The sequence below is a fragment of the Pleurodeles waltl genome, chromosome 5 (genome assembly GCF_031143425.1).
Source record: "Pleurodeles waltl isolate 20211129_DDA chromosome 5, aPleWal1.hap1.20221129, whole genome shotgun sequence".
Classification (NCBI taxonomy): domain Eukaryota; kingdom Metazoa; phylum Chordata; class Amphibia; order Caudata; family Salamandridae; genus Pleurodeles; species Pleurodeles waltl.
Window position 1 is genome coordinate 1813368758 of NC_090444.1, and position 72089 is coordinate 1813440846.

A 72089-nucleotide genomic window follows, 5' to 3' on the forward strand; every position below is an offset into this window, starting at 1 on the left:
CTGGTGTCTAATGGGCTTTAGGTCCCCTGGGTGCAGATCAGGGGCTACTGTCCCCATCTAACCCCCCACCAACCAGCAGGGAAGGCAGAAAGACTGTGCCCATTGTTTTTGGTGGGTATTGGCATTGCAACTCTCATACTGGGCAGCCCCCACCCCTACACTATTAAAAAAAAAAAATCAGTCCCTAGTGCCTAATGAGCTTTCTGCCCACCTGGGGGAGCATATTGGGGACTATTGCCCTTGTCTGCCCCTCAAGGGGCGGCAAAAAGACTGTCCCCTATTTTTTTTGGTGGGCGAGGTCATTGCCATGCATGTACTGGGTAGCCTCCACCCCTACACTACTAAAACAAAATGGTTCCTGGTGCCTAGTCGGCTTTCTGCCCCTCCCCGGGGGGTTGGGAGGTACAGATTGGGGGCTAGTGCCTGCATCTGCCCTCCAAGGGGAGCAGAAAAACTGTGCGCAAACAAGTATTCCCTGGTGTGCTAGTGGGCTTTCTGCCCCTTCAGAGGGCAGATCGGGGGCAGAAAGATTGAATTGCACCAAAAAATAGAGGGGGAACAAAAGCCCTTGCCCAAGGGGCCACTCCCCCTGCCCTGGTGTCTAATGGAGTGGATACCTGCTTGTGGATCGCCCTCCATGGGCAATCCCCAAGCATGGACCCACTTGGGAAAGGTACCAATTTAAAGAGGAGATTCTCCCCTTTCCCAACAATACCTCTTCCATCCGGATCGGTGCTCCGGAGCTGAGACAGCCCCACGAGCACCAATGCAGAGAAAGTAAAATTAGCTATTGGCTCATTTCACTTTTGTTTTCAGTGAAATTACGTCAACGCGCCATGCATGCACTTGTCATTTCTTCCAAAACCTAAAAACTGCAGTGGGTGCTGAGGAGGTTTTCCCCCAGCTCCTGCATCTACTTTTAGGAACAAGAAATCTCTCTGGTGCCTGCATCGGAGGGATTTCTTGCCTCGTGTACGAGGATGGCTCGATGGCTCGGCTGTGACATCAGTCGGTTCCAAGCCGTCCGACGCATCGAAGAGCTTAAGTAGTTCCTGGGAATGGGAGCTCCTGGGAGGAGTGCAGGGTGTCATGGGCAGGAAACCAGTGATTAAACTACCTGTTCAGCTTGATAATGGGAAATCCAGTGATATCACTTCCTGTGCAGATGGATGATGGGAGATCCAATGATGTCATTCCTTGTGCTAATAGGTGAGGGAAATGCAGCCCTTTTGGTTTGCTTCTTCTTTTAAAGACTTTTTTGGTGTAAAATCAATGATGTCACTTCCTGTGGAGGTTAATGATGGGAAATCCAGTGCTGTCACTTCGTGGGAAGATGGATAATGGGAGATAAAGTGATGTCACTTCCTGTGCTAATGGGAAATCTTGCAAGTGGCTACTGATTTGGGGCAGAGGATTCTAGTTTTAGGACTAGGAAGCACAGTGAGGCTGTACTCCCAGGATAAGGCATACCACCTCTCCACATACAATCTAGTAATGCCCCTGTAACTGGCACCGTGTTTTCCTTCCACTTCGAGAGTATGGGGTGAATATGTGAGCCACGTGACTGAAGCTGATGTCTGTGGACCTGCCAGCACAACATCATTGCCATGCCCAAACCCTAGTTCTTTGCTCCTACTTCACTGTTAGAGGGAATCACAAATCTTTCCATCCAGGCAGCCTCTCTGGGACAGGGGAGGAAGAATCCTGTGAAATCTGCCTCGGAAACAAACAGCAGACCCTCCCTAAAAGAAATTATTTTTCTATTTTCTGGCAAGACTCTGTAATTCACTCTGAATAAGGCAGAAGCCACCATTAACAAACCAGAAGCAGGATATGTCCCCACAGATAGCTTGTGACCTCAATGCCCAGCATCTCAAGAGTCAATATAGCCAGCCCCTCTGATTGGCACTAGGCGTCTGACCAATGGCCACAGACTACGGATACAAACTCAAAGAAGCTGGTCATCTTGACCACTGACCACTGCTGCGCTGTGGTACTGCCCAGGCAGAGATCTGAGTACAGCAGAGGAAAAGGAACTTTTTGATGTAACCTATAGTACCGGTAGTCCATAGTGACAGCTGATGCCACTGCGGTGTTCGGAGAAACGCTGGAATCCTGGGGGACAAAAATATTTTACAAACATTTGAACACGTGTATTGGGTGGATGAAGGGTGACTTCAAAGTAAACTGGAAACTGCAGTTGTCCTTCTACTATGTTGCTGTCAATCTCCGTGTGAACTGATTGCAGATCCTGGGGGAGAATCAGTCGGACTGCTGATGGTGTAAACGTCAGTCTGCCTCGCGCTTTCTCTAGTTTTGGTGGCTGGATGCGTTTGACTGTTATCAATCTCTGTTTATTTACATGAGGCAGCACGCAGTTTTCAATAGACGCCATCTTGGGTGAAAGGGCACGTGATGTCACTCCTGTGGTTTTGTTACATGACACACTGGTGTTACTGGGTGGCCTCTATTCCCCCTAGCTCCGTCCTTGGCACATATTGACACCCTTTAAAGATGGACTCCCGTCTTGACCCTGTGATGACCCGGGGAGAAGCCTAGTAGGGGGTCTCCAGCCCAGTCAACGCCCGGAGACACCCCGGGGAGGCCTCACTAAGGCTGCAGATGGAGGCTTGTCTAGGGCTTGGACAGGGCGTCTGCCCTCGCACCCGAGACGGCCTGGGCCCGCCTGTCCAGCCCTGAAGCGAAGGTCAGATGAATGTTCTGGCTCCTGTTTCCCCAAAGACATGTTATCCCTGACCGTTCACCCCACGTCACCGCGGCAAGACAATAAACACATCCACCCTGATGAGTGAGCGCCCTGCCAAGGAGGGAGTCTGCTCAGAAGTCCTACGCCAGCCCCACCCGTCACTCCCTGGGGAGCAGTGCGAGTGTGAGAAGCGTGCACTGGTCTTAAAGCCGGGATCGCACTCACACAACAGTGCACTCGTGCAGTGTTGAGTCCCCCCCCCCCCCCCCGGGCTAACATAACTCACAGATGGCTATAGGCTTTAGACTGGAGGGGACCACCCCTGAGGCAGCAGAGACTAGCTTTACTCCCTACACTAGTGTAGGAATTCACACGCCTGCAAGGGTTCAGACACAAAGCACCTGACAGCATAAGAGGTGAGGCAACAGTGCACTAGTGCAAAGAATCTCAGAAGAAAGCGCAAAAAGCAGTTCACTAGTCTTTGGATTCATACACCATACTCTGAAAACCATAGTTGCACAGCAGTGCACTTACGCGTGGATTCATGCACATTGCATCTGGAGTGTGAGGCTGGTTATAGCAGTTCAACAGTGCATAGATTCACACACCTGCAGGGGTTCACACACAAAGTAACTGACAGTATAAGAAGTGAGGCAGCAGTGCACTAGTGCAAAAAAATCAAACACACAGCATCTCAGAAGAAGGGGAGCCAAAAGCAGTTCACTAGTGGTTGGATTCATACACCATTTTCTGAAAAACACAGGCACACAGAAATGCACTAGTACACGGATTCATGCACATTGCATCTCGAGTGTGAGGCTGGTGATAGCAGTTCACTAGTGCATAGATTCACACACCTGGCATATGGGAATCATAGTCAAGCAGAGGTGTACTAGTGCACGGTTTCACACGCATTACATTAGATAACTAAGCTAAACAACAGTTCACTAGCGCTTGGACTCACATACCAAAGAGTAGAGGAAGCTGAACGACGATAGTGTATTGATTCACACACCTTGCCTCTGAGAGCTGTAATTACACTGCAGTGCACTGTTTCAATGATTCACAACTGGTGACATCTGACAACAAAGGGACCCGAAACACTGTTCACTTGAGTATGGAGTCACACGTCAAGCGTGTGAGCTCTACGAGCAAACAGCCGTTCACCATTGGTGTCATTTATGGGCCACCAGGGGTCGCAGCCGTGACCCCTGGCTTGCCCATTGTGACCCCTGGCAAAGGTTTTGCAACCCCTGGCCTCAGAGGTGGTAGAATCAGTGCCAGGCGCACAGGGGCAGCTCCTTCTTATGGATGTGGCTTGGAGCTCCCCTCTCCTTCTCTCAATTGTACTACACTAATAGTGGATAATGGTTCGTTGTTCAATGTTAGTGTAATAAAAAATGGAGTACAATTAGCTGGAATACGACCTTCCCTGGCCGACGAGGTAAGTAAAAAAAAAATGCTTTAAAATGGATATTGTGTGCATGCTCATGCGTAAATGTGTGTTTACGTGAGAGCTTATGTAAGTGTAAATGTGGGTGTATGTGTAACCATCTGTGTGTGTAGGTGAAATTGAAGGTGAAACAGCATGTGATGTCACTTCCGCAACCCCAGGCATTTTAGTGAATTGAGGTTCATGCCGTTCACTAGTGCAAAGATACGCACACGCGCCCAATGAAAGTAGGCTGAACAAGGCATCTCAGCTGCGGATGGACATGCCTACCCGTCCAGAATACTCTATGTGCCCCCCTTGATCAGACCGGAAATCCTGGTGACGAGGCACCAGCCAAACCACCCTCCCCCACCGAAGCCACGCCCCTGAGCACTGAATCACTTCCTCACCTGCTTCACTCCTTCCTCCACCGGAAGGGGTACTAACCACCCGGGTACCTGAAAGACTCAACGAGTGGGCTAGAAACGTCAGAACCATCAACACCTAAAGGTCTCTTCTGGCTTTAGCTCCTTGTAAAGCACGAGGGAGGAGGGGAGAAATCACCAAAGAACTTGTACCCACACATTGAGACTTCTACTGTCCTGCACTGCATGAAATAATCAAAAAATATGCAGCACTGTGGAAAGAACCGTGCGCCAACGACGTCATCGCCCAGGCTAAAAATATTGTTTTGTTGCAATGCAAGCACTGTGCTAGTACAAAACCAACAAGGTGATGGAACAACTGGCGGTCGCTCTGAGCCACACTCCGGACCACCATTTTTCACCCACTGAGCCATTCTAGACAAAGACCCACCTTCTACAAATCAGTCTCGGTGCTGCTACAAGGGGAACAGTCAAGCCTGAACTGCCAGGCCACGTCCCGTCCCACGTACCCTCCCGACGGGACCACAAGCAGCCCCGGACTGGTTTTGACCTACTTAGGTCCCATCAGTGAGGTATAGTTTGAGTACAAACTGTGGTGGCATAGTGGGCCACAGAGCGATAGGTTGGAATGCTACTTGGGCGATTGCCAGCTTATTGCAAGCATTCCTCCGGTCACCTTTTGTGTGTTTGATGTAATGCCCTAAGTGACCAGGGTATGCCCCGACGTGGGTCCCATGCTCACTCTGCCACTGGAACCAAGCTGCACCTGACCGACGAGCCCCGGTCAGGGCAAAACTGGTCTTGGGTCGCTTGGGTTTCAGTCCAGGGAGGACCTGGCAGGTTGGGCTGGACTGTTCCTACCGGGGCACATTCTAGATTGATTTGCATATGGCTGAGTCTAAACTGAGGTGGCATGGGGGGGAAAAGAAAAATGGGTTGCAATGCTACCCTGAGTGATTGCCAGTGGTTAAACTTATTTCAAGCATCCTCCCATCACCTTTGGTGTGTTTGAAGCATTGCACTAGGGCCCACATTCGAGTGAGGTGAGTCTTACGTGATAATTGTACTTAAATACACGTTCCAGTACATTGTGTACCCACAAACAACCAAGCAACGCTAAGCATGTGATTTCATGGAGACTGCTTGTAATGCTTAGTAAAGTAAGTGCCAGGGCCGAGTGTCGTTCTCTGGAGGCCAGTGCAGCTGGAACCACCAGCTGGCCCTCCCAAGGCTGCCAAGTACCAGTATCAGCAACACATACTTACCATTACAGTCCTACAAATGTGAAATTCGGACTATACGAGGTGACCCAAAGCTGGACGAATGGCCTGAGCACCCTGGTATTATTATTTTTTAATCTTAACTTGAATTGTTAAACACTTTGCTTCCTTCCTTTTATAAAATAAACTGACAACGACATGTGCTGGATTGTGATAAACATGTGCAAGTGTTATGAAATAATTGCTGTTGGCAAGCACCGGCACAAATTAAGCACTGGAAATAGCGTGATATTCTACAAGAACGTTATTTGTGGCTAGTTCGGCATTAGAATTGCACATAAAGGCAGGGCGGGCTTCTTTAGTAAGTGTGTCTTTCAGTTGAATTGTAGAGATGTTTGCGCTTTTTCTCTCCAGTTACACTTAATTTACTTTATTACCAGGGTTTTGGACCGGGACGGCCCTCCATTTGAGTGGGGGGGGGCGTCCCCCGCCCAAAAAATGCCTCCCATAACAGAAAAATAAAATTATAATACAATTTGTTTATTAACATTTTATTTTTCAGTGTCCCGTCCTGAATCGGGTGTCAGGGCGTGGCAGGGTAATTGCTGCAGAGTGCCAGCAGGGAGCTGTGCACTAGGTTTAAGGTGCGCATTTCCCTTTGGCTGGCCGTCGCCATGCGCACTTTAAACACCTCTAGCCCAGCTTTTTTAAGACAGCTGGGTTAGAGAAAGCACAGGTCTCCAACGGTCTGGTGAGCACAGAGTTAGCCCGCTCCCACCAATCTTGACACTGCTTTCAAGTTGGTTACCAGCATGAAAGCTGTGTCAGGATTGGTTAGTGGCGTTTCCTGATCCCATGCGTTGAAGCTTCCATGAGCAGGAGGACGCTGCGCGGAAGATAAGTGCTTTTTTTCCTTCTTTTTTGATTATTATATTGTGCTCCCCCCACCATAAACATAAGCCAGCTGCCGCTGGTTTTGCGGGCAAGTATGGAAAATTATTTTAAGATCCTCTAATTCCCACATTCAGCAGAAAAGTTTCTTTCTTGCACTAAAGTTGATCAGTGCTACAGTTTGTGCCACTGGGGAAGCACCGCTTAGCCTTGCATGATGCCCCTTAGAGCTTGACACAAGTGCTTCAAAAGAACATAACAATGAGAGAAGATCAGAGCAAGCAATCCCTAGAGCGGACTCTCTAAAAGCAGGTCTGGTCACCCCACTGCTGAAAAAACCTGGAGCTAACCCTAAAGACCTGAAAAATGCCCACCCTGTGTCTAATGTCCCCTCCTTGCAAAGGTACCAGAAAGCAGCGAGGCGACTGAGCTCAGATACAAATAGGAAATGCTCCCTCTAATCTCTTATGGCTCCAGCAAAAATCCATCTTCTCCTCTACTTTATACATGGAAGGTCTCTATTCCCTTCTCAAGCGCTATAACATCTTTTTTACACTAAAGATACATAGATTTATTTGAAAATTGGCATGCATGACAATACCATCTTGGATATTCTGATTTGGAAGATCCTCGCAATACAGAATTCCTTTTGATATACCCTCCGCACCAGATCTACAAGAAAATGGCGCATCGGTCCCGATGCGGCACTTTTCTTGTGCCACCCCTGACCCATCTAACAACACCATCTAACAACACCATGGTCGCACTGTATTTACAATATGGCGCACCATGGAGATCGTTTCCATAATAGCATCATAATTTATGACACTATGGTGGCGCTTTATTGGATTAGGACCATAAATTATGGCGCTAGTCCAGCAAAGCAATAGGGAGGTCCGTAGGTTACTATGGGCCCGTCACTTAAACGCCTACCCCGAACAGGCATTAAGAATGATGGAAAAAATATTGCAGTGAAATCTTGTAGATTTCACTGCACTATTTTTTGTGGCCTCCCTGCGTGGGAACTCCCCCTATTGTGTACACTATACCTGGCGCAGGTATAATGTGGCACAAGGGGTTACAGTGTGGCACAATGCTAGCATTGCAGCACTTTGCAAATATGGCAGAAGGAAATGGGCTTCTTAACGGCACATTAGCAGAAATAAAAAATGACGCCACTGTTGCGCAAGGAGGAGCTACGGCTTTGTAATTCTGACCTTCAGTCCCTGGATCAGTGCACTTACAGTGCTAAACTGCAAACCCTCCCTCAGTTCGTTCATTCCATCCTATAACAATAATTGCTTCAACATGGGAGGAGATTTCAAGCAAGTGGTACAATCCCTGGTGTTACCTGGATTGCACTATGGCAAGTTTGTTGTGGTAGGAATACCTGAGCTACACCTGAATATAGCATACTGTGTGTACTGAAGGTACCAAGCATCCGTTACATAGGGGGTGACCCATGTCAGTATTCAAGCTATCTTCTTAACAAGTGGGCCTCCTCTGGTAAACAATGCTTTCAAGCTCCTGCAGTGTCCAACTTCAAACTCCTTCCTTCAAAAATGAAACACTTTGAAAGAATCCTTATCTAGGAGCGCCCCCAAAGCCTGGAACTTACTTCTTGGATGCAACAAATATCACCCTAGGAAATCTCCCCAAAAAGTTGAAAGTTGTGCAGCTCCAAAAACTATGATCCTTTAATGGAATTTAGTTGTCACGTGCGAAGACTGGAACAAGTTCTTTAGGGAGCGACTTCCCCAGTAGTATTATGTCAATATGTTGCTTGTCTACCCGTAATTTCACATTGTGATCCTGTGTTTGTAGATGCCCTACCGGATACTCTACCAGGTTCTGCATCATTTGTACAGCTGCTCAAACAGCTGAGCTCATGTAGATCTTTCTGCTGCTCGCTGGGTCTTGTCTGGGCTACATGACCCTGCTAATAAATCAATAAATAAAAAATAAATAAATAAATATGCAACACCTTACAACAAAAGAAGCCTAAAAGCCATGTAGAATCCTCAAAGGGTGAGAAAGAGTGGGAATGAAGAGTGACAGCTAATCACTGCCATCCCCAAAAAGTTATTGTCATGAGGGCACAAGGTTTGACTTGACACATCTACAACCTTTCTTAAGATCACCCGCAGAGCCACATTTGATTAGGAAAATTCGTCGGCAGAAAATAAACTAGAAGCTCTCTTACACTCCCTTGTTTCAGAAGGACAACTTTGGCACTGGCCAGCCCCACCGAGTGAAGGAGGTGCTGTTGATGCAGATGTCTTTACGCAAGCAGATGATGATTTAGATGCATGCTTTGCTCCAGAGGGGAGCTTGTCCATGCATCGCTATAAATTCTTCCTGTAAAGCATGTGAACAATAATATTACTCAGGAACTTCTGTGGGTGAATGGAGAGGAATCCATGAAGTATACTATGGCAATAGTTAAAAGGGCAGAAAGATCTGACAAAATGCGGAAATAGTTAAATCTAGTGGTTCAGAGGTGGAAGGCGAAGCGGTAAGAAAAGTGAATTCCAAAAACGACAAGAACGCTTAGAAAAAAACTCAATGTGGTGATCAGTGCCGAGAAGTGTAACGAGTGCGACAGGTGTGGAAGTTTCAGCATGTGGCCTCAGACAGAAACTCCCCACTACAAGGGCCAAGTGTAATAACGTGGGGTTTTAAGGCACTTTCTGAGAGTGTGTAAGGGGAAGGGCTGAATTTCAAAAGTTAAATGTGTGGATGGTGAGGACAATAAGGATCCTGGGAGTGAATCAAGTGATGATGATGAGACTGTGTAGGCCAAGGATAAGGCTGAGACAAGTGAGACCTGAGTGGTGTTGACTTGGTTTTGAACTTGAAAGACAAGGTTGTGGCAAGTAAACCCCATTGTTCCATGGCTAGAGGAAAGGTTGGCTTTAACATTGTGGTTCATTCTGGTTCCACCATACAAATGGATAGGAGGCATTATGGAAGACCAAAATGTTGGAGAAAATTGGTCAGAAATTATTGTCATTGGCTATTAGTCCGAAGGCTACAGCAGGGAACCAAATGATAAGTTGGGTCACAAAAGATTAACCTTCAGGTTTAATAATAAAGTTACTGAAGGGAAAGTATATGTGGTGAGAAAAGAACCACCGGTTTTAGTGTGGGTTGATCAAAGGAATTTGAGCTTTTTGCTAGCAAAGAAAAGGTCAGTTTGGAAAAACACTATTGGACATGGATGCCACAGTATTTAGTGGACTTTCAGCATTGCATCACTTTTACAAACAATGCTGCGCGAAGGGTACATAGGGTGCCAAATATTCAGATAACAGTTGGACAAGAAGACAGGCCTGAGCTGTATATGCTAAAGCTGGAATAAATGGGCCCAGGGTATCAGCTGAGTTGGTTGTTCCTGTAGTAGTAGCAAGATGAGTCCATGGGCCTGATTACGACCTTGGCCCAAATGTGACAGAAATCTTGCCCGCTGTATTACAAGTTCCTATGAAACATGTAACCTGGCAGATGGGATATCCATCACATTTGGGATGGAGTAATCCCCTCCGCCAAGGTCGTAATCAGGCCCTATGTGTTGACCTAAGAGAACCGAATAAGAATACTGTCATTGATAGGCTTATATTTCAGAAATGTTGAGAGTGGCAATGGATGCATGTTGGTTTCTCAATGCTACACAGAGATAGCAGATCTTCAACAACCTTCATTACACGAGGGGGCTGTTCCAGGTCTGTGCGACTGCCCTTCAGCTGAGTATCAGCGGCCACTGTGGTCCAATGCTTGAAACTTGAGATGTCTAAGCTGGAATGTTACATTTTACAGTGTCTCAGCAATATACCCTTAGGGGGAAGACCAGGGAAGAACATGAAAAAAGGTTTGAGAAAGTTTATCTGTTTTGGAACTGAAGGGGTTGACTTTTTAGCATGCCAAACACAAGTTCACAGACACAGAGCCAAGAGTGACCTATATCAGTCACGAAATAAGAAGGTTTGAAACAAAAGAAGGAGCTATTGCAGGTAAGGAAGCTACTTCTGCTTCAAAAAAGGGCACGCATAGATCTTTCTTAGGACTTGCAGGGGTTCTATTCAAAATTTGAGCCACATTTTATTTCTACTGAGTAAGCTTAAGAAGGAAAAAAGAGAAAATTGTTTGGGATGATGCATGTGAGGAACCTTCTCAATGTATGAACACTGCACTTTGTTGTGTGCCTGCTTCGCCAGGGTTTGACTGCCAATCAGGTTAGCATCATCACAACTGATGCAAGCAGAAAACGACAAGAGTGGTGTTATGTAAGGTTAGAAATGGTAAAGAAATTGTGATTGATTTTGCTTCTCAATGGGGAAAGGATGTGGCGTAATGGCCTGAGATGCCGTCTTCAGAGCTGGAGGAACCAGGTTTGAGTCTTGGCGTTGGCTCAACATCCTGTGATTCTGGGCAAATCACTTGGGGCCTGATTTAAATCTGGGCGGATAGAATATGCCGTCACAAATGTGACAGATATCCTGTTTGCCGTATTACGATCTCCATAGGTTATAATGTGATCGTAATATGCAAACGGGATAGTCGTCACGTTTGTGACAGAGTATTCCCCTCCGCCAATACCTAAATCAGGACCTCAATCTCCCTGTGTCTACAATCCAGCGCCTTGAGACCAACACTATTAATTTGCCAGGATTTATTTATTTAATCTCTATCTCCAGTGCAGAAAAAATACTCTGTTACATACATATTGGTGTGTGTTTAGCATGTGAGCCACCTCAGGCATCATGTATGGAGGAGTAAATTAAAGTTGAAAAGCAACCATAAATCACTGACAAAACTGGTAAGGACAGAAGTGTTTTACAAGGCTTCTTGAAAAATGTCATGGTTGCCAATCGAGTTAGAAGAATATTTATGATCTGGTGTATGTTCCAGGAAAACAAAAACTGACTGTGATTTCATTCTAACATGCTGATCCCACTAGAGGAAAATGAGAGTGACATATGTGACTGTATGGTTGCAAGTGAGGTGAGTGACTGTAGAATTGCTCAATCTGCCTCACTTCCTAGAGTGTGTGCCTGCCTGCACCAACACGGATGCACAGACAGAGTGAACTACCAGATGTATAGGGGAATGGAAACTCGCCTCTGTTGCACGGCTCTCTCTGATCACAGTACAGGTATTCACCGAGACTCTCAGGAGGTAGAGCGACCTAGTAATTGAAAAAGGCACATGCAAAGTTCTGTTGTTAATCAAAAATACATGATGTTCCCAACAAACATATAATAAGCACCTACACTCACCGGTTTCCATAAGGCGGATCACACTGAACCTAATCCAGGGGGCCTGTAGGTCCCAAACTCAGAAATGGATTAAGAATACATCTGGGCAGGGGAAGGGAATGAGGGAAACACAGCCACACAACAAAGATAACAAGCATTTGCAATACAATGGGTCTCGTGTTTGCTCGAGATAGAGCTATTAGCATTGTAAATTGCTAACTGGACTTTTCTTGCCACATAAATGGAAAATAAAAAGTAAAGCAGTTGACATAAGCGAGCCAATTCAAAGTGCCATGGCCGCCATGAGCATGAGCGCGAAGGAGAGACACAAAAGGAAAAAGTAGTTCGCTCGCAGCCAAAAATATTGGCAAACGTGCAATTATCCATGTAACAGGGTCAGTGTCCAAGGCAGTAACAAACCCCCCCCACGGAGGGACAAACGTAAAGCATTTACCAATGATAACAAAGGATTTTTGAAAGGCAAGCCCATGAACCAGTGAAGTGATGGGCGTGCGGTGGGTGTGTCCAGCCAGCAAGATCAGCATAACTGGGGAAAGGGTCAGAGAGTATTACAGGTACTTCCACAGGATATTGCCAGAACAAAGCAGATTCTGAATAGCAAGGTCAGAGTAAACAGGCAAACAGTCAAAGAGCCGTAAAGGAGGAAAGCTGTTGTAGTACAAAAGCCACACTGAATCCACAAAGCGAAGTCACAGGCAAACAAGTCAAGAAACTGAAGACCTCTCAAGGGAGAAAACAACAAAGGTGTGGGACGGGAATGGGAGATGAACTAGAGACAGCGAAAAAAACTATAAAACGTAAAATTGGCAGCAGATTACCAGTGTCTTTCTGAAGTTTATAAACTGTCACTGCCTACTGTGGCCCAGAAGTCTCATCCTTGACCCAGGCCGGCTAGCTATAAACGGCAAGTCAGCTGCCATAGGTAGGTATGTCACAGCCTTAAAGGAAAACGCTTCACCAATGTCCGCGTAGCCCTTTCAAAACGTTGCTCACCCTTCTAATTCATGAGAGATTGGTAGACAAGTTAAGAAAGTGATGTACTGTTAGAGAAGGTTAAGTTGTATAGTCAAGATGGTTGGTCAAACAAGAATAGGCTTGAAATGGGAGTCAAACCATTTTGGGAAGTTAGGAATGACTTAACAGTGGAAGGGGTTGTTGTGTTTCACAAGGATAAGATTATTTTGCCCATGGATTGAAGAGTGCACTGGCAGTGTCTGTACAAAAAGGAGGGTTATGGATATTTTTGGTAGCCAGGTGTGGACGTTGAAGTTGAAAGGTTAGTTAGACACTGTCTGCCATGTGGAGGTACTGATAAAGACTTAAAGGAGATGAGGCCCCCTCTGTGTCATGTAGTTTACAGGGGATCCTGTGGGTGGGAGAGGTGGAATTCAACATAATAGGAGCTATTCCGAGAGATGGAGAGGTGAAATATACAATAGTACTTTCAGATCATTTCTCAAAGTGGCTTGAATTGGAAGTTGTGGATAATGCAAGCGCATATGTTGTGTTAACGGTTAAAAAAAAATATTTGCAAGAGAGAGAGCACTCCAGCTTTTTTTCCAAAGCAATAATGAAGTGCAATTCAAGTAAGGAAAGGGAATGTCATGGCTGAAGGAATTAGGTGCAAACTAGATTTTTCAGTCAGTGCATCACCTAAATAGTAATGGACGTGTTGAGAGGTTCAACTGCGATATTAAAGATGCTTTTCAGCTGGGCAATGAAAGGTGACTTAAATTGGGAAGACAAATTACAAAAACTATTGTGTTCATGTAGAGTAACTGTTAATAAAACTAATGGTTAGAGTCCATTTACTACCATGAGAGGCAGTACATTGTATTACAAAGGAATGCCAGGTTGGTTTGCGGGAGGACATACAGGGAGCAGGGCAGACGTCAGCACTATTACTAAAACCCATGAAGCACTATACATTCTCAGGGACTACAAACATCCTTAGCAAGGGAACACCACTTTCCATGTACCCAAGCACTATCATTAACACCACATGTAATCAGGATGACCCAGGGGGCCCAGACATGACAATAAAGTTGGACTTACTGAGTAAGAGCCTCTAGACTAATGCCTGTACTTCATAACCACAATCAATTGCCGCCAGCAATTAGTAGTGTCAAAGCTTGGTCATAAAGCTTGATCTCTACTTATCACCCAACAGTGTCTAGCAATGGTAAGCAATAAATCAAAGGCATACAGAGCACTTTTCAGGAGAATTGTAAGACGGGTCTTCTGCACAAGGTCTTCCAGGATGATGCACAGGAGCCGTTCGCTACACAGACACTCCACTATGGACCTTCAACCATGCAAGATCAACCCCTTCTCCAATCCAGGCCCACAGCCATTAGAAGACTGAACAGCCTGTTCAGCATCTCACCCTGACCATCTGCCCCTGCTCTATGTTACACTTGTTAGCGATAAAAGTGCTAGAACCAGATGTGAGTAGGAGCCTTATATACTGTATGCCAAATCTGTGTATAAGTACTCACTAAAAGCTAATTAGGAACACCCTTCCTGGTGGGAGTACATCATGTTAAGAAGCTTTTGTATAAAGTACTTTCGCCCGACCAGATTTGAAAGCACTCTGAAGGGGCAGAACCTCGGACAGCCTAATTCATGATCACTGAGTGCACTTACAAGTAAACAGCTACATCTTTAGTTGCTTTCAAAAGTTGAGAAGCTCTGAAGTGTCCCAAAGATGGGTGGCTAAGGAGTTCCACAGCATTCATTGCAGAAAAGGTCCAGCACCAAGCCTTTGTGCTTGAAGGAAGGAACAACCAAAGAGTCTGGTAACAGGAGAAAGGAGCTCTCACAGAAGAGTGCCAGAGTATGGGCTTAAGCCGTAACTGTGGGCCGTAAGCCGTAAGGAGTAGTGCACCATGCGTAATACTTTAGTGCATTGCTACCAAAACCTTTTAGAATCATGACCTAATTTTTTGAGCGACAAAGTTTCGCGACACACTTAAGTTTAAAGGACACAAGGTGGGCAATTTTTTTATATAACTGAAACATTGTGTGATAGTGCACTGTTATTTACAGCCAGTGTATCTTCCATTGAAATGACCACTAAATGTGCACAAACATACAATTTTACTAATAAAACTATATTGGGTATAGAAGATAATGTGTGGAAATCGGGCGTCAGCAAATATTTATCATTTGTGCATCACCAAGAAAAGTGTCTTGATTTGTTTTGACCCTATTAAAGTTTTTGTTTCCATCACACTTCAAAGAGAATGTGCTTCATTGTTGTCTTCCCAACTGCTGAATGCCTGCAACTTATTTACCAGTATTTACATGTCATTGTGTGTTATAAAAAAATCACATCCCTTCCTTTCACACTTCCGTACCCCAGCAAGATTGTCACATAATTCACTTTAGTTTTTTTTCTCTGAGTGCAAAGTTGGAGGAGTTTGTAAACACTAATCCCTGTGTTAAAATACAAAAGCAGCGATTTGTCAGAAGACATAGCCTGACATTCGACCTCTGTGTTTGTTGCAAATGTGACACATGCTGAGGGCGTCAATGTGCCATATCTATCAAGATATGGTGCACTGCTGCTCTCTCCCTGCGCTGGAGCGCCTTTGGCTGCCTAGCACCAATGCAGGCACCCTTACACTCTGTGCCTTAGTGCATTGCAGGCTTTGTGACTGCTAAAGTGCTTCCTACATCGGGCACATACTGCCAGAAAACACAGGACAACTCTGGTAGCCTAAATTATTTGTAGCACAAACTATCATGGTTTAAAAATCCCCTTGTGTATAATACACCAAGAGGCATATTACTAACCCATAGTGGGATGGAAAAAGATTAAGAAAAAATAATGATTATGTCCACAAGTATTAGTTGACATAGAACTTTAACTGAATGAGAACAATATTATTGGCGTAAATTATTCACCATTGCTAATACATTTTGATTTAAGGTTATTTGCAAGATGGTATCACTCATACGACACACAGAGGTAAAGGTTTTATTTGAACATTTTTTACATGCATTCAATGTGATGAAACATGACATCTTGTTTACAATTGTGTTTAGCTTTTAATTAATTGTTCTAGAATGCTTTATTTAAAAAAACATAAAGCATAATATCTAGACCCAAGCACAAGCTGCAGAAAGTGAACAGTGCTCATCAAGATGCTGTTTACCTTTTGTTCTTGCAGTGGGGGTTGGAGAACTTTGGAAGTGATGGGGCCTTGCTACCTAATTTGTAGCAAGCAAGTGAAGTGAACCATCTTCTGGTGAGGGTTTGAAGCACAGAACCCCTCCAAGACCATTTTAAGTAATGTTTCCACGTAGTGTATTTTAAAGCAGTTTGCTAAAAAAAAAAGCCATAGGCCCTGAAAGGGCAATCATTAAATATTTAAGCCCTTTCATGGTGTGCAAAGTCAATGAAATTGGACGATCTGCAGGAATTGACCCAATTTTCTGTTCAAAATGTGCTATGGGTCCCCACATATATGAAAACTACCCCTATTGTGCATTTTGTCATGGGTGCTTCCCATATGGCATGGGCGTCCCCTTAGGAAAAAATTACATACAATATGCCCATGCTAGAATTTATTTTGTTAATAGTGCGGTCCATATCCCATGGTTAACCCTCGTGTCAAAAACTACCAGTACTTTGTCATGGCCATCATTTTGTCACGGTTGTCCCCCTCCCATATGCTTGGTTTTCCTCACTTATGGCAAAAATTACCTCCAATAGACAAGTGACAGCATTTTGCCATTGATGCCCCTGCACCAAGAATTCCCAACAGTATGCCGGCTCCAGCATTTTTCAATGGCCCCCAATCTGCCCAACATTCCTTCTTGTATGCCAGTGCCAGTATTTTGTCACAGGTGCCTGCCATGCTATGAATTGCCAAAATATACAAATAAATGATGGATGGAACCCTTGGATTAATCTTATACACTGCTAATTGCTCAGGGCCACATCCTTGTCCATCATTATTTTGCATGCCATACCACTTCAGTTTGGATCCAGCCTTATGCAAATCAGTCTTGGTCCTGCTCCAATGGGAACAGTCCAGCTCGAGCTGCCTCTCAGTCTGCCAGGGCCAGCATTTTGCCACAGATGCCTCTATAATCCAAGAATTACCTTCGGGTTGCCGGGCAAATGGCAGAATCACAAGTATTACACCACATTCTCACTTACACTCACTCACCCACACGTACTCTCGCAAACTAACTTCTACTTTGATCCACTTTTTACTCATTCATTTGCACTCACTCGCTAATCCTTACTCTCTCACTTGCCCTCATCTGACTCATACTGACTTATTCTCACTCTGACGCACTCATTCTCACTCACAGTTACGCTCACTCACTGCCAATCACTCACACTTCATACTCTCTAGTACAGCCTCACACTCATTCATTCTCACTCACTCTCACTAACTTGCAGTCTCTTTTTTCTCATTCGCTTGTTCTTAATCACTCCGCCTAATTCGTACTCAGTGAGGTCACTCATCCTCATTTGCTTTCACTCATTCACACATGCTCTCTCACACAAACACTTTTTACCAATATTCATACACTTTATATTCAACAGCATTTTATTTTTCTTACCTCAGTTCCCAGCGAAGGTCCATGTTTTTATGTTACTAACAGTGAATAATAGAATATTAGAGTAATTACAAATGGGCGGAAAACAAGGAAGGTGGAGCCCCAGCCCAGACGAGGGAAAGTCACCCTTGTGTCCTTGGCACTGATGGTGCCACCTCTGATGTGGTCACAACCCCTGGGGACGCCTAAATTACATCATTGGAGCCTCAGCTGTACGGTGCAGTCTCCAAAGAAGTGCAACACAGGGTTCTACAAGGGACTTTACAACTTCGTTATAATGGGCACCAACCGGAATAATGTGCAGTAATCAGGCGCCGCACATTTATTAACCTTTGAGCACAGCTCATACTGAGCGTGTCAGACTATTTGTTGGAAGTAACCACTGGCGGCCTTATCACCACTGAATTGTTTTTGGCGCGCAATTGGTGTCTGCTCCACTTGTGCCAAGCGGCGCCCCTTTACACTGCCCTGCTTGCTTGCTTATTTACGTATTTATTTATTTATTTTCCCGAATTGTTATACTGAAGCACACACTCCTTCATATAAAAAAACAGCTGAAACGCTTAGCGCTTAGATGTTGGGGAATATGTCCGCCAAGCAGCTTAAAAAAATAATTCAGTTTGGGGGACTTCTGCCCCCTTCCCCACTCCTGTCATCCATCGGCAGCCCCTCCATCTTGTGGCCGACCCCCGCGTCAGGTGAATGCCCCGGCCCTGGCGGGGTGACGGGCCCCCGCCTCGGCGCTTCACGCGCACTCTCGGCCACGCGCCGCGGATGTGTACACAGAGGAAGCCTGGGCCCGGTGCTGCGGTGAGGCACGCGGGGGCGCACGCGGGGACTCATCCTAGGAGGATCACACCGTGGCAGTGCTTCCTGCACAACATGTGCAGTGCACCCAGGGGGCGACCAGGGGCTCTCAGACAGCTGCCAATGACTCAGATGTTTTAAGGCCTGGACAAAGTGGGCTCTGGCCCGGGGCCCCAGACTCTCAGGGGTCCCCGGGCAGAGCCTCAGAGTCTTGCCCCGAGGACTTTGAATAATTCCCAAACAGGTTGTCTTAAATACTGTTTTCCTTTATGTTTAATGTGGTGATGTGTGAGAGTTTTTTTTCAGACGTTTTGTAGAGCGATATTGTGTTTAGGTTTCGTGCAACGTCCAGGAAAAACGTTTCACTCTCCCTGAATCTTAGATGCAAACAAGTTCAGAATGTGGACCGGAGCTCCTGCGCCCTGGCAGTGACCCGGCCAAAGAGGGCTCGAAAGACCTGAAACAGGATCACAAATTCAAAGCTGTTCCGAACCGGTCCGCCAAAATACTTCTGGCCTCAGAATCCTTAAGGTGCCCCTGGTCATAGGCATGAGGTACAGCCTGCTACCTGGGGCTAAGGCCTCAAAGTAACACTCTGAAAAGCCCTAATAAATACCGGGAGAGGGGCACTTCCCCTCTCTGAATGTACATTTCCTCTTGTCTTTAACCGGTGCTGTATCTACAGGGCGGGAAAGTAGAGGCATAGCAAGGCCTGCAGGGTGACCTTGGGACATAGCTCAGAATCACCTGCCTCTGGGCCTCTGGGAGCTGCTGCAGGCCTTCACCAGATGTCAAAGACCGGGGTCCAGCCTGGACTGCTGTGTGTTCCAATCACTCTCTTGGCAGCTCAACACATGTCTGCAGCTCCCTTCAGCTCTTCTACAACCACTACCCTGCCACGTTTAACATTTGAGAGACCCTTGGGTGCCAGTGAGGCTCTCCTCTGCTGACCTGTCCTTACTAGACTGACACAGACTGGAACAGCTGCCTTCCCTGGTGCAGACCGCCTTTCTGCTTCGGGTGTTAATCTGCTGTTCTGTGTCCTTTGTTAGTGACAATGGTCTACTGATTCTCTTTTAAAGCGCTATGATGCCCTTGGGCGATATTCATGCTATATAAAGCCAGGGAATAAGGGCCATATGTACGAACACATTTTCCCATGGACACAGAATGGGTAAAACCCTTTGCTACATCTGACCCCAAATGAATAAATAAACGGAGCTTTGCGTTGACCCCATCACTTTTTTACATCTACATACAACCAGTGCCTGCGGCTGTCAGGGTCAGGCCTCACCTGAAGATTGAGCTCTGTTACACTGGCTTAGAGGTGTGATGTCTAGAAGGGTACATGGCACCTCAACAGTGGTGCTGGAACAATTTACGAAGTTGCGGTGCTTTTATCAGTGTTACATTAGTGAAGTCACAGGAAGTGTGAAAAATCTAAGGGTTCCACAAAGAACAAGTGTAGCAAATGAGCCACGCTCATTCAGCAGGTTGATGAACGTGTGGTATGTAGCCGGTGGTGCGTATTGGACTACACTGTTGCAAATATACTATTGAAGCATGGTATGGTAGCACGCTGTCATTTGCAGAAAGCAGGTTATACATTGAAATGGTCACAAAATTCACGCTGACATGCGGTTTTACTGATACAACTATACAGCGCACAAACGATAAAGTCTGGAAATTGGGATGCTTCAAATATTTATCAGTTCCACATCACCAAATACAGTGTCTTGATTGATTTGATTCTTTTAATATCTTTGTTTCCCTCACATTTTAGAATTACAAAAAAAATGTGCTTAATTTGTGCTTTAACTGCTGATATATTTTAAAATAAAGTTAATTTACAGGCACTTAAGTTTTGTTGTGCATTAAAAAAACTGACACCCTACTGACTGTCCTTTCTCAACCCCTGTACCCCAGCAAGATTGTCTCAGTTCAGTTTTCGAAAGCCTCTCAATTTGCAGTCAGAGACAGAAAAGTAAATCCCAATCTTCATGTTAAAAGAATAAGCAAAAGATTGTCAGAAGACGTGGCATGACATTTGACCTCTGTCTTTGAAGCACAGTAAATGTGACAAGAGAAAAACACATTTTAAAGGCATCTTTATTGCTCATTCACCTTCAATGTGCATAGGCAATGGAAGCAGAGGTGCTGCCTACCCCCCATCGCCCCCACTTCCGGAGCCTGTGCACACACACTGGGACATTTCAGGAGTGGACAAGAACCATCCCGTTGGTCACCAGCAGAGCTGGGGCAATATTTCACACAGACCCTCTGTATCCTAGGCATCATCTCCAGGTCCGACTCCTAAAATTACAATAGCTCCATCAGATCTACGGAAAACAGATTTCAGAGGTTCTGAAGTATTACAGCTATCATCCGATATTCATTTGCACCCAAAGCAGGACCCACAGATTAAAGCTGCTATGCCCCATTCCAGAAACTGAGTAATTGAGGGAAGTAAGTACACACGTCAATTAATACTCACAACCCTTGTCAGGGTGAATCACTAAAGTCTCCTAATAAACCTGAGCTGAACCACCTTGTGGATGTGGAATAGAGCCGACAGGCTTCACGTAGGGCAATGTGTAAAATATTTAGGCAGCACTAAACTAAAAATTAAGTCAAAATGAAAAACAATAAAAATCCCAAAAAGAATTAGACCACAAAATAACACAAAAATGCCCAAAATACAGTGAGGGGAACCGGAGATTTAAATGTTTAAAGTCTGAAGTAGAAATAAATACCAAGAAGCACAAAGTGCAAATCAAAGTCAGTGGTCAGGATAGACCGGACTGAGGCACAATTTTAGGCCAAATACAATGAAGCACAGATCAGACACAGAAGTCATGATCAGCTCGGTGAAAGATTATACGTTCCGACATAAGGGTTGATTTATATCTTAGCGGTATAGATACTCTGTCACAATGGTAATGGTGTATCTATACCTCGAAGATAATGGTCCGCTCGCCTGATTTACATGCAGGTGGACCATAGGTTTAATCATGGCAGAGACTAATCCGTCTCCACCATGATTAAACCACTCTGATGGCCCTGCGGAGCAAGCGCCGTCAGGCAGACCTGTAATTCTGCCCACTTGATTTTGAGGGGTGGAATTAGAAGTCAGTTTTCACTGCTCATCACCATCAGGAAAACCCTGGCAGCAAGGGGCTGTGAAAACTGCTAAATACTCCCCTCGCCATGAGAAAGGACTCCCATGGCGAGGGGAGCATTTGCTTTTTTCTTTTCAAATAGAGAATTCTGCTTTGGGATTTTCCTTTTGAAAATTAAAACAGAAAACAGTTTGGTGCAGGGCTCCGTCCTGTTGACATAGTACTGCACCAAACTCTAAGAGGTATTGCTTTATAAATGACCACCAACGTGGCGTTTTTTAAATAAATTTAGCAGGTGGCATCATCCTCAAGGCGATGCAGTAATTTACTCCATCGCCCTGGCTGAAAAATAGGCTTCCTGGTGAATTCTAATTCAGCCTCTTAGTCTTTTAAATCCTAACCAACCACAGGTGTATGCTTCTAATGCCCCAAGAGCTTGAGGGAATTACCTGGAGACCCCCCCAGGGTGCCAGGTGGAGGCCAACCACAGGGTCCATTCCAGGTGCAGATACCACTGGTAAGCTGGGTACTTCTAGGAAAAGGCCTCTTGCAGCTTGTTGCCTCCTATCACACAGGAAGTCAGCCAACTTTGTTTTCCTGTGTACACGAGGGAATAGGGCCTCCCCTTCAGCTCCTCTCAGGTCCCAGATATCAGATCCAGTGCTCCTCTGATCTTCTGCAGGTCCAGAGATTGTTCTGAAGAGGGAGCCTGGGGATGCCACATTTAAGCCTGGTATTAGCTAATGGGTGGGCGTGACTCCTGGTCCCTCTCTAACCAATGAAGTGAAAGTTACCAGGGATAATCTTACCCACTTTTGCAGCAGTTCCTGTTTGACTTACTGTAAAGAAGCACAAAGTGTCATGCGCATTTTCAAGATGGCAAAAGTCTTCGGCCACACTAACCTTGTGCTCTGAGGCTGGGTGTGTGAGTGGGGAGTGTACTGTGATTATCCTATTGTACTCACACATCTAGCACTAAAATCAGTTTTTAAGCAGGAACTGTATGCATAACACACCCAGGTAGGAAAAAAGCAAGATCATTTAGCAACCGGACAGAGGAGCCACAAGAATTGTCTTGGCATCGTGTTCTCTTCCTTTCAAGTGTGTCCCACACATTACAAGTGGCTCAACAGACTTGTCAGGAAGGATTTGACACTGTATTGTCAAAAGGAGGCCAACAGCCCAACCCTGCATATTTGGTTGAGCTCACAGGAGTCATCTCTCCCCATTCGGATCAGCCTATTGTTTGCTCCCAAGATGCATTTTACTCTTCATTTCACCCTTATGCAAGGCTTGAGCACAGCCAAAGAGCTGGTAGTGGTGAACGGTTATTAGCCTTTTGACAGTTCAGGTAGGTAAACGGTAATTTTCTAAAAGTTACTTTTCCCTAATATTTACTAAATATTCGAGTTCACCATGAAATCTGATTTTTAATAACTATTAAAAATAGTTGTTTAATTATTTTCTGAGCTGGTCCCTTTAGCAGGATTAGTATTTTATTCTACACTCTAGTTTTCTACATTTGACAGCTAGGCCTGCCACGGCGAAAATAGCTTTTTGGGCCTTGGCACTGTAAGGACATGGTAATATTATTTTCCACATATACTACCTTTAAATATCACGCAACCTACTTTGTGGGCCAAAACGCTTACGTAGGGGGTGACTACTGTCAAAAAGGTTTTTTTGACAGGTCATACTGCAGGTTTTACACTGACCTACTCAGGCTACACAGCGTAGGCTTTTAGCCCTAACTGCACTGCCACTTTTGTGGGCAGTACAATATGTGCTGTTGTCCAACAGTGGCATTTAGCTCTCAGGCGCTAGGTGCACTTTTTACACTAGGGGCTTACAGACAAGTTAAATATGCTAATCAGGAATGAGCCAATTTAACCGTGTTTAAAGGGGAGCACAGGCACTTTACTACAGCTAGCAGGGGTAAAGGACACAACGTTCTAAAGACAGCAAAAATGTAGTGTCCTGCAGTAGGTGAAAAATCTGGAGAGAGCATGCAGAAGAGGCTGGTTTCCTACAGCAGTATAAAGGGATTGTTTCAGAAAGAGGCACAGAGGGCAGCCTGGGGGAGTCTACAGGATGGCACCAAGCAGAAAGACAATGGTACCTTCTCCAGGAGATAGGAGGAGGGAAGCTTGTGGGCAGAAAGGCACAACTATGGGGATCCGAGCATGGGTGAGAAAATAAAGAGGGGTGGATGTGGGACTGCGGGAAGGAGTGTAACCTAAAGACCCATCAGAGGCATGGCTTTAGTTCTCATTTCACGAGAGGTGATGTTACTGACTCCAATAGTCACAGCAGCTCTCCACGCGAGGAGGAGATACTCATTCAACCCTGGTCTATGCAGCATGTTCAAGGGTTTTTATTGTAGTAAAATAAGGGATGAAAATAACAAATCAGCTCTTTCTAGACAATGCAATTGTCAATATTTATACATTAATTTAGGTTACATACATCATATAAAAATGCCAGTTCTAAAATATATTTAGGCAGTGCACATATCAAATAAACATATACGTATTTTAATACACATCTAGCACTGCGATGCTCTACGTAGGCGCGGTACCTAACCTTCCCTAGGCATTACGCAGCATCTTGCTCCCTTTAATGCATTCTGCTCTATCAGCAGCCCTCTTCTGTCCATATCCCTTGATCTCATCTGCATCACTTCACAGCACTTCTGGAAGATGCTCTTCCTATGTGAGCCATCTGCTCTCCCCCTCATATGGCAGCATCTCCTTCTCTTCTCTGTTCCTCTCATTTTATGTAGGTCGGACTCTCTCAGTCTCTTCATTGGTTCATTGGATGTCTTCCCCCTTTCTTGGCATCTCTCATGAGATGAGCATAGAATTAATATTCTTACAATGGTATAAGAGGCAGTACATTTTACTCATTTAACTAGGCAAAAAGTATTCTTCAATAGTAGAAGAGTCAATAGGCTTCTACTCAGTAGAGAGAAAAAAATTCTGCTCGAGTGCAAAAACTACTCAGCTTCTGGTTACAAGTGGCAAGGAGGCAACAGCTATTCTCAAGGTCATTTACCTAGACAAGGTGAGTCTTAATCAGATGCGCTTTGCAAAGGGCATTTAATTGAAAAGAACTGATAAACAAATGAACTGTGTTTATGATTGTACTGCATACAGTATAAAATGAATAATACCTTTTAATGTGCGCGGAAAATAAAGTACTGTATTGTGCATATATCTTAATAAGGGCCACTGGAGTTATGTGCTGTTTTCCGCATCGTTAGGGATTTGCTGGATATGTCACATAATCAAACATTTGCTGCACAATCTGCAGATTTTAACAAAAACAATATTGTTTGTAGCTCAAACGTATCAAAGTTACTAAAAACATGGTGACACGTGTTCCTGCGCACTGGAAGGCCATTTGCAAAGGTTGACTGGCCATTTTTTAGTTGATTACTGCTCTATTTAGGGGATAAGTTGGTATTAATGAGGTAAAAAAAAATCTCAGACAGTGTTACCATCTGTAAATTGACATAATAATGAACCAACTCTAACATAAAATAGGCTGCATTATGTTGCATAATTTTCCACCACTTACCGCATAATTTAGTCAACCTTGCTGCATAATTTAGCCCTCACTGAGGCATAATATCAGTCTCCCTGGTCTTGATCAACTTTCAGCTCTTCCAAACAGAAAGCATATAATGAAGCATTAATGAAGCATTATAAAGCAAGCTTCATAAAAGACCAAGGCCAGAGGTCCTGATAAAGGAGAAGATAAAACAAACAGGCGCTACAGCCCATAGAATAGATATCGCGAACGGGTCCTCTGAACCAGTACCTTAAATATAAGTAAAACAATAGGTTAATACAGTGGTTCTCAACCTGTGGTCCGGGGACCCCTGGGGGTCCGCGAAGCCTCCTCAGGGGGTCCGCGACTGCTTCGAAAATTAAATAATATTAACAGATTTGGTTCCCAGCTTTCAATAATGACTCAGTGAGGGGTCTCTGGATTCCAATAATGATTCAGTGGGGGTCCCCAGGTTCTAGTAAAGATAAAGTGGGGGTCCACAGCAGTCATAAGGTTGGGAACCACTGGGTAAATACAATAATGTAGGCTGGACAGGCTGCATGTTCTTGTGCAGGTAACCCACAGACACTGAAGTTTGTAAGAACCCAAGACAGTGGAATAGGCTGGAGAGGAATGGCGGTCAAAAGAGAATGAAAAAGCCAAGCAGGTGGTGCAACTGTTAGTTTAAAAAATCTAAAGAGGGGAATTAGCAAAATAAGCAATTTCTTTCCACTGTCATCCTAAGTATTTTGGGGGCCCTGGATAAGACCTTTGTTGGGCCCCTGTTTGGAACAACACTGACATTTATGAAGCCTTTCCCACTGATTCATGCCTGCATAATCCCAAACCATACAGAATTATATATTAAACTTTAAGAAACTGGGTCACACAAAAATAGTCTAAGGGGGTCATTCTGACCCTGGCGGTCTATGACCGCCAGGGTCGCGGATGACTGAAGCACCGCCAACAGGCTGGTGTTGCTTCAAAGCCCATTCCGACCACGGCGGTAAAGCCGCGGTCGGAAAACCGGGTCCGGCGGTTTCCTGCCGGATTTCCCCCGGCTGGGCTAATCCTCCATGGCGGCGCTGCTGCGCCGCCATGGGGATTCCGACCCCCTTCCCGCCAGCCTGTTCCTGGCGGTGAAGGATGGCGGGAACGGGTGTCCTGGGGCCCCTGGGGGCCCCTGCACTGCCCATGCCACTGGCATGGGCAGTGCAGGGGCCCCCTAACTGCTTAGCAGACAATGAAAAGTGTGACGGGTGCAACTGCACCTGTCGCACACCTGCAACACCGCCGGCTCCATTCGGAGCCGGCTTCAGTGTTGCAGGCCGCCTTCCCGCTGGGCCGGCGGGCGCTAACAATGTTAGCGCCCGCCAGCCCAGCGGGAAGGTCGGAATGGCCCCAGTGGTCTTTCGACCGCGGAGCGGCCATATGGCGGTTCCCGCCTGGCGGGCGGCACCCGCCGCCCGCCAGAGTAGGAATGAGGCCCTAAATATGTCTTGCCCGAGATCACAAAATCCTTAGGATGACGCTGGGTAGCAGAGTACGACGTTCAGGTGGGCAGAAAGAGGGACACTAGCTTAGACCGCGAACCAGACAATGTAGACCGAGGTCAACCAGAAAGTTCACTTTCCCCAGCGGTCCCTTGGAAAGTCCCTTAGTGTTATCTTAAGGATACTGGGAGCTCTGGGAAAGACATATTTTGGGGGGCCCATACTGATTTAAATTTTAATACCCATTCCATGTAATTTCAAGACTGCGTGATGCCTAACAATTATAGGTAACATGTTAAACTTTAACAGGGTCACACAAAAACAGTTAAAATATGTCTTGCCCTGGGACCCCAGAAATCTCTTAAGATGACTCCGGGTAGAGAGATGAAGTGAGAGGCAGAGGTCGGTAGAGACATTTAGATAAATAGGATGGCGAGGGGTAAGTAGCAAGAAAGTACATTTTCTGAGGGGGGCACTTGGAAGGTTGGAGCCCTGGGCAAATGCATACTTCGCCCATGCCTTAAAACGTCTCTGACTAAAGTGCTAGATCTCACTTATGCACAGGAAGAATTAACGTTGTCTATGAATTGTCAAAAGGACACAAAATCATATTTATCTGGTGTTCAATCGTATATTAAGCTGAACAGAACTATGTTCCAGGACATAGATACACCCACATCCCAATGATGGAGGAAGACCCATTTTATCACATTTGTGTAATAATAATTGAAAAATTACAAGACAAATTTGAATATTTCCCTGTTCCACAAATCTCTATTCCCAACCCGAAATTGTAATTTGATTTCAGATTTTGTATGAAAGTTGAGTTGAGCCTTTTCAAGTTATTCCAGGCATGGCGAGGTGGTTGTAGAAAGCTTATTTCATTCTTCACCTCCAGTTAGTCCACCAAAAGCTCTGGATGTAAGTCCCTTTATCTTTTAAACCTAAAACTTCTCACCTCTCCTGGCAGTGAGTCTAAAGACAGGATTCGTGTCCCCTGCTTTAAATCGCATACAACGCACACACAAGCGCGCGAAAAAACAAATATGCAAAAACAGCAGTGCAAACGACCAACTAACTCATCTGCACACCAGATGTGTAGAAATACTAAATGCACTATAAGCCCATCTGACATCAGAGCATTTGTTAAATCCATACGTGCTAATACTGCACGAATTATTAGCACAAGTGAAACATTAGATGCACAGTAAAGAGTTGATTACAAGTTAAGTAAAAGAAAACTACAACAGCCACAACTTACTTTGAAAAATAGCACCACCCAAAAAATATGTGTAAAGGAAAAACTGCCAACACCCTGTAAATCTCATGCATGGTTTGCCTGACTTTGGACTTCATTAAGATTCGAGATTTGTTTATCACTTTCAGGCCTAACACCCACCAACGGTAGCAGTTTTAGGATATGGAATAAAATATGTGTTAGCGCTGCGAAGGTGACCCAGTGAGCTGAACATTTGCCCTTGAGGCATAAGGTGATCTGTAGGTCCCCAGTTTGAATCCGAGCAGATCCGCCTCTATCTTCAAAATTGTAAATTCAATAATGAAATTGTTTTGTTATATAATTTTTTTTTTCTCCCGTGCGTGCTCATTTCAAATGTCACGCGAGATGCTGTCAGGGCGCTACTTTCCGTGAAACAATTTCTGCCTAAACCAGTCTCCCACAGGGGAAAATTATGTGAAATCCCATACCGAGAAATCAGGAGAAACTTTGTGAGTTTTGCGGAATGGGAAATTAAAGAATTTAATTTAATTTGCAAAGGCCTATCTTTCACTCTCTGAGATTGCTAAACTGAGGACCACAAACTGGGCACTGGTAACATTTGTCATTTATTTGCTCCTAGTGAGGCCTCAGACAGTGTGACACTATGCAAATACTGCCACTATAGTGCAAGGAATTCCACACTATCTTGTTGTGACACCAGAAGCTTAAACAACGCACTAACACCCTGAACACTGCACTGTAATAGCTCAATTTAAAGAACAATGGGGCATATTTACAAGAAAGTTGTGTATCAGTCCTGATGCGCCACTTTTCTGGCGCCTCCCGGGTCCCCCTAACGTCAGCAGGCAGCGCCGTATTTACAATACGGCGCACCATGGAGCACGTTAGCACAATAGCCTCAACACTTTTGACGCTATTGTGGTGCATTGGTTGACTAGCGCAAAAAATTATGGCGCTAGTCCAGCAATGCGTGGGGAGGCCCATTGGAAACAATGGGAGCGTCACTCTAACGCCTGCCTTGGGAAGGCATTAAAAATGAGAGGAAAAATGACGCAGTGAAATCTCGTAAATTTTACGCGCCATTTTTCTGGGCCTCCTAACGGGGTACGCCCTCTTGCATACATTATGCCTGGCGCAGGATAATAATGTGGCACAATGGGTTACAGGTAGTGCAATGCTTGCATTGCGCCACGTTGTAAATCTGGCACAGGGAAAAGTTCTCCTTGATGCCACCTTAGCATAAAACAAGTGAGACTAGGGCGGCGCAAGGAGGTGCGAGGGGCTTGAAAATATGCCCCAATGTGTTCATATTTAGGACCATATTTACAAGCCCCGTGGTGCAGGCCAGCGCAGCAAGTGTCCTGTTGCCCTGCACTGCGCCACCGGGAACAGGTAGAAATGTGCTGCATCTGTTGGATACAGCACATTTCTGTCCTCTCCCCCTGCGCTGGCGCACAAATTGCTGCCATGCACCAACGCAGGCACCCTGGTGAAAGGATGCCTGCATTGTGGGGATGATTGTTTTTGTGCAGGAAGGGACACCTTCCTGAACAAAACCAATCGATGGAGGCATTTTCCTCTTTCTATGTGTACTGCAGAATGCAGCACACATAGAAAGAGGAAAAACGTGGAGAAATAAATATATTTCTTCCCACTGTTTCACTTTCACGCCAGCCCTGGGGTGGCGTAGGTTTTTGACGCATTCCCAGGTTTACAAAACCTTGTAAATCTGGGAATGCGTAAAAAAATCCATGGATGTTGTGTGGGAACACCCACGCAACACCCATGGGAACTCCTTGATGCAAAGTAAGGCAACGCAGCGACTTGCTGTGCGTTGCCTTACTCCATATCTAGAAGGCCATGGAAACCCACGCAAAGTGGCTTTCTAGATATGAGTCAGGAGCCTGCGACGCAGGTGCGTCACAAAAAGTGACACACTGGGGGCACAGGCCGCTTGTAAATATGGGCATCAGTACATAACACCAGCCTAGGGTACTACTAAGCACGCCTGATTTTGGCCAAACAGCAATGGTCGTGGAAGCATAGACTTGTTTTGCCCAGGATGACACACTTTAGTCAAATGTGGAGTTCAAGACGAGGGCCAAGGGTTGGCAGTCAACATTTTGTGAAATGAAAGGCCTAGGAAGAGAGAACATCTACAGTTTTTAGCTATTGTTTTGGTTTGCTGGAGATTAACACAAAAGAGACAACAGAGCCCATCCAGGAGTTCAGAGCTCTAAGGCCCAGAGGAGCCTCTTCCCTTCCCATCACTCACCCATCCCTCCCTTGGCTCAAGCGCTGGGATCAGTTCTCATGCTCTCTCCTCAGGTCTTCCATAAGAAGAGGAGGGCTTGGTGGAATGTTGTGTCACCACGAGGGACCAACTTGGCAGGAGCCGCGCCTTTCACACTGAGCCTAGCCCGCTCGCATGGAGCTTCTTTGATGTGATTCTGGCAGGGACCGCTGTTAATCCCTCCTTCTTTAATATGGGTTGTGGCTCTCAGCCTGGACACGGTTGGACAATAGTTATCACCAGCAGAATGAGTAAGTGCGAATTTGCACGGACTGGATCTCCAGGGCAAATAGAATAAGAATTATTTATATCTGTAATAATAATGTTAGTAAGGTTTTATAATTCATTCTGCAATTTTACTGTTGGAGCGCCTCGATTTTATTGACTATGGGTCAGGTGCCAAAGGATCTTATTGTTAAGCAAAAAATTGGTCTTGCCGGGAGATTTTCTTTTAAAAGTTATTTTTTAAACTAGAAGAACTTACTTTAACCAGCCCACAATGAATTTGTTAAAGAAACATATTTGAAGAATAATTCCAACTTTTACAGGACAAAGCTGGGTCTGAAGGGAATGTCATGTTGTATCCTATGTAATGTTTCGCCTACGTTTACCAAAGTGAGATGAAATATTGCATCTATATAAGGTGGTGCAACTGTTGTAATTTTGTAATAGGGTCATTTATTACAAGTCCACCTTCTTCTCTTTAGGCAATTAGCTACATTTATAAATCCATTACATGCAAATATCTTGTGTGAATAAGCTCACAGTCTACTCTCAACCAGGCTTGACAAGATGTGAATGCCAATCCCAGTTGGTACTCGTACTTGGTTTTGACCATATTTGTCAAAGACTGAAAGGGGACCACCATTTCTTAAACTAGGTCAATGCGTTTCGATGAAACATACCATAAAAAGGCCTTCATCAGAACCATACATACCTAAAATAATTGAGTAAAATAGAAATAACATATTAAAATAAACTATGCGTGGAACCACTGCCAAAATACTAACCAGAACTTACCTTATCTAAACAAAGCAACTGGGTTAATCTGTAAAATTTTCAAAATTATATACATTGGAGGGTTAAAAGACTCACACACAGAGTCATGGATAGTAAAAACGAATTCTCCACAAAGCATTAGAAACATTAATCTTGTGTCATTGGTACCAGTGCTAATTTGGTTAAATGTGCTACACATGGGTCTGTCCACTGTGAAGGGCTCAGCAGGTGGTTCGCACCCCTAAACAAAGTACGTGAACTAATCCCTCAATCTTTTGGAGAAATCTGAAGTAATGAGGAGCACTGATTATGCACAGACCCCCAGGTATGGATGTCGAACTACAAAGTGGCACACCTTCCCGATAATGGATCTGATAAATAGTAATGGCTCAGCCATTCTGGGCTAAGTATGAATTAATTTGCCAAACAGAAAGTTAACTTCACAAGTCAGCCATTAAAACTCGATCATGTTGAGCATTTCATTACGTTGAAGCAAAGATAGACCTGCTTGGGTCTGCCTCGGTCCATCAGACAGCTGTAGAAAAAGGTCTGAGCAAAGTATTGCAATTAGTAAACTGTGTTTGTTTAAAGTTGCCACCTCTGTGAGTGAATGCTGCTGAATTGTTCATGAATTCACAAACCTGACAATACCCACATTTGAAACGCCCTGGATTGCAGGCAAATCCTAAATAGTGAATACTGAAGAGTTCATTTCCTTACTCAGTACGTACACACACCAATCTGCCCCTCAAGGTTTTCCCATTCTCGCGTCGGAAAGCGGTTTGTGTGTTGGGTGAGATAAATTTCATGTTTAGATTCATCTTGGGCCGAAGGTGCATACACACATCATTGGTCCTATTAGCCTTCTTTTAAAAAGAGTTATGTTGTGAAATATACTGTCCACATTTTCTTATACATCCGACTAGTGGTTTTGGGTACCCCCTTTCCTTTACCATTTTGCACATCATTTCAGTATGATGGAAATAATAATCCTTTCCAGACCAGGTCCTGCGTGTATGCAGAAACTGAGCAAATAGAAGGCTGTCTTACACTCTCCTCATATGGAACCTATCATAATGAATCAAAGTTTTCTGATCAACCTCATTTTTTTAAGAAAGTTGATAATGGTAAAAAGCCTTAGTAAATTTAAGGTCTGGGCTATGCGTATTAGACCATTCTTGGAATTGCATCAAATCCCTTTTGCAGTCCTGGTGGTACAGAAAATGCCATCTATGTACCTCAACCATGTCTTTAAATAATTACAGAAGGGGTTGATGATGTCTCAGATCCATCTGTCTTCAACATTTCTCATAAAGAGGTTGGCCATATTTGGTGCAAATATGCAGCCCATTGCAATGCCTCTAGTCTTTAAAAAGAAGCAGTTAATATTAATTCAGCCACTGTTTGTTACAATATGTAAGGTCAGCATGTGGTCTTGGAGGTTTTTCTAGATGATTTTCAAATACTTCACTGGTAAAACCTTTAGAACATTTTAGTGTATACGGACTCTATATCAAACAGACCAGAAACTCTTGTTCTGGATCAATATGTGCAAAGCCTCATACAAAAGTTCTAGTGTGTGGCACAAAAGGTTTTATGAACTGATCCACATATTTTGACCCGGGTTCTAAACAAGAACCACTCCAAATACATACTGGCCTCATTACGATATTTGCGGTAAATCCCGCTTACCGCCACAGTGACGGCCGCCAACATACCATTGTGGAGGCTAACAGCCGTTCTCCATATTATGACACACAAACAAACTGACAGAATACTGCCACAAACACATATCCGCCAGACCAGAGGTTAGTGTAAAAGTATCGGTACGAACAGCCATACCGTTACACCAACAAAACAACACCCACCACATTATGACCCACGAATCACCACGAACATTCAACAACGGTAAACCATTGGCGGTTCACACTGGCGCGGTCCGAATGGCCACCCAAATACAAACCAACACAACATTGGCCAAAACTAAAATCACACACCTGACCCTGATACACACACCACAACATCACTATAAAACACACACACACATTACACACAACCTTTTACGAACACGAAAAATAGCCAAGAGATAGCCACGCAAATCACAGCAACAACTACACACACCACAAACACCCATCCATCCATCACGCACCCCATATCCCATCAGCCAGGATAATTGGCAGTGACGCAGGAGATGTGCTGGTCCGCCAGGCACACCATTACCACATTGAGTGAGTGGAAACTCTTCTGATTTCTGAACACCTGTTCATTGTGGCGGGGGGACAAATGCAATATGTGTTCCGTCAATCTCCCCAATAATATTATGAATATGTCCTACTGCATAGAATCCAGCCTTCACAGTGGCCAAATCTTCCACTTGGGGGAAAGCTATGTAGCTGCACATGTTTGAGCAAGGCAGACAAAACCCTTGCCAGCACTATTGAGAACATTGACTGTGACATTCCTGCTGCCAAGCCCACTGTCACTTGGAAAGAACCAGTTGCCAGGAAATGGAGAACTGATAGAACCTGCACAAGAGGGTGGATCCCAGTGGGATGATGGATAGCTGATATCAGATCAGGCTCCAATTGAGTACACAGCTCTGTGATTGTGGCCCTGTCCAGTCTATAGGTCAGTATTATATATACGTGTCCTCCAGTGTAGCCAAGTCCACAAGGGGTCTATACACTGGGTCTTACCTCCTCCTCCTATACCTCCACAGTGGTAGGTATCTGAGGGACAAAAGAGTGAGAAGGGTGTCACAAACTGAACAATGGAACCACCACCCCAGTGCAACTGAGTATGTATGTAATCGGACAATGTGAATGGCAATGTATGTACAATTCACAGCAATTACTCAGTTTCCAATTTCGGATTGTTGTCCACCACCATAAAATGCCGACTGCATGTCCTGTAAGTATGGACAGGTGGAAGTGACGTAACTCCGCCGGCATTGGGCGTCATGGAGGAACGTGGTCTTGCACCACCGTGCTCATCCTTATTGGCTAAAATGGGGCTCTATGAGTACAGTGTCCAATGGGGATCACCGGCGGCAGTGACGGTGTACTCTGCCGCGGATGTGACCGCTATTTTCTATTTATAACCTCACTTGATTCCTGACTTTCCACAGGACAACACCTACACTGCATATGCTGCTGTGACCTGTGTCTCGATCCTGCCATAGCCCGTGTGACAGGGGATAGGGCCCCTGCCTTCACTTCGGAGGAGTTAGAGCACCTGGTGGATGGAGTCCTGGTGAGTACACCATGGGGACGATGCATGCAACAAGGTGTGGGGTATGTCTGGTGGTAGCGTACATGCAGGGATCCGGGTGATGTGTTTGCCAATGGAGATGGAAATGTAATTTGTGGGCCATATGTGTGAGAGGCAGGATTGCATGGTTAATGGTGTCCTCCTGTCTGTATTACCTCTGCAGGTCAGCGCCCATCAGAAGAAGGGATTGTGGCGTGCCATCACCAAGGAGGTAAGGACCTTGGGGGTCTATAGCAGGCAGAGCACCCACTGCAGGAAAAGGTGGGAGGACCTGAGACACCAGGCCCAGAAGACTGCAAAGGCCCAGCTGGGGATGGCCTCCCAATGAGGGTGGTGTACACATCGGAACCTGATCCCCCCCATGATGGCCCACATATTGGCTGTGGTCTATCGAGAGCTGGATGGGCGCTTGAGAGCAGCACAGCAGCCACAAGGGGGTGAGTACATTGAGCGTGGCAACCATTTTTGTTGGCTGGCATGGGATCCTGGTGGTGGGTTTCACTTAGTGGCTGCCCCTTAATGCCAGCTCAGACATTGCTGCATGGTCCAGCTCAAGGTAAATGGGTGTATAGCAAAATCTTGTAACGTAGCTAGGTGGCATTCCATGTCAGACAGGGCTTAGTGGGTCCCAGGAGGGGTGCAGGTGGTGGTGTTTGGCTCACATCTTGCTGTGGTATCTAGCCAATGAATGCCACTGTGATGCTTTGTGCTCAATCCTGATCCCTGTGTGTGATGATAATGTGTATGCTATCTGTGGTGTTGGTGCTGTTATTGACCCACTGCTCCCTTTCTTCCTCACCCCCTATTTTCTTCTGTCACCCTGTCCATGTATGCATTAGCATCATCTGGCGGAGGAGGGAGCTGCATCCCACAGGACCCTGGAGACATAGTCTACTGACGCTGAGGTCACCAGTGGGACGGAGGGCGAGGGGAGCACCATGGTGGAGCCAGGAGGTGACAGCACTGACTCTGATTTCTCCTCCGATGGCAGCTCCCTGGTGGTGGCTGACACATCTGGAACCACCCCAGCTACAGGTACAGCTGCCATCCCCAAACCAGCACCGCCCTCCCAGTAGCTCCATACCGAGTTGCCTGTGCCCGCTCACCCAGGAGAGTGGGCATCTCCTTCGCCCCAGGCACCTCAGGCCTTGCCCCAGTGAGCCCTGCTGCCCTCAGTGAGGAGGCTATTGACCTCCTGAGATCCATCTCTGTAGGGCCATCAATCATAGTGAATGCCATCCAGTGGCTGGCATCCCAGATGCAGCAATGCAATGCATACCTGGAGGGCACCCACGGTGGGTTGGCGGCCCTACAGAGATCGTTTCAGGCTCTGGCCTCCTCTCTGATGGCAGCCAGTGTCCCTGTCCCTATCACCCCCCTCCAACTACCACTTCCCAGTCCCAGTCCCAGTCTCCTCATCCCCAACCCATCCCATGTACATATACAGACAAGCATGCACACAAAACATCACACAGTAGCACAGTCAAACACAGGCAGCACACTTCAGGCCACAAGCACTCACACAAACAACAGACAGTTGAACACACAACAATATCCACTGCATCCACTGTCTACCCCTCCTTCTCCTCCTCCCTCACAGTCACATCCGCACTCACACCTGCATGCATTGCATCAACAGCCACCACCACCATCACCAATTCAAGCAGCACACACCGCACTTACAGACATCTCCACAACATCTATCCATGTATCCCCTCAGTCCTCTCCCACCCTGTATGCCCCCCCAGGAGACACAAATGCACATACTCAGACTCCCAACAGCCATCCACATTACACACCCACACTGCCCATGCACCTGCACCCAAGTCCAGCAGACATACACCTCCGACAACCACTCCCTCAACCGTCACTAACATCCTTCCTCCCACATCCCACCCCAACGTCCCTAAGAAGTTTTTCCTTGCACATCTTGACCTCTTGCCTCCCCCTCCCCCCGTCCTGCCCGTAAGTGCAGGGTCCCAACGAACCAGCACAGAAACCTCAGCCAAACAGTCTGCCACTGCTCCCATCAAATCATCAGCTGCTGGCACAAAGGGGCCCCAGAGTGTGACGGCTGCCACTCCTACTGTGAGCACACCTCCACCTCAGAAAGGGAGGACTAGGATGGTGAAAACCAAGAAACATGAGACGGGGACAGGGGAGGCACCTCCTAGTCCTGGAGGCAAAGACACAAGTGACACGTCAAAGGCCAAGGGGACCTGTCACGACAGGGGACACATGGATCCCCGTCCACCACCAAAGAAAGGGAAGTTTCCCACTCCACCACCAAAGAGAGACAAGAGGCTCCCTCCCCCAGCAGAGGGCAAGGAGCCTCCAGCAGAGGCAGCTAGGGTTGCACCTCCACCAGCAGTGGGCAAGGTGCCCTCACCTCCAGCAGGGGCGGCCAGGGTTACACCTCCACCAACAGTGGGCAAGGAGCCCTCACCTCCAGCAGAGGCAGCCAGGGTTACACCTCCACCAGCAGTGGGCAAGGAGCCCTCACCTCCAGCAGAGGCACATCAGCCCTCACCTCCAGCAGAGGGCTTGTAGGCCACCCTCCAAGGACTGTTGTGCAAGGATCCCCCTCCAGAACCAGTGGGCATGTTCCCCACTTCAAAGACTGTGGCCTTAGACTCCCCACCAGAGGCAATTGGGCAAGGAGAACCTTCCAGAACCAGTGGGCATGTTCCCACTTCAGCTGAGGTGCCCCCCTGACCCTACTCCCCTTCCCCCTGGGGTGCCTGCCCATTTCCAACATGATGTCCCTGCACAGTGAATTCCGGATTGTGTCAGGAGTCAAGTTGGGCCTTGGACTGTGCCCTGTGGCCATGTTGGACTTTTGCACTTTGGACTGGCCATTGGCCCTTTCTGGCCATTGACGCCTGCATTTGGTTTCGAATTGACAATATGGTGGCTGGTGGGATCAAATTACAGTGTTCGTTAAAATTCAATGTGGTCCTTGTTTTAATTACACGTGGGTCCTGTGACATTGGTTTTACTCTGCAGCTGGTTCTGTGTATGGTGTGTGTGTGTGTGTGTGTGTGTGTGCGTGTGCGTGTGTGTGAATGGTGTGTGTTATGCGTGTGTAACTCTCCTTTTCCTCCCTCACTTGTGTGCTAGGCAGCTGTACTCACCGTCGTCGTCTTCATCGGCGTTGGTATTCCAGGAGGGCCATGGCGTAGAAGAGCATCGGGAAGACTTGAAGTTCTGGATCCAAGGCAGCGGCAGTCTCCTTTGTGTCCCTGATGTTGAGTCTGTCCTCTTGTGTGCAGTGTTTCCACCAGGCTTTTGATGGCGTTGGTACAGCCCCAGAAATCCTAGCAGTTTGTTATGTTATCATTTGGTGGGCGGTACCTTGCCTTCTGCCTGGCTGTTGATGGCTACCGCCGTGGTCAGTGGTGTTCACGCCCTGGAAGTTGGTGTGGTACATCGCCTGTCTATGAGAGGTATCACCACCATGGTCATAATTTGGCGGTAATTACCGCCAGGCTGTTGGCGGTATTAACGCCAGTTTTATAGTCACCGCCAATGTCATAATGAGGGCCACAGTCTCCCTGGCACATTCTAAAGACTTTTATGCACCTTTGGGAGCAAATTTAGAGCTGAAGATCTGGCATTAACCATGTGTAGAAAAGCATGTTCTTTAATCTTTATCCTGCACAGTTATGACTCGTGCATGAGATATTTTATATGAGCATGCAAGGCTTTAGGGAGGTCAGAGTCCAAACTGGAAGGCAGAGTATAATGGTTTACAAAGAGATCTTGTTAAGTTTCTGTGGCAAGGGGGACCTCTTAGTTTAACAAATGTAATGTTATATGGTAGCCCAGCTCACAATCTAGGTGAATGGACCCAGAGAAAAACAGCTAAAGATTGGGCTATCATGGATAAGGGGGAGGTCTCCTTTCGGATATCCTGTGGATATGGAAAAGGGTTAAACCTGCTAACCTCTACTTAAACCAAAGAACACACGCCATCCTTAAAATCTGGGGTCTGATTACATTGAAAAGGGTCTTTACTACGTTCCTATTACCTTTATCCCCAATTCATGGAATCCCTTTTGGAACTGCCACGTAAACAGACTCTTCTTTCAAATCATGGTAGGAAGGAGAATGGAGAGGCTTGGTAGATCTACTTCGTGGCTGGAAGTAAATTTCTTTGAGAAATGCCAGGCCCATTTCAGTTTACAAGAGAATGAGCATTTCAGATACCAGCAGTCGAAACACTGGATAATGCAACTGGAGGTTCAGGGAGGACCTAGCTTGGCTGTTCAGGCTGGACGCAAAGTAAGGATGGATTCGGACGCGGCCCCGAGTGATTACCAGTGGATGAGATTAATTCAAGCATTCCATCCATCACTGTTTTGTATACTTGTTGAGGTGAGTGCGACAGCGTCCCGGAACACCCCCTTATTTGAAAGCTGGGTAACTATGGTTGAGGGGTGAAAAGCCCAATGTCAATCCTTTACAAACTTCTAACTGCTCTTAGACTGCAACTGTCTTGGAAATGGAAAGGGGACAGACCTGTACAGATAGAGGAATGGTTGCCACTGTGGGGCAACATATAGCAAAATAGAGTGGCGGTGCAACACAGAGTTCACTTGTAAAATAAAGTCCAAATGGTCAGGGCTCCAGAGTGTGACGTCCTCAGGTACCGTAGTGGAGTCATGGAGGGATTGTGAAAATAAATGCTGGGATTGGATTAACGTATCCCCTTGACTTTAGCTATTTTAGAAGGGGGTCCTACCCTCCACAGAACAGGTCATGGGAATATGCACACTGCCAGACTGTCTCCTGACTATACTGGAATTAAGACCACTGTCATGTGATGTACGGGAGACAAGCAGGTGGAGATTTGTGTAAGAACTATTCCTGGTAACCATGACACTGGAAAAAGAAACAGATGCTGAAGACTTAGATGTCTTGCTTAAAACTGCAGAACACAACAGCAATGGAAAGACTGTATTCTGGGGTATCACAAGAGAAGTTTCTAGCTGTATGGCTGCCACTTGTGACATGTAGGGCGGGCCTGGATGCGGACATTCCACGCTCTCCCAGGCTGAGAGCTCTGATATTGGATGAAAGTGATAAATGTGTGGGTCAATGCACAGATAGATTTTGTGGGGATTCTTCCTGGATTCCACATCCTGGATTCCATTGTGTTCATGATGGAGATCAGCAAGTGAGGAATCTTATGTGGCTCAATCTTAAAGCTTTGTAGGAATGCTGGTGCTGAGGTGTAATTTTACATTACAGAAGCACATGTCTTATGACTATTCTGAAGGTACCAAGAGGCTGGGCGACTGACCAGTATGGCCCTGCAGAGCATTAATGCAGTCCAGAATGGTCTGGCTTCAAGTCATAGCCGTGTGTGGGCGCAGCAGTGAAGGATGAGCTGTTCCTGATATGACTCTCAGTGCTCTGCATAAGCCACCACTTCAACTACAATAGAGCTGCCATCTTAGATGGGAGTCATGCGACGTACTGCACAGGCATGGCGTTTGTTGACTGCTACATAAGCCACATGAGGAGGTGGATGGGGTGGGGAAATATGGTGGTTCTGGTGAAAGGGGAGGGAAGGGACTTCAGTGCTGTTAAACTAGCACTCATCCTTTAATGGTACATAATAACAGCTACCATCTTTTTGTAGCTGCTCGACAATCACCCGATTTAACACATCGGATTACTTATTGTCCAAACGGGACTGACATCAGGTTTTTATTAATTCAGTGGCTGGTTGTTCCTCATGTTCTTAGTGACTTTATTAAAAAGCTGCAACATCAAAAACAATGGGTGATGTTCTTCTCCCCCCTCCTCAGCGCCTTGAGACCCTCACGGTGAGTAGTGCACTTTACAAATTCCTGATTGATTGATTGATTGATTGATGTGCCATAATGGCACAAAGAGTGGATGATGTCACTTGTGCCACCGCTTTCTCTGGAAGGACACCGCTGCCACTTTACATTCCTTAGGTCCACCTGCAGCAGAGTGCCAGTTGGCACACGTGTGCAGGGTTTTTTGAACAGAGGAAGGCCGAGGACATGGGCTGATGCCCTTCTATGGATCCAGGCCCATATTTTTCAAGGGTTTGTGTCACCCTTGCACCATGCAAAGGGGGCAAGGGCAATGCAAAACCTAGAATGGCACTTACCAAGCCATGCAAGGCCACCTTGTGTGGCCCTGCGCGGCTTGGTACATGTGAAGCTGCATTACTGCGCCCCAGGGAGGGAGTCGTTACACAGTTGGAGCAGGGGTGTTCCTACGCATCCACACACGTATTTTGGTGCATGCCAGATTTACCAGTAGTCGAAGACATGGGAATACGTAAAAACTGCCACGCCTCCTCAGGGGAGGAGCAACGCGGAGAAACATGTCTTTCTCCTCATTTTTTCATCTTTCTACGTGTGCTGGATTCTGCAGCACAGGTAGAAAGAGGAAAATGCCTCTAAGAATTGTCTTGTTTTTGTGCAAGAAGATTTCCCTTCCTGCACAAAAACAGTCCTGCCTACAACCTAGGCACCCTTGCTCCCTGGCGCACGCGTGGGCGCTAGGCTGAACACTGCACTAGCGCAGAGAGCAGGATGCGCTGGACAGTGTTAAATACAGCGCCTTCCGGCCAGCTGACTTCCACACAATCCCAGCAAGGATGCTCGCCCCATTGTGTTGGTGAAAATGCTAAATATGTCCCCCAGTGTCAGCTCACAGGCCAGGCCTCGGTGCCGGGAGGGAGCTGTAAGAGGCGAGTAACACAAAGTCATGCGCCCTCCTGAAAAATGTGATGAGGGCCCCCCCTGAGCCTCCCATACCCAAAGATATTCATTCATCTTGGGCTCAGTGGGGCCCCCTGAAGGGTTGCCACCTGTAAAGGGTTGGGCGCGCCTCCATGCGCCACACAGGCTGCAGGGCCCTGCATCACGCCCCTGGAGAGAGGGAGGCTCGGGGGTAGGTGGGGCTGGGGGGGATTCCTGGATCATTCCTCAGCATAGAGAGGCAATGGGGCAGAGGAGACAGGTCAGGCTGCTGAGAGGCGACACCCAGGGATATAGTCACAGGTGAATGTCTTGCTTTGGCTGGGCAGGGTGTGCGCTAATGGCCTTAGCATGGTTGGCTGCGCTGTAAGCTCGGGTGGCTTTGTGACATCAAAGCGCTCACAAGTCTGCCCTTTGTGTGGCGCGAGGCTGGTCCCAGCAGCACAAAACCCGGGCACTTAAGCCAGAGCCTGTGCCACAGAGCGGGAGCTTTCCCTGGTACCTGAGAGGTCATCTGGATTGACACAGGCCCTGACCTGTCCTGGGCACAATGAGCAACCACTTAACTTAAGGACAGAGGCCTCCTCACAAGGGGGGGCTCTGACGGGTATCAGGGGACCGGCAGCCCTCACACAGCAGTGAGTGACCGGCCTCCTCGGCCAGGCCAGGTCAGACCACCAGCGCCAGGGCGGCTAGGCGGGCCTGCAGAGCCGGGCCTTGTTAGCGCGACTAAGAAAACAGAGACTGAAAAGCGCCATTAGGACGGCGCTGAAAGACGACTGGACTGGTCAGGTGGCTACCACTGCAGACCCAGAGGTCTAGTGAGGGCGAGCTTGAGGCGCCACGGGCGTCCTCAACCAAGTATAACGTGAAAGGAAGGCAGACATCCAGCACACTGGCGTAACAAAGGCCCCCGCGGTGCGTGGAATGGGAGGCCGAGCTCCAGGGGGGTCCTCTACAAAGCACCCTGGCCTGAGAGCTCCTGAATGAGTTCGGAAGGGGGCCCCTCCATGTTCTTTGCAGGGGGGGGGCCTCAGGTTTCGATACGCCACTGATCCAGCCCCTGCACTGGTCCTCGGTGGCGCGCTCTCAGTGAGCTGACCCCCCCTCACCAGCTCTCTGTAGACCCCTCATGCCGTGTCACCAGTGGCCTCGCACGGATATCACGGGCCCGAATGCAATCAACATAAAAAAGGGACTGTGGCCTCCCGTCGGTCGGTATTAGAGAGCAGCAGGACTGGGGTACAGTGGGCCTCTGGCACCGCCGGGTACGGCCGTACTAGCCGCACCAGTGACGTCCATCCGTCTTTCCTGCCTTTGCCCCTTTCACCCTTTCTTCCCTACCACCTTCCACTCTTTCTAGTCTTTGCCGTATCTCACTCGTTCCTTATTTCATTCCTCACTTTCTCACTTTTTCTTCTCATCTCCATTCTCCCTTTCCCACCTCCTTTTTGGCCTTTTCTCTCTTTCCCTCTCTCGCCACAGCCTCTCTCTTTCTGCGCCCGACTGTTCTCTGCCCCTGACCTCCATTTATTCTCCCCGACCCTCTTTTGACCCCCGCTCCCTTTCTTCTTTTGAAACTATATATTCTTCATTCTCTCTTCTCTTTCCTCCGTTGTCTCCAGCATCCTTAGTTCTACCTCCTTCGATGTTGCCTCTCAAGTCGTTCTCCTGTTTCTTATCCCCTCTCTGTCCACTTTCCAAAGGTCCCTCTGATTGCTCCCCCTCACCCGCCCCCCTTTCGCCCTTAACTCCTACCATGTCCTTTGTTTTTCCCTTATCCTTCCCTTCCCCTTTCTCTCGCCTTCATGCATCTTTTTTTGCTCTCTGCCCCCTGCAATTGGGCTCCATCTCTCGCTCAATTACCCTCACCCCCCTCTGTTTCTGTCTCTGTCATATAATTATTTTTATCTTTCATCTCTTTTATCTATTCATCTCCCATCCCTCCTCTCTGTCCTCTATTCTTATGGCCTCAGCTTTTATTTTTTATTCTGCTTCGTATCTCCTTCATCCATTTTTCCCTGGTATCTCCTTCATTCATTTCTTGCTGGTATCTCCTTCATCCATTTTTCCCTTTATCCATTTTCGCACCAGTATCTCCCTCATCTATTTCCTCACTGGTATCTCCTTCATCCATTTCTCACTGGTATCTGCTTCATCCATTTCTCATCCGTATCTCCCTCATCTTTTTTTTTTATCACTGGTACCTCTTTCATCCATTTTCTCACTTGTTTCTCCTCAATCAATCAATCATGATTTGTAAAGCACAGCTAATCACCTGTGAGGGTCTCCAGGCTCTGTGAACACTGTGGGAGGGGGTTCAGTTGAATAGCCAGGTGGTGAGTACTTTACTGAACTCCAGCAGCGAGGATGAGGTTCGGAGGTGAAGGGGTAGTTTGTTCCAGGACTTGGCAGCAATGTAGAAGGAGCAAGCTCCACTGTTGCTTCGGCAGATGCAGGGGGTGTCAGCGAGGAAGAGGGAGGCAGGGCACAGGCGTTTGGTGGGGTTGGTAGAAGTTCAAGCGGTGGTTGATGTATGCTGGTTCTTGGTTGTGCAGGGCTTTCTAGGAGTGGATCAGCAACTTTAATTGACATCTCTTCTGAATGTGCAGCCAGTGAAGCTTCTTGGTTCTGATGTCAGTTGCAGCGATCAGGGTGGTTTCGGTGCTGTGGTTGGTGCGGAATTCAGATAGGGAGGTGCCCAGAAGACTGTTGTTCTCCAGGTGTTCTGTGGGTAGGCGGTTGAAGCCCTTTTCGAGGACCTTAGTTGGAAAGGGGAGCAGAGAGATGGGACGGTAGTTCTTGAGGTCACTGGGATCAGCGGAAGGTTTCTCGAGAAGGGGCTTGACTTCTGCTTGTTTCCATTCTTTGGGGAAGATGGCCATGGAGATGGATACTTTGAAGATGGTGGTGAGCACAATGCTGATTATCTTGCGCCAGAGATTGAAGATGTGATGCGCACAGGGGTCAGAGAGTGTTCCCAAGTGGATGGCATTCATGATGGCAGTGGTTTCCTGAGTGGTGAGCAGGTCCCAGGTGGTGAGCCAGTGGGTGGGATCAGGACTTGTGGTCGCAAGCCTGTTGAGGGTGTCGGCGGCAATGGGTTGGGGTTCTATGTCTTTGTAGATGATGGTGATCTTGCCTTGGGAGACGTTCGCTATGGTGTCACAGAGTTCCTGGGAGGGAGTGATGATGCTCTCAGTGGCTGAGGGGTTGGAGACTGTCTGATGATGTTGAAGAGTATTTTGCTATGGTTGGAGTTGGCTTTGATGCGGTCAGTGAATGGCGTTCTTTTTCAGGAGTTGGTGGCATTAGTTGAGGGATGACTTGAAAGGGGCTTGGACAATGGGCTCCTTGGTACTGCACCAACTCTTTTCAGGATGCTTTCAAGTGCGTTTAGTGGTTCTCAGTTTTGCAGTGTACCAGCTGGCTTGTTTGGAGGGTTTCTTGAGTTTGGTGGCCATGATGGGGGCGACCCTGTTGGAAAATTTGTGATCCAGGTGGAGAGGTTCTTGACGGCTTGTTGTAGGTTGGTGGATGCGTCAGGGTGGGCAGTGGTGAGGGCGTTGGGCCCCTGGGTCTCTGACATTTTGTTTCAGCTGCAGTGGTGGGTACTGGGTAGGTTGGTGGTGTAGCTGGGAGATCCTGAGATAATGAAGTGGACAATGGGGTGGCCTTTCCAGGTGAGCTCAGTGACATGACTGCACTTGACTCTGTCATTGGCTGTGATGATGGGGTCGACTGTGTGTCTTGCTATGTGTGTGGAGTTGGTGACAATGTAGGAGAGGTTGATGTTGTCCATGTTTCCCAGGAGGTTTGCAGTGTTAGTGTCATTGAGGTCATTAAGGGGAAACTTGAGGTTTCAGAGGAAGATGTAGTGTTTGGAGTCGATGATTGGGCCAATGAATTTGGGGATGGTGTTGCAGAAGCTGGGGCGAGGTCCTGGAGGTTTGTAGGCCAGGGTGCCTCTGATGGTGGTTTTGTCGTCAGTTTGGAGTTGAAAGTTGATGTGTTCCATGAGCGGGGTGGTGTCGTCTGCGGTGGTGGTGCAGAGAATGGTTTCTTTGTGGATGATGGCGATGCCACCTATGTGTTTGTTGATGCAGTCTCGGTGTACAATCTTGTAGCCATGCAGTGCTGCTGAGGCGATGCCAGGCACAGAAATGGGGTTAAGCCAAGTCTCGGTAAGAAAGACGACACTGGGGTATCCCAGATCTCTGTGTCGTGCTTGCAGAGTGATTGTGCATTGAGCAGGAGACAGTGGAGTAGATTCGGCGCAGAGGTGGACGCCGTGCATGCAGGTGCTTCAGTGTTGCAGGAGAAGAGGCAGTGCCAGAAGGTGAACGGTCTATTCGAGTGAAGTGAAGCAGCAGTTGTTGTTGCAGGGTCAAAGGCTAAGAGCTTGGGAGCGTAGAATCTTTGGGCGGCGGCAGAGCCGGGGTTCCTGGCATTGGATGCTGTCCGGGGGTAGACAGGCACAGTCACGGTTGCCTTTGGTGCGCATGCTGCGGCCTCCATTAAGTAGGGTGGGAGGAGGGAGGGGCGCAGAGGCAGTGGGTGGGGCAGCAGGAGGCAGGAGGAAACAGAGCGAGAAAAATGTCAGGAGATCGATGGCGCAACAAAAGGCAACAAATACAAAACGCACTATACAGAACAAAGTACAGTTACAAAATTACAAAAACAACAACACACAGCTTAACAGAGAAGCAAGCAAAAAGGACTGGAGGGCAGGGAGGAGTGAAAGGCTGTAGGCTTGGGGGAGCTGGAGAAATGGAGCTTGCCCTTCATCAGCTTCTCACCAGTGTCTCTTTCATCCATCTCTCACCGGTGTCTCCTTCATCCATCTCTCACCGGTAGCCCTTCATCCATTTCTCACCACTATCACCTCCATCTATTGCTCACTGGTATCTCATTGATCTGTGTTTCACTGCTATCTCCGTCAATTTCTCACCGGTATCTCCTTCATCCATTTCTCACGGTTATATATTTAATGCACTTTTCACCGGTTCCTTCTTCATCCATTTATCACTGTTATCGCCTTTATCTATTTTCTCACTGGTATCTCCTTCATCTATTTTCTCAGCAGAGTCTCCTTCATACATTTCTCACTGGCATCTACTTCATCCATTTCTCACTGGTATCTACTTCATCCATTTCTCACTAGTGCCTCTTCATGCATTTCTCATTGGTTCTTCCTTCATCCATTTCGCACCGGTATCTCCCTCATTTATTTTTTCACTGGTATCTCCATCCATTTCTCACTGGTATCTCCTTCACCCATTGCTCACTGGTATCTCCTTCATCCGTTTTTCACCGGTAACTCCTTCATCCATTTATCACATGGTATCTCCTTTCTACATGTTCTCACCGGTATCTCCTTCATCCATTTCTCAATGGTATCTCCATCCATTTCTCACTGGTACATCCTTCATCCATTCATCCCTTTCTCACTGGTATCTCCTTCGTCAGTTTCTTCACCTTCCCTACCCTTTCTGTCTGTTTTTCTCTTCCCTCTATACATTGCCTCTTTTCTCTGTCGCCCCGAGCTCCCATCCTGTTTTCCCTGTGCTCGTTCCTTTCTCCTCTGTCAGTTTCTCTCCTTCTCACTGTCCTCCTTTGCTTTATCTCTGCTCCTTTGTTCCTTTTTCTTGCTCTCTTTTCTGCCCCATAGCCTTCCTCTTTTGTTTCCTTCTTCCCTTTTCTTTCTCCTCCTTTTGCTTCTCCTGTATCGTCTTCCTCCCTGTTCTTTTCTTCTATCACATTCCCTCCCCTTTTCCTCCCTCCCTGCTCTATCACCCTGCTTCTTATTTTCTGTTTTTTCTTGCTTCGTTTACTTTCTCTCCATCTTCCCTAGGCCGCAGCAACCCACCCCTCTCTGTCATATCTCTCCCTTTCCCAATCTGCCTTGTCTCTTCCCCACTCCTCTGGACTCAGAGTCCGCTTTGCCACGGCTGCCACATACCCCCTCTCTCCCTGGGAAGAGAGAGCACAGACCCCGGCAGGCAGACACTTGGAAATCAAACCTTGGGCAGGCGGGTGCATGGCACACTGGACACCCCATACCCAGAGGCTTCGGTGCCACTGGACTGGCTGCACCATTGATAGCTACACCCTCAGTGTATCAAGTGCTAAGAGAACAGCGGGTGGGCCTGTGTCCTAATCTGGGGTGCTGAAGAAGGGACCCAGGTAACATGAACTAAACACTTGGGGCCCTATTACAGGTGAAATGGTAATCGTGTTCAGGATGCAAACATGTTTATGGCTGAAACAGGATTGCAAGTTTTAAAGTTTTACTGCACCTGTGATTACCAGGAGCAGTAGAACCTGGGTACAGTTGGCAGGTGGAATGAGGGCAGGTACTTGGCCTTGTAATGCAAAGAACATGCCAAGATGTGGTAATTTCGCATCCGGCATATTACCCTATCGTCCGTTTTCCTCCCAGCCCTTGCCGCGTTAGGCCCCCTCACTGAGGGCACCCTTACTAGTATTGTTGGGAAAGAGGGAAATACTAGCAGATACATCAATAGAAAGATAATTATATATTAACACAGATTAGCAGATTCATATCACCCGGAAATGGTAACTTCAGGTGTGAAATTAACACCCCACTCTGATGTGCCACCGTCTTTCTTCTGAGCACCAGCATTTGTTGATTGTACTGTTTTGTGAATTAATCATTAAGAATACAACTACAAGACTGATGCCAAATCTCTCTGTACCTGGGAATGCCAACATTCAGATCGGGCTAGCCCTGAAACAATTCTTCTCAGGTTCGGCTCCTAGCGCCTGGAACTCTTCACCGCTGCGCTTGAGAATAGCGCCGGACATTCCGTTCTTCAGTAAAGATCTCTGAACTCACCTCTGCAGAGCCTACTTCGGAGGCCTTGGACCCTAAGGGCCTCATCTACACACATTTGGTGTAGGAGGGAGCCGCAAGCCTTTCAGCTGCTCTGCCCTACGCCAAATCGAGAGGGCAGGAATGCACTGTATTTACGTGATATTACGCATTCCTGTCCTTTCAGCCAGCACCCACGCAGAAATTGCTGTCCAGCGCCAACGCAGGCATGCTTGCACCATGGTGCAAGGGTGTCTGCGTTGTTTGCACAATTGTTTTTGTGCAGGAAGGCACACCTTCCTGCACAAAAACAAGAAATGTAGGCATTTTCCCCGTGTTATGTCTGCTGCATTCTGCAGCAGGCACAGAAAGAGGAAAAACGAGGCGCGCAGTTTTAATGCATTCCCAGGTTTACAGATCCTTGTAAATTTGTGAGTGCGTCAAATTCCATGGGTGTTGCGTGGGATAACCTACTGCAACACCAGTAGAATGCCTACTTGACATAGAGTAAGGCAATGCAGCCACTTGCATTGCATTGGTTCTCCATAGTTACGAGGCCATTCAAAGCCATGCAGGGTGGCTTTGCGTCACCTCATAGATATGACTGAGAGGCCTGCGCCACTGGAGGGTCTTAAATAGTGATGCGCTGGCAGTGCAGGCGTCTTGTATATGAGGCCCTAAGATCTTAGCTTAAGCTCTGAATGTTGGCTGCGGAACATGCCAAGTTCATGCCAGCTCCCAGGCAGAATCCAAACCTCGATACATGAAAATGAATGTTTGAGTTATGAGGTTACACACCCTCCCTCGACCCCAGAGGTGTAGCTTCAGGGAGTTGTTTGGGGTGTTGCACCCCTCTGATAAATGAATTCTGGTGAATAGCTGGGTACGGGTGCTTTCAGTTGGGTATGGTGAGGTGTCTGTCGGATTTCAGAAGGAATTTACACATAAACACTGACACAAACTCACACACACTCTCCCTCTGAAGGGCTTCAAAAATGTTGGTTATTTTACAAAATATTGTGTTTTTTCTCACTTATTAGCCCTACCAATCTGCATTCATTTTCCTTTCCACTGCCCTGCTTGTCATGTAATGTATTTTAACATTTTATGCCAGCGTGATTGTTGGGAAATCTACGCCCCGCTCGCTCCATCCATGCTTCCTATCCCCGCTGCCCCTTCCTGTTTTTCTCCCCCACCATTCTAACCCCCCCGGCCCCCTATTTTGATACTTTTTAATGCACTCGGTTCATTGTACTATGTAAATCGCTTGAACAACCTGTTGGTGACCTGGCGCTGCATAGGACGACCGAATAAATAAAGAAATAACTATGTAAATATTAAATAAGTACGTAAACAAACAAATGTATTTCTGAAGTGAAAGTAACATCGCTCATGCAACCAATGTGTAATGAAAAACACCGCTCCCACACATCCTTGCGAATGCATTATGAACAGCATGTCCTTTCGATGTTTCTCCTACCTCACCACCAAGGCCTGGAACGATCTTCCCCTCCACCTCTGACCAGCACCCTCCCTACAGGAATTCAGAAAGGGACTCAAGGCCTGGCTATTTGACTGACCGCAGCAGAATCCTACCACCTGGATACCCTCACGGTTGACTAGCTGCGCTCCACAAATCCTGATTGATTGATTGATTGATTAGCTTAAATATGGCATTGGTTTACTAACCTGACAAACTCCTGTAGCAAACCAGCTGTAAGTATGAATGACCTGCAATGAACAAAGCATAGCGCCCAGATGCACGCATTAAAGCACAGTTTACTCCAGCAAATGATTGAAAGTACTACCCACAAAGCGGCCAACAATCACAAAAAAGGTCGATAGCATGTGTATGTGTCAATCAGTGCTACCTAACAGGGTGGCAGTTGTACCTCACATCCAAACAACCGTCAGGGTGGCGAAAACCGACATTACGTTCATTCAGAACAACTCACTGAAAAAACACAAGCAAAAGTATGAGAGGACCCCACAAGGACTCCCCTATCATTGAGAATAAAGAGGGAATGCAAGAAGCAACAGGGGCAGCATGCAAATACACTGATATCTCCTTCGTCCATTTCTCACCGGAATCTCCTTCGTCCATTTTTCACTGGTCTCTCCTTTGTCCAAAAGGGATGGCTTTCATGAATGCTGCTTATATGTGTTGCATACATAAATGCTCTTTATCACATTAACGCTCACTCTGGGGAAAAAGTAGCAAAAAAGGATTGCTTTGTGTATATAATGCAGATAGAAAATGAAGGATTGACAGCGTGAAGATTGGGGAGTGTTTTTTTGCGTGTGAAATAGTCTTTCATACATTTTAATGGAACCTGGTACTAGAAGGCAGAATGATAGAAGAAACAGCCAACAGCATGAGGTGAGAGATAAATACTTCTCCAGGTGGAGCCAAAGCTTGTTCAATTTTCAGTTTTGGTAGCAATGCGTATGCAGACTAAGAAGCCAGACCTAAAAATTGAGAAGACCACAATGGCCATGCTATATTTTTATGGAGAAGGAGCATAAATATCTCTACAAACTGAACTATGGATTATTAAACATATTTAATTGCAACCATACCATGCATGACAATTGTCTTACTCTCTGCTGACTTGCAGGAGCCATTACTGCTCACAAGACCTTCTCAATACAAATGACACTGGCACCCTGGACACCAGTAACTGGCATTCCAAAGAAAACTGCAAATTGTGTTCACTGTCCCCTGTTGTAAAGAAAGTATTTCAGTGATGGATGCCCACTGCTCCCAGTACGCCCTTCATAGTTTGAGGGGTGCGAGTCCTTAGCATGCTGGTGTGTAATAATGATATTACTGTGTTTGCAGCCCTCAACTCCTTTGAAACCTGCCACATCCACACACAAACACTCAGCCTCCGAATGCACCACTCTCATAACACCCCCTCTTTTCTCTGTATCTCCACATCTCCAGTGGTGGTGGAACAATCGTCAGGTGGTGGTGTTACATCATTGAAGTCATAGGGATTGTGAAAAATATACGCATCACACAAAGAACCAGGGCCTGAGTTATATCTCGGTGGAGAGATTACTCCGTCACAACGGTGACGGATATTCCATCCGGCAAAATCTAAATACCCTAGGTATTTAGATTTCGGCTGACAGGATTTCCGTCACCCTTGTGGCGGCGTGATCCATCAACCGAGATCTAACTCAGGCCCCAAGTCTAGCAAGTGTATTCAGCAGGACGGTGGTAAGGATCTAGTATGTAGCTGGTGGTGCATTTCAGAGCACACAGCCGCAGATACATTACTAAAGCATGGAGTGGTAGCACGCAGTCACTTACAGACAGCACGTTTTTGATTGAAATAATTTGCACAGACATACAGTTTTACTGATAAAACTATACAGCAAACAAACAGTAATGTGTGGGATTCAGCTAATATTTCATTTGCACATCACCAAGTGTATTGATTTGTTTTGATCACATTGAGACCTTTGTTTCCACCACACTTCAGAATTACAAAAACTGCTTCATTTGTGCTTTCCTAACTGCTGATATATTCTGAAATGTTTGTACAGTTCATTTGCAGGTATTTACATGTTGTTGTGTGTTAGGAAAAAGTGGCATCCTTTAGACTTTACTCTTAACTCACTGTACCAGCAAGATTGTCACATAATTCACTTTACAAAATCCTCTAACCTTGCAGTCAGTGAAAGAAAAGTAAAGACTAATCTCCATGTTGAAAAACATAAGCAGCAATTTGACAGAAAAAAAGAGACTGACATTTGACCTCTGGCTTTGAGCACATAACAAATGTGACAAGACACAAACAAAACTGAAAAGCAACTTTATAGCTTATTCACCGTTTGAGTTACAGCATGGTTATTTTAGGGGTGCTGCAGCACATCCAGCACCCCTGCTTCCAGCGCCGACGCCATTGTCGGGCGGGTAGGGCATTCACAGTCCTTCAGAGAAAAATCGTGTTTCCAGAGCCTGTAATAAATAAGTGTTTGTTTATTATTTTTTAACACTGCAGTTATGTTTCTATTTCCTTTAAAACATTTTGAAATATTTTTCACAGCTCTAAAATACTCATACAGACTTTTCATCTTCTATTTGTTGTTTAAGCTTAAAATGCACAGAGGAAAACTGTGTTTATTGAGTTTCCTGAATTTCTTTTGCCTACATTGACATAAAGAGACTGATCCCGCTGGTAAAATACTGGTGAGATACTAACCCTAGAGACACTACGGTGAGCCTCTCCCACATACCCAATCCGGGCAGCCAGTACAGTGGTGTGCTGGATGGATCTGTGCAATCCTGCCTCATCGGGAAGAAGAGACGTCAGTGTCATGGCGGCTCTTCACAGCATGCGTGTTGCCGACACCTCACGGTCACTGCCAAGGGCCCTTGGCCAAGAAGATGTCGGTGACATCACAAACATTGGTCCTGTATGCTTCCACAGCGTGAGAGTTCTCATAATAAAGGCTTTTTAGAGCACATGGCTTCCATCGCCATCTCTGCCAGGGCAGGCAGCATCTACACCCTAGTGGGCTGCATTCACTCACACAGAGTAAAGGGGCCTTGACAGCACAATTGCTTCTATTCTCATAGGAGGTTCATGAGGCTTGAAGCTCTCCAAGTCTTGGCAGCGCTAGCCAATGGCTGCCCTGCCCATGAACTTTGAGTCAGCTTCCCAGAAGTTTGATTATAGTCCTTGCGGGTCAACCTCTTCCGTTTGGTGACTATCAGACAGGGCCGGACAGGCCTCTTATTCCTTAGGGCGTTTCCCAGGTGGGAAGGAGCCTTTGGAGGCAGTTTTGAAAGCCCAGGGTCACTCCTGGTGCTTCTGTCAGATTCCCCAGAAGCCAGAGGTTAATTGCAGCAGGCACAGGGGGAGAAGGAGGGATGGGGAAGGTAGACAGAAAGGGATCAGAGAGGCAGAAGAGAGAAATCGGAGAGAAGGACAGAGAGGATGGATGGAAAGAGAGAGGTTGCATGAGGAGAAGAATGGAGTGGGGCTGCTTGGACCATTTTTGTGAGGACTACTTTTTATTCCCCAGTCGGGCCCTGGCGTCACAGCCATGTAGGGCACCCACCTCACTCCGGGTCATTATGGACACTGTCTGCAGTCTTGATTTTTTTCACTTACATATCATTGATTTCAGGGCTTGTAATACATATGGGATGCACGCTCCTTGTTTGTGGTACAGCGCACCGTTAAGCAGGTGTGCAGGTGCAAACCAGGTCAGCGCATCCTGTTACAATAAATGTGTTGCCCACAGGGCAGCTGCGAGCTCACCACTGCTATGGGGGCAGCATATTCAGTGAAATATGGAGCAGCTGCTTCAAAGCCACTCTTTCACGGAGACTGTGGCATCATCCTTCATCAAAGCATCTCTGGGGATGCTCTCTTACCATACTTACCATTGCTAGCGCTTTCCCCACTCAAAGCATCTTCCCAGAAGCTCTCAATACAGCCCAGATCCTCTCTCTCCTAAAGAACCCTGCACTGCCGACCTCGCCAACTACCAGATCATCATTTACCATCTATTAATCGGCAAGATCATTGGAAAAGCAACAGGAGTTTAACTCCAAGACCACATTCTGGCTTCCGATCATGCTGCAGCACAGAGACCGCAACATTACACATCACGGACGATGCCCTTTTGGCCACAGATGAAGAGGACCCCTGCCTCCTGGCATTGCTGGACCTCTCAGTTCCCTTGGACACAGTTGACCATCCCACCCTCATACTCATCATGAAGTCTCAAATAGGATTCACTGGCAATGCCCGTTACCGGTTCTCTTGCTACCTTTCCAGTCAATACCAGTTTGTTCACATCACACCTCTACTTCGCAAAACATTCCTATCACTTGTGGGGTCCCCCAGAGCTCCATACTATTGCCTGCCATCTTCAACTTCTACATAAAGATGCTCACAGATAACAGCACAAAGATTGCCAAATATGTTGATGACACACAACTCCGCTTGAAACTCTGCTCTGGTTCCGACATGCACCGCCTCAAACACTGCCTGAACATCATTCAGAAATGGATGCCCAGCGCCTACCTGAAGCTCAACCCAATCAAGACAGAATTCCTGTTATTTTGAAGAACAAGACAGAAGAAACAGTACAAACGTGGCTCGTTGACGTGAATCTTTATGCCTTTGAACCCCAACTTTCACCAAGTCAATTGTATTCATCTTGGACACCAATCTCACTCCCAAACAACACACTGCCAAAAAAAACAAAGATGGCCTGGGACTATCTCTCTCTTCTAAAGAAAGTCAAACTAAACGTGACTTCAGAATTGTTGTTCAAATCCTCATACCACGTCCCATGACAAGATGGCGGCAAAGCCCTGCTCCATGGCTTCCCAGACTCCACAGTGGCAACTCTAAGGGGTATCCTGCATATAGCAGCACGTCGCATCCAGGGCCTCAGGAAAAATGATCAGATCATACCCATCCTATTAGAAAATCATTGACTCCCCTCGCCGGTTCACACCATGTTAAAAACCAATTGCATCATTTACAAAGCTATCATGACCAGTACCCCGCTGATCTTGCAGACAAGTTCGTCACCTCTGGTGGATCTTGGCACACCAGCAACCAGGAAACCATCAGACTGCAGGCTACAAAGTGTGAAAATATAAAAAGAAGACAGCAGGCGTTTTCCATCTACGCACCCACGATCTGGAACAATATACTGTATCCATCAGGACGGCCCCAGTGCGGCTCCAATTGATGACTCAACTCTTCAAAGAACAGTACATCACTATGTATTCACAACCCAGCTTCCTCTCCTCTTACTTGTTGACTTCATGCTTGTCTTTGACCAGGTACAGCACTCTGCTCCCCTTTGGCTGGACTCCCACCACAGAAATACCATACACGTACATACAAGTGATGTCACACTGAGCCCACCGGTGGGATGGTGCTCTGAGCAATCAGGAAGGTCCACCTGCAGTGAAAGAAAGAGCAGTGGTTTGAATCACCAGGCTCTATCTTCCACTGCTTTGCTCTCCCCATGAAAAGTCATTCAGTAAAATGATCATCCTTGAGAGCTGGCCTCTGCCACTGAGTTACATTTGCACCCAGGTGGAGGTAGGAAGATGTTTAATCAAAAGAGTGAAGAAGTAAAGACACCCACAACTGGGTGACTCAACCATAACATTTCAGAGAACAGTATCACATGCTGTGCGGATGTTCACAACAATATTGCTGCCACCAGCTGACCCCTGCATAAAACCACGTAGTTCCAGTGCATGCTGGATGGCCGCCATCTTGTTTTGAAACCCAGTGTATCAACAGATCAACAAATTCAAATTAGCCCATGCTTCTAGATGAAGGAGTAAGACTTGTATGAACATTTTTGAAGTAATGTGGCGAGGGTGAGCAAGTGCCATGTGCTTGATTAGTTTAATCAAACTTACCAGAGAGTGGCTTGATTGAAGAACAAGAATCAACAAGCATACAAGCATCAAGGCCAACCAGACACATGGAACTGGGTGCACCACGAACAGACACCAACAAACTGATCATGTTCTCTGCACCGCTTTGTACAGCTTCTCTAGCAGAAGTACTCATGCCTTTCAGTACATCGGTACATTTGTGAATGTGAACTGATATTTCCACTAGGGTTGACTCACAAGTTGACTGCGTGGCGATTTTGAGTCTGAACGGGCTCAAGAAACACAGATTTTTGACCTCTAGTGCCACAGGTGCCAAAGCTGCTTTCACTTCTAACACCATAGGATTCAATTACCTCTTTTTAAGAAATGCAGGGCCAGATTTATCAAGGTTTTGTGTCACCCTTGCGCAGTGCAAGGGAGCACAAGGGTGAGATTTATCAAGCCACACAAGGCCACCTTGCGTGGCCCTGCAGGGCTTGATAAATCTGGAGTATTGCAAGTCAGCACAAATCACTTCCTTGCGTTACTCTGACCCAGGGTGGCGTTCTATGGCTGGAGAGTGGGTGTTTTCACGCATCCACCCATGGATTTTGGCATATTCACAGTTTTACCATTAGTGGTAAACCTGGGAATGCGTCAAAATGCTACGCTTCCCTAGGTGAGGCGTAAAGAGGAGAAATATCTTTATTTCTCCTCGTTGTTTCCTTTCTCTATGTGTTGTGCATTTTGCACCACACATCAAATATGGAAAATGCATCTGAGGATTGTTTTTGTGCAGGAAGGTGTCCGTTCTTGCATAAAAAACAATCCTTCCTACAACAGACGCACCTTTGCACAATGATGCAAGGGTGCCTGTGTTGATGGTAGGCAGATAACAGTGCACCAGCAATAAGAAAGACCAGGAAAGCGCTGTATAATGTTAAATACGGCACATTTCTTGTTCCTACCCTTTCCTTTTCATGCAGCACGACAAGGCGGCTTGCTGCATTGCATTGCTTGAAAAAATGATAATCATGGGCCACAGTATTTACTGTCGGGTCGGGCGTTTTGAGGTCAGGGATCTGTAGGTCTGCGTGGAATGTACCACTGTAGCACGAACAGGTGCCTTCAGCGGCTCTCTGGAGCGTGGGCAGACCATGCTAGGGGTTCTCACCCCTCACCATAGCCATCTTTATCTGTCAGACTCCCGTTCCGAAGGGAAAGGGGCAGGGGACCTTGCATCCTCCTCAAAGCCAAAGCTTGGTCAGTAAGATTGGGTGTGTGTGCATAAAATGGATATAAATAAATTATGCAACAAGCAGGGTGCCTGGGAGGGGCCTAAGGGGGCAGTTGAAAGGGGAAGGAATACGGATTGGTAGGTGAACTACGCGAGAAAAAACACAATATTTTGTAAAATAACCAATATTTTTTAGGACTTTAAAAGAGGGAGTGAGCGAGTGTGTGTGTTTCTGTCTAAATGTATGTAAACATCCCTGGGGAAATCCAACTGAATTTCATAATGCCTGACTGAAAGCACCTGCACCGAACTATTTATCAGAAAATAAATTTATTAGGGGGTGTAGCACCCCTTCCCACCCCCCTTGAAGCTACACTCCTGATTCTCCTCTGTGCCTGCCCTGAAGGAGGGCAGGGGCTCTCCCCTGTGGCCTATCAGCTTTGGCTTTGCTAATTGCCAAAGTCACTTCAGGAGTTTGTCTTGTTAACAGGCGTGCGGGGAAGGGGCATGTGCAGGAAGAAAGAGGCGGGCCCTTTGATTTCACTTGCATTGCGGCTTCCCATGTTCAGGCCCTTCTGTCTGGACACTGAATACATGCTCGGGGAGCGCTTCTCAACACCTTTTGTAGCCTCAGTGAATGGCGCTTGAGAGGCCAACAGTGTATGAGTGAGGCCTGTGACAAGATGGCAGGCTCTGCTCTGGATGCTCAAAACACCTCTTCCAATGAACTGCGACCCTAGCACACTGCCTGTGTCATATCACAGCACAGAGGTCCATTAACACACACCACTGAGTGCTAAGACACCATTGGCCAGATGTACAAAGCATTTTTCTGGTCGCAAATGGCCTAATTTACAGAATTTGGCCTTTTGCAACCGGAAAAATGCTTCTTCTAATGTATAAAATGCAAAATGCATCTGACATTTGCGATTCGGAGTTTGGAAGGGGCGTGCATTACTATTTTGCGACCGAATTTCGGTAATAAAGCAGTAGTACTTTACCACCAATTTATAACTGATGGTAATGTATTCCCAGAGAGGAAGGGGTCCCCAAGGGCCCCCTTCCCCTTTGAGAGTGTAGATAATACCACTGTCTACTCTTAAGCAAGCATTGGCAAAGCCAATAGGTTTCGCCTCTCTCAATTGTATTGGTTTTGTTAGACATGTTACACAGCAGCGATCGGAAAGGCAGTGTGTTGCACGTGGTTAACTGAGGTGCGTTCAGGCGTGGACAGATAGTATGAGGAGCAGAGGCTACAAACTGTGAGGCACGGTGGCATGCGGACAGGCTGTGAGACCCAGGACATGTGGACAGACTGGGAAGCAGTGGACACGTTGACAGTGTGAGGAGTGTGTGTTGGGTCATGTAGACAGATTATGAGGAGCTGGTGCACGTGTACAGACTGACAAGTTAGGGCAGTGGCACGAGGGCACTGAGGGTGTGTGTGGCGCACAGAGACTAATAGAGAAGAAGGGGAAACAGACAACAGTGTGAGGGGCAGGCGGAGTGTGGGCAGTGTGAGGTGAGGCTAGTGGGCAGATTGAGTGGTTCTGCACGTAGGGGGTCTGAGTGAGAGCTGCATGGGTATGCAGAGACACAGGCAGGGTGAGGTAGAGTGAGAAACAGAGAGGAGGCCTGGGAGTGAATGTAGGAAAGTACCATCTTGCCTGGCATGTTACCCCCATTTTTCACTGTATATATGTTGTTTTAGTTGTATGTGTCACTGGGACCCTGGTAACCCAGGGCCCCAGTGCTCATAAGTGTGCCTGAATGTGTTACCTGTGTAGTGACTAACTGTCTCACTGAGGCTCTGCTAATCAGAACCTCAGTGGTTATGCTCTCTCATTTCTTTCCAAATTGTCACTGACAGGCTAGTGACCATTTTTACCAATTTACATTGGCTTACTGGAACACCCTTATAATTCCCTAGTATATGGTACTGAGGTACCCAGGGTATTGGGGTTCCAGGAGATCCCTATGGGCTGCAGCATTTCTTTTGCCACCCATAGGGAGCTCTGACAATTCTTACACAGGCCTGCCACTGCAGCCTGGGTGAAATAACGTCCACGTTATTTCACAGCCATTTTACACTGCACTTAAGTAACTTATAAGTCACCTATATGTCTAACCTTTACCTGGTAAAGGTTAGGTGCAAAGTTACTTAGTGTGAGGGCACCCTGGCACTAGCCAAGGTGCCCCCACATTGTTCAGAGCCAATTCACTGAACTTTGTGAGTGCGGGGACACCATTACACGCGTGCACTACATATAGGTCACTACCTATATGTAGCTTCACCATGGTAACTCCGAATATGGCCATGTAACATGTCTATGATCATGGAATTGCCCCCTCTATGCCATCCTGGCATTGTTGGTACAATTCCATGATCCCAGTGGTCTGTAGCACAGACCCTGGTACTGTCAGACTGCCCTTCCTGGGGTTTCACTGCAGCTGCTGCTGCTGCCAACCCCTCAGACAGGCAGCTGCCCTCCTGGGGTCCAGCCAGGCCTGGCCCAGGATGGCAGAACAAAGAACTTCCTCTGAGAGAGGGTGTGACACCCTCTCCCTTTGGAAAATGGTGTGAAGGCAGGGGAGGAGTAGCCTCCCCCAGCCTCTGGAAATGCTTTGTTGGGCACAGATGTGCCCAATTCTGCATAAGCCAGTCTACACCGGTTCAGGGACCCCTTAGCCCCTGCTCTGGCGCGAAACTGGACAAAGGAAAGGGGAGTGACCACTCCCCTGACCTGCACCTCCCCTGGGAGGTGTCCAGAGCTCCTCCAGTGTGCTCCAGACCTCTGCCATCTTGGAAACAGAGGTGCTGCTGGCACACTGGACTGCTCTGAGTGGCCAGTGCCACCAGGTGACGTCAGAGACTCCTGCTGATAGGCTCCTTCAGGTGTTAGTAGCCTTTCCTCTCTCCTAGGTAGCCAAACCCTCTTTTCTGGCTATTTAGGGTCTCTGTCTCTGGGGAAACTTTAGATAACGAATGCATGAGCTCAGCCGAGTTCCTCTGCATCTCTCTCTTCACCTTCTGATAAGGAAACAACCGCTGACCGCGCTGGAAGCCTGCAAACCTGCAACATAGTAGCAAAGACGACTACTGCAACTCTGTAACGCTGATCCTGCCGCCTTCTCGACTGTTTTCCTGCTTGTGCATGCTGTGGGGGTAGCCTGCCTCCTCTCTGCACCAGAAGCTCCGAAGAAATCTCCCGTGGGTCGACCGAATCTTCCCCCTGCAACCGCAGGCACCAAAAAGCTGCATCACCGGTCCCTTGGGTCTCCTCTCAGCACGACGAGCGAGGTCCCTCGAATCCAGCGACTCTGTCCAAGTGACCCCCACAGTCCAGTGACTCTTCAGCCCAAGTTTGGTGGAGGTAAGTCCTTGCCTCACCTCGCTGGGCTGCATTGCTGGGAACCGCGACTTTGCAGCTACTCCGGCCCCTGTGCACTTCCGGCGGAAATCCTTCGTGCACAGCCAAGCCTGGGTCCACGGCACTCTAACCTGCATTGCACGACTTTCTAAGTTGGTCTCCGACGACGTGGGACTCCTTTGTGCAACTTCGGCGAGCACCGTTTCACGCATCCTCGTAGTGCCTGTTTCTGGCACTTCTCCGGGTGCTACCTGCTTCAGTGAGGGCTCTTTGTCTTGCTCGACGTCCCTTCTCTCTGCAGGTCCAATTTGCGACCTCCTGGTCCCTCCTGGGCCCCAGCAGCCAAACGCACGATTTGCGTGTAGCAAGGCTTGTTGGCGTCCTTCCGGCGGGAAAACACTTCTGCACGACTCTCCAAGGCGAGAGGGATCCGTCCACCAAAGGGGAAGTCTCTAGCCCTTTTCGTTCCTGCAGAAACCTCAGCTTCTTCTGTCCAGTCGAAGCTTCTTTGCACCCGCAGCTGGCATTTCCTGGGCATCTGCCCATCTCCGACTTGCTTGTGACTTTTGGACTTGGTCCCCTTGTTCCACAGGTACCCTAGATTGGAAATCCACAGTTGTTGCATTGCTGGTTTGTGTCTTTCCTGCATTATTCCTCTAACACGACTCTTTTGTCCTTAGGGGAACTTTAGTGCACTTTGCACTCACTTTTCAGGGTCTTGGGGAGGGTTATTTTTCTAACTCTCACTATTTTCTAATAGTCCCAGCGACCCTCTACAAGGTCACATAGGTTTGGGGTCCATTCGTGGTTCGCATTCCACTTTTGGAGTATATGGTTTGTGTTGCCCCTATCCCTATGTTTCCCCATTGCATCCTATTGTAACTATACATTGTTTGCACTGTTTTCTAAGACTATACTGCATATTTTTGCTATTGTGTATATATATCTTGTGTATATTTCCTATCCTCTCACTGAGGGTACACTCTAAGATACTTTGGCATATTGTCATAAAAATAAAGTACCTTTATTTTTAGTATAACTGTGTATTGTGTTTTCTTATGATATTGTGCATATGACACTAAGTGGTACTGTAGTAGCTTCACACGTCTCCTAGTTCAGCCTAAGCTGCTCTGCTAAGCTACCATTATCTATCAGCCTAAGCTGCTAGACACCCTATACACTAATAAGGGATAACTGGGCCTGGTGCAAGGTGCAAGTACCCCTTGGTACTCACTACAAGCCAGTCCAGCCTCCTACATTGGTTGTGCAGTGGTGGGATAAGTGCTTGAGACTACTTACCACTCTTGTCATTGTACTTTTCATAAGAGAAAAATATACAAAACAAGGTCAGTGTATATACACATAGCCAAAAAGTTTTGCATTTCCTCTTTTCACTCTTTTCTAAGTGCTGAAAAGTACTTCTAAAACTTTCAAAAAGTTCTTAAAAGTTTAAAAAGTTTTTTCTGTCTTTCCAAAAAGTTCTGAAAACTTTTTTCTCTTTTTCTATCACTTTAACTCTCTCTAAAAATGTCTGGCACAGGCCAAAATGTTGAACTGTCCAAACTTGCATATGATCACCTTAGCTGGAAAGGAGCAAGGAGTCTCTGCATAGAGAGAGGTTTGAGTGTAGGGAAGAATCCTTCCTTAGAACTGTTAATTAACATGCTTAGAGTACAGGATAAGGCCATAAGTGCCCAATCTGGTGAAAAAGTAGCTAATGGTTCTCAATCTGATCCAGGGACTCCCCCAGGAAAAGATTCAGGAAAGAAACTTCTCAGCCTGCCCATTACTAGACAGTCTAGCATAGTTGGTACAGAGGTTGAATCACACCATACTGATGGTGTGCTCTCACATTATACTGTTAGCCAAGCTGTTAGGGTGCCCTCTGTAAGGGACAGGTCTCCTTCTGTTCACTCCCATCATACCTCTGTATCTAGAAATGTCCCTCCCACCCACCCTGATGACAGATTGTTAGAAAGGGAGCTCAATAGATTGAGAGTGGAACAAACCAGACTGAAGCTCAAGAAGCAACAGCTGGATTTGGATAGACAGTCTTTAGAATTAGAGAAGGAAAGACAGAAGTTGGGTTTAGATACCCATGGTGGCAGCAGCAGTATTCCCCATAGTCATCCTGCAAAAGAGCATGATTCCAGGAATCTGCACAAGATAGTTCCCCCTTATAAGGAGGGGGATGACATTAACAAGTGGTTTGCTGCACTTGAGAGGGCCTGTGCTGTACAGGATGTCCCTCAAAAGCAGTGGGCTGCTATCCTATGGCTATCATTTAGTGGAAAAGGTAGGGATAGGCTCCTTACTGTAAAAGAAAATGATGCTAATAATTTCCAAGTGCTTAAGAATGCACTCCTGGATGGTTATGGCTTAACCACTGAACAGTACAGGATAAAGTTCAGAGAGACCAAAAAGGAGTCTTCACAAGACTGGGTTGATTTCATTGACCAGGCAGTGAAGGCCTTGGAGGGGTGGTTACATGGCAGTAAAGTTACTGATTATGACAGCCTGTATAACTTAATCCTGAGAGAGCATATTCTTAATAATTGTGTGTCTGATTTGTTGCACCAGTACTTGGTGGACTCTGATCTGACCTCTCCCCAAGAATTGGGAAAGAAGGCAGACAAATGGGTCAGAACAAGAGTGAACAGAAAAGTTCATACAGGGGGTGACAAAGATGGCAACAAAAAGAAGGATGGTAAGTCTTCTGACAAGGGTGGGGACAAATCTAAAAATGAGTCTTCATCAGGCCCACAAAAACACTCTGGTGGGGGTGGTGGGTCCAAATCCTCCTTTAATCAGAACAAGGAAAAGAAACCATGGTGCTATTTATGTAAAATAAAAGGCCATTGGACAACAGATCCCAGTTGTCCAAAGAAAGGCACCACAGCTCCTACCACTACAACCCCTACTGCTACACCTAGTGTCCCTACTAATAGCAGTGGTGGTGGGAGCAAACCTACTAATAGCCAATCCAAGGGAGTAGCTGGGCTCACTTTTGGTAATTTAGTTGGGGTTGGTCTGATTAGGGAGACCACAGAGGCTACTTTAGTCTCTGAAGGGGCTATTGATTTAGCCACTTTGGTTGCTTGCCCCCATAACTTGGAGAAGTACAAGCAACTAACCCTAATAAATGGTGTTGAGGTCCAGGCCTACAGGGACACAGGTGCCAGTGTCACAATGGTGATTGAGAAACTGGTGCACCCTGAACAACACATACTTGGACACCAGTACCAAGTAACCGATGCTCACAACATAACACAAAGCCACCCCATGGCTGTTGTAAATCTCAACTGGGGGGGGGTAACTGGTCCAAAGAAAGTTGTGGTAGCTTCAGATTTACCTGTAGACTGTCTATTAGGGAATGATTTGGAGACATCAGCTTGGTCAGATGTGGAGTTGGAGGCCCATGCAGCAATGCTGGGCATCCCAGGGCATATTTTTGCTTTGACAAGGGCTCAGGCCAAAAAGCAAAAAGGACAGGGAAGCTTGGATCCGGGAACAATGGACCAAGTGCTCCCTAAAGCTAGGGCTAGTAGAAGCAAACCACTTCCTACTATCCCTCCCTCTACAGTGGATTCTAATTCTGAGGAAGAAGAATTCCCTCCCTGTGCAGAACCTACACCAGAGGAGCTGGAAGCAGACACTGCTGAGCTTTTGGGTGAAGGGGGGCCTGCCAGAGAGGAGCTGAGTGTGGCACAGCAAACCTGTCCCACATTAGAGGGTCTCAGACAGCAAGCTGTCAAACAGGATAATGGGGATGTCAGTGACTCTCACAGAGTTTACTGGGAGGACAACCTCTTGTACACTGAGCATAGGGATCCTAAACCTGGAGCTGCCAGGAGATTAGTGATTCCTCAGGAGTACAGAAAGTTCCTCCTAACACTGGCACATGACATTCCCTTAGCTGGGCATCTAGGACAAATGAAAACTTGGGACAGGCTTGTTCCCCTGTTTCATTGGCCTAGGATGTCTGAGGACACAAAAGAATTTTGCAAGTCCTGTGAAACCTGTCAAGCCAGTGGCAAGACAGGTGGCACCCCAAAGGCACCCCTTATCCCACTGCCTGTGGTTGGGGTTCCCTTTGAAAGGGTAGGGGTTGACATAGTTGGCCCCCTTGACCCTCCTACTGCTTCAGGCAATAGGTTTATCTTGGTGGTAGTGGACCATGCCACAAGATATCCTGAAGCTATTCCTTTAAGGACCACTACAGCTCCTGCAGTGGCAAAGGCCCTCCTGGGAATATTTTCCAGGGTGGGCTTCCCAAAGGAAGTAGTATCAGACAGAGGAAGCAATTTCATGTCTGCATACTTAAAGGCCATGTGGAAGGAGTGTGGTGTAACTTACAAGTTCACAACACCCTATCATCCACAAACAAATGGACTGGTGGAGAGATTTAATAAAACTCTCAAAGGCATGATTATGGGACTCCCTGAAAAACTCCGCAGGAGATGGGATATCCTTCTACCATGCCTCCTTTTTGCCTACAGGGAGGTACCCCAGAAAGGAGTGGGCTTCAGCCCCTTTGAACTTCTTTTTGGACACCCTGTTAGGGGTCCACTCACACTTGTAAAGGAGGGTTGGGAACAACCTTTAAAAGCTCCTAAGCAGGATATTGTGGATTATGTACTTGGCCTCAGATCAAGGATGGCTGAGTACATGAAAAAGGCCAGTAAAAACCTTCAGGCCAGCCAAGAGCTCCAGAAGCAATGGCATGATCAGAAGGCTGTTTTGGTTCAGTACCAACCAGGGCAGAAAGTGTGGGTCTTGGAGCCTGTGGCCCCAAGAGCACTCCAAGATAAATGGAGTGGACCCCACACAATTGTTGAAAAGAAGGGTGAAGTCACCTACTTGGTTGACTTAGGCACTGCCAGGAGTCCCCTTAGGGTGCTCCATGTCAACCGCCTGAAACCCTACTATGACAGGGCTGATCTCACCCTGCTCATGGCAACAGATGAGGGACAGGAAGAAGACAGTGATCCTCTACCTGATCTCTTCTCTTCCACAGAACAAGATGCTCTTGTGGAAGGTGTAGTTTTGGCTGATTGTCTTACTGCTGAGCAGAAAGATAATTGCATAAATCTCCTAGGACAATTTTCAGAACTCTTCTCTACTGTGCCAGGCACCACTTCTTGGTGTGAGCACACTATAGATACTGGAGACAGTTTACCTGTCAAAAGTAAGATCTATAGGCAGCCTGACCATGTCAGGGACTGCATAAAGCAAGAAGTTCAGAAAATGTTGGAACTAGGAGTGGTTGAGCACTCTGACAGTCCATGGGCTTCTCCTGTGGTACTGGTACCAAAACCCAATTCTAAAGATGGAAAGAAGGAAATGAGGTTTTGTGTAGACTATAGAGGTCTCAACTTGGTAACCAAAACTGATGCTCACCCTATACCCAGGGCAGATGAGCTTATAGATACACTGGCATCTGCCAAGTATCTAAGCACTTTTGATTTGACTGCAGGGTATTGGCAGATCAAATTGTCAGAAGATGCTAAACCTAAGACTGCATTTTCTACCATTGGAGGACATTACCAGTTTACTGTAATGCCTTTTGGTTTGAAAAATGCACCTGCCACTTTTCAGAGGTTGGTGAACACAGTCCTGCAAGGGCTGGAAGCTTTCAGTGTAGCATATTTGGACGATATAGCTGTCTTTAGCTCCAGCTGGGATGATCACCTGGTCCACCTATGGAAAGTTTTGGAGGCTCTGCAAAAGGCAGGCCTCACTATCAAGGCTTCAAAGTGCCAGATAGGGCAGGGTAAGGTGGTTTATCTGGGACACCTTGTTGGTGGGGAAAAGATTGCACCACTTCAGGGGAAAATCCAAACTATTATTGATTGGGTTCCCCCTACCACTCAGACTCAGGTGAGAGCCTTCCTAGGCCTCACTGGGTATTACAGGAGGTTCATTAAGAACTATGGCTCCATTGCAGCCCCTCTTAATGACCTCACATCCAAGAAAATGCATAAAAAGGTATTATGGACAGCAAGCTGTCAGAAAGCTTTTGAGGAGCTGAAGCAGGCCATGTGCTCTGCACCTGTCCTGAAAAGCCCTTGTTACTCTAAAAAATTCTATGTCCAAACTGATGCATCTGAATTAGGAGTAGGGGCAGTCCTATCACAACTTAATTCTGAGGGCCAGGATCAACCTGTTGCTTTTATTAGTAGGAGGTTGACCCCTAGAGAAAAGCGTTGGTCTGCCATTGAGAGGGAGGCCTTTGCTGTGGTCTGGGCTCTGAAGAAGTTGAGGCCATACCTGTTTGGCACTCACTTCATTGTTCAGACAGACCACAAACCTCTACTTTGGCTAAAACAAATGAAAGGTGAAAATCCTAAATTGTTGAGGTGGTCCATATCCCTACAGGGAATGGACTATACAGTGGAACATAGACCTGGGAGTAGCCACTCCAATGCAGATGGACTCTCCAGATATTTCCACTTAGACAATGAAGACTCATCAGGTAATGGCTAGTCTTATTGTCCTTCGTTTGGGGGGGGGGGGGGGGTTGTGTAGGAAAGTACCATCTTGCCTGGCATGTTACCCCCATTTTTCACTGTATATATGTTGTTTTAGTTGTATGTGTCACTGGGACCCTGGTAACCCAGGGCCCCAGTGCTCATAAGTGTGCCTGAATGTGTTACCTGTGTAGTGACTAACTGTCTCACTGAGGCTCTGCTAATCAGAACCTCAGTGGTTATGCTCTCTCATTTCTTTCCAAATTGTCACTGACAGGCTAGTGACCATTTTTACCAATTTACATTGGCTTACTGGAACACCCTTATAATTCCCTAGTATATGGTACTGAGGTACCCAGGGTATTGGGGTTCCAGGAGATCCCTATGGGCTGCAGCATTTCTTTTGCCACCCATAGGGAGCTCTGACAATTCTTACACAGGCCTGCCACTGCAGCCTGGGTGAAATAACGTCCACGTTATTTCACAGCCATTTTACACTGCACTTAAGTAACTTATAAGTCACCTATATGTCTAACCTTTACCTGGTAAAGGTTAGGTGCAAAGTTACTTAGTGTGAGGGCACCCTGGCACTAGCCAAGGTGCCCCCACATTGTTCAGAGCCAATTCACTGAACTTTGTGAGTGCGGGGACACCATTACACGCGTGCACTACATATAGGTCACTACCTATATGTAGCTTCACCATGGTAACTCCGAATATGGCCATGTAACATGTCTATGATCATGGAATTGCCCCCTCTATGCCATCCTGGCATTGTTGGTACAATTCCATGATCCCAGTGGTCTGTAGCACAGACCCTGGTACTGCCAGACTGCCCTTCCTGGGGTTTCACTGCAGCTGCTGCTGCTGCCAACCCCTCAGACAGGCAGCTGCCCTCCTCGGGTCCAGCCAGGCCTGGCCCAGGATGGCAGAACAAAGAACTTCCTCTGAGAGAGGGTGTGACACCCTCTCCCTTTGGAAAATGGTGTGAAGGCAGGGGAGGAGTAGCCTCCCCCAGCCTCTGGAAATGCTTTGTTGGGCACAGATGTGCCCAATTCTGTATAAGCCAGTCTACACCGGTTCAGGGACCCCTTAGCCCCTGCTCTGGCGCGAAACTGGACAAAGGAAAGGGGAGTGACCACTCCCCTGACCTGCACCTCCCCTGGGAGGTGTCCAGAGCTCCTCCAGTGTGCTCCAGACCTCTGCCATCTTGGAAACAGAGGTGCTGCTGGCACACTGGACTGCTCTGAGTGGCCAGTGCCACCAGGTGACGTCAGAGACTCCTGCTGATAGGCTCCTTCAGGTGTTAGTAGCCTTTCCTCTCTCCTAGGTAGCCAAACCCTCTTTTCTGGCTATTTAGGGTCTCTGTCTCTGGGGAAACTTTAGATAACGAATGCATGAGCTCAGCCGAGTTCCTCTGCATCTCTCTCTTCACCTTCTGATAAGGAAACGACCGCTGACCGCGCTGGAAGCCTGCAAACCTGCAACATAGTAGCAAAGACGACTACTGCAACTCTGTAACGCTGATCCTGCCGCCTTCTCGACTGTTTTCCTGCTTGTGCATGCTGTGGGGGTAGCCTGCCTCCTCTCTGCACCAGAAGCTCCGAAGAAATCTCCCGTGGGTCGACGGAATCTTCCCCCTGCAACCGCAGGCACCAAAAAGCTGCATCACCGGTCCCTTGGGTCTCCTCTCAGCACGACGAGCGAGGTCCCTCGAATCCAGCGACTCTGTCCAAGTGACCCCAAGTGACCCCCACAGTCCAGTTTGGTGGAGGTAAGTCCTTGCCTCACCTCGCTGGGCTGCATTGCTGGGAACCGCGACTTTGCAGCTACTCCGGCCCCTGTGCACTTCCGGCGGAAATCCTTCGTGCACAGCCAAGCCTGGGTCCACGGCACTCTAACCTGCATTGCACAACTTTCTAAGTTGGTCTCCGACGACGTGGGACTCCTTTGTGCAACTTCGGCGAGCACCGTTTCACGCATCCTCGTAGTGCCTGTTTCTGGCACTTCTCCGGGTGCTACCTGCTTCAGTGAGGGCTCTTTGTCTTGCTCGACGTCCCCTCTCTCTGCAGGTCCAATTTGCGACCTCCTGGGCCCCAGCAGCGTCCAAAAACGCCAAACGCACGATTTGCGTGTAGCAAGGCTTGTTGGCGTCCTTCCGACGGGAAAACACTTCTGCACGACTCTCCAAGGCGAGAGGGATCCGTCCACCAAAGGGGAAGTCTCTAGCCCTTTTCGTTCCTGCAGAAACCTCAGCTTCTTCTGTCCAGTCGAAGCTTCTTTGCACCCGCAGCTGGCATTTCCTGGGCATCTGCCCATCTCCGACTTGCTTGTGACTTTTGGACTTGGTCCCCTTGTTCCACAGGTACCCTAGATTGGAAATCCACAGTTGTTGCATTGCTGGTTTGTGTCTTTCCTGCATTATTCCTCTAACACGACTCTTTTGTCCTTAGGGGAACTTTAGTGCACTTTGCACTCACTTTTCAGGGTCTTGGGGAGGGTTATTTTTCTAACTCTCACTATTTTCTAATAGTCCCAGCGACCCTCTACAAGGTCACATAGGTTTGGGGTCCATTCGTGGTTCGCATTCCACTTTTGGAGTATATGGTTTGTGTTGCCCCTATCCCTATGTTTCCCCATTGCATCCTATTGTAACTATACATTGTTTGCACTGTTTTCTAAGACTATACTGCATATTTTTGCTATTGTGTATATATATCTTGTGTATATTTCCTATCCTCTCACTGAGGGTACACTCTAAGATACTTTGGCATATTGTCATAAAAATAAAGTACCTTTATTTTTAGTATAACTGTGTACTGTGTTTTCTTATGATATTGTGCATATGACACTAAGTGGTACTGTAGTAGCTTCACACGTCTCCTAGTTCAGCCTAAGCTGCTCTGCTAAGCTACCATTATCTATCAGCCTAAGCTGCTAGACACCCTATACACTAATAAGGGATAACTGGGCCTGGTGCAAGGTGCAAGTACCCCTTGGTACTCACTACAAGCCAGTCCAGCCTCCTACAGTGAATCACACACAAGAATAAACAGACAGTGCGGAGAATTTGCGCTCCCATAGTCCATGGATGACTTCAGCCTCCCGTTAAAAAACAAAGACTGCTGTATTAAAAAGCAATCACGGATATGGTGGTCTGATGACCTCAGCAGGCCACCATCCCTGTAATAGCTGTGATTCCTAATGGGTCACAAACTGACATCTACCTCATTAATATTCATGAGGTAGGTCAGTTTGGGATCCACAAGGAATCCCTAAATGAAACTCAATGATGTTCAGACATTCGGAATACCGATTTCCTAATTGTGATTCAAAGAGAATCGCAGTTAGGAAATCATTATTTCTAATGTTTGTACATCTGGCTCCTGGTTCCTGACATCCAGAACCTACTAGCATTTCAGTGTTCTAACTCACACAGGCCCACATTTGGAGATATGTGGGTGGGAGATTTTGAAATAGAAGAAAAGATTGCTCTGTTTACACAATGAATGACAAATATTTTGAAAATAAAAGGTTAACTCTGGGTCCTTTCGCAATACCGGTCTGAGCACAAACAGTAGGGGCATATTGGCATTGGTGCATCAAGACCAGTGGCACCGAGGCACACTGTACCTGGATTATTGATGTATTTTATAAGTCGAACAGCAGCTGGGGGCATTCCTTTCCTTGCACTAAGGCCCAAAACACACTTGCTACACAACAGGAGTTTGCACCCAAATAGAGATTACAAATTCTGCAGTAAAAACAACACGTCATGTAATCTTCCGAAATTGCGTTCTCCACTAAAAACCTGGTGAAATGAAAATGGTGAAAGCTGCTCAGAAAGAGGTGAAATATGCAGAAATTGGTGAGCAAAGCTCCTCTGTTACTGCAAGCTGTGCCTCACTGAGAGCAGGAAATCTCAGAAACTGGCGGGACCACCATACTGTCTACGTAGCACACCCTGAGTATCACAATATTTCAAGTTTTGCAAACTCAGAAAAGGGGAAAACTTGGTCTGTGTTTCTCCAACCCCAATTACCACTTCCCTCACATAGAACTCGGAGGCCTACCAACATGTAACTGTGACAGCCTTAGAGTCCTTTCTGCGGTCAAACTTGTCTAAGCCCAGTCCTGCAGAAACAGTGCTATTGTTGTGCAGCCATTTTAGTTATAGCTCCATGCACGTTATTTTAACACACTAAGCCGCTGTGCACTTTAACCTAGATATATTTTATTCGGCTTCGCATTGTTATTTTTACAATAACCAGTTTACGGTCTTGTGTTATTTTTCATCTATCTAACTTTTGCTTAGCCTAGCACTATGTTCTCAAACAAGACATTCTTGATCTTTTTGTACTTCATTCAAGGCTACAGTTTGGTACATTGCCGGTGAACGTGGTAGAAGTTTAGTCTTCAACATTCGTAGAAAATACTCATCCTTACGTAGGGACATTTTCTCAGAACATTAGCTGTGTTATTATAAAAACACTTCCTAGTCCCATTACACGTTAAGAGGGAGATTCCAGCCAGGGAACCACAACTGTATGCTGATCGCTGAGTGCTTCACTGCAGATGCTAATGCACACTACAGGCCGTTGCTCAGGTATGAGGGTTGATGTTTCTCCGGGGGAACCTGAAAGGCAGAATTAGAGCTTAACATGCTGTGCTCAAATTATGACTTAGATAGGAAATAATCCATTGATTATAGTGACAATATGATAGCGTTATTGTTATGCTTCACTCTTCTCGTCACCATTTTAATACTGTCATGTTGTGTCGTCCTGGTTATTGCAGCTCACGCTTTGCTATCTAAGATGCGGTCATTTTATTAAATCAATCATTGAAACATATCCTGCTTCTGTTTACCATTTATATATGAGACTGAATTGTGAATGAGAGAACCGGATGCGACGTGAGTGACCGCGACTTCCCTGAGAAGCCTAATATGTCATGCGCTCGGCTGCCCAGTCATCACTATCCTTTGGTAGAGATGAGCCACTGCTAGTTAGCCAGAGCAAAACAGGGATTTGGAGCAACAGGTGTCACCCACAGTGGGTCAGACTCAGTCTCCCACACCGTGGACGATCTTGCTGCTCAAAATCCAGTTGTCTCATTAGAATAATGAGAGCCTACGCGACACTATGAGGAGAGCGAGTCTGTCCCCCACCATCTAATTCCTGGAACCCCTCTCCCCCATGCAGGTGGTCACAATACCATATATCGTGGTCTAGCTAAGAAAGCATGGCAAATGTGGTCCAATTTTCCAGTTTGGTACTCCTTGGTTTGTAGGCCCTGGGTTAATGAATAGTTAACCCATCCCTATCAGGGGTCACACCTGTAACCTGCTCGATATACATATAACAAAAGAGTTGTACTTGGCTCTTTCTGCAGGGTCATCCCCAAACTTTTTGCTTTCAACCTCCTGTTTTCTAAATTCGTTTTTGTTGGCTTTTGGCACTCTGTGCACTTTACCGCTGTTAACCAGAGCAAAAGTGCTTATGCCCATTTGGCACATTTAATTCACTTGTAAATCCCTCGTTTGGTGGTACTACACGTATCCAGGGCCTACAAATTAAATGCTACTAGTGGGCCTGCATCCCTCATTGTGCCACCTACTTAAACAGCCCTGAATGCAGTGTTAAACTGCCAATTCGATTTGGCAATATAACCCCCTTGCCAAGCCTTAAACACCCCTTTTTTATATACACGTTATCCCTAAAGTAAGCCCCTGGTAGCCCATAGGGCAAAGCACATTTTAATGAAAAGGTTGGACATGTACCTTTAAGC